This window comes from Lagenorhynchus albirostris, chromosome 15 (genome assembly GCF_949774975.1).
Source record: "Lagenorhynchus albirostris chromosome 15, mLagAlb1.1, whole genome shotgun sequence".
NCBI lineage: Eukaryota > Metazoa > Chordata > Mammalia > Artiodactyla > Delphinidae > Lagenorhynchus > Lagenorhynchus albirostris.
The window spans coordinates 80,721,426-80,777,996 of record NC_083109.1 but is presented as its reverse complement, the minus strand read 5'-3'; the positions used below and the strand labels follow the sequence as shown (position 1 = coordinate 80,777,996).

Here is a 56,571-nt window from a genome sequence, read left to right as displayed (position 1 = left end):
ACAAACCTGTGTCCCCTGCATTGGCAGGCGGACTCTCAACCACTGCGCCACCAGGGAAGCCCTTTTTGGTATATTTTAAAATGGATACTTACTGCATTTTTCAACAAAAATGAGAAGTATAGTAGGAATTATACACTATAATTGGGGAATGCACACAGTACAACATTAAAATGTTTGGATTTGATACTTTATATACTTTATGAGTTACTCTGTGATCTCAGTTTGGATGGGGAAGCTTTGCATGTTTATTTTCGGTTTCATTTAATCTGAGATGAGTGATAGGTGGAGGCATCTTGAAATATAAAATTATAGATTCAGATTAATAATTTATAGGCCTGCACACAAATTGCATGGGTTACCAGAGCAACACCAAGCAATATTCTTCTGTGGGGTTTCTGTTTCATTTTTAGTTAGAAAAGATTCTAAGGCGTGGCAAATAAGGTTAAAAATGAAGTTGTACAATATTATGTCTCAATGTAATTTTAATGTAAGGACTGAAACCAGGATATAGTTCAGTCCTTGGATTTTTCCTCTTTCCCTTTGTATTGCAGCTATGTCTGTGAATCCACATACCGGATCTTTGCTATTTTCAGAACACTGTGCTCTAATTGCTGGCACACAGATTGCCAAAACTGTGAGCCTCGGATGCCTTGGCAGATCTTCCAAAGAAAGATAATAAAAATTTATAGAAAGGAAGTAAGGAATAAAAGAACACTATTATAATACAAAAAGAACAACTCAATATTATGACCTTCACTTTCTTGTTTGCATTTGCCTAGGAAACTTTTGGCCATCAAAAGTTTCTGAATCAAGAAAATAATCTAAAAAAGAATGATATAAGTATATGTATTTATAATTGAATCACTTTGCTGTATACCTGAAACTAACACAACATTGTAAATCAACTACACTCTAATATAATTAAAATATTAAAAAAGTTTCTGAATCACTTTGGGATGTGTCTTTTGTATGCAGTAGAGTTGGGTTTTCCTTTTTGTTAAAGTCTTTTTAAAAAGTAAGTGAGCTTAATTCATTTTCTTTATATGACAGCTTTTTTTTTTTTTCCTCACATTCCCCCCACCCCCACGCTTTATAACTTAAAAACACTTTTATTGTTTGGGCTCTTCTTTCTTTTGTGTTCGTTTCTTCTGATAATTTGGAATATTAAATTATTTTACTATGGTTACTGTTATAGAATATGTAACTTATACAGTAGCTGTAATTCTGTTTCTTTAGGAATGAATTCCCTGCTGTGAGCAATAATTAGATCAATATACTTTTCTTCTTCTGCCTTCCCGTCCTTCACTCCCTTTGTTTGTACTTATTATCTTTTTGTTTTTAATTTTTTAGTGTAGTTGATTTACAGTGTTGAGTTTGGTGTATAGCAAAGTGATTCAGTCATACATATATATAATCTTTTTCACATTCGTTTTCAAGATATTGAATGTAGTTCCTTGTGCTATACAATAGTACCTTGTTGTTTATCTTATTATCTTTCTTAATATTTACCTTTGTACTGTTCAGTAGTTTTATAAGTTCATTACTGGTTAATCAGTTTTCAATGATGTGTGTAAATCTCCACCTGTAGAAGGTAAGGAAATCATACCTGAACTTCCTTTTCCCTCCCAATGAACAATATGTATTTTTACGTCGTTAGATTTTATAATGTATTCATTATCTTTTAACTATAATCCTCATATTGTTTTTAGTTTTACTTCATCAGTTAGAGAGATTCAGTGATCAGAGTTAGTAGTTTGTCCACTCATCTCTTGGTTGGCTGACTTTTTTATTTTAGTATTTTTTATTTTCATAAAAGGCTCATGAGAACAATATTTTCTAGTTTTTTCCTCACCCCCACCCCTACCCAATCTTCACTAGTTTTTAAAAACATTTATTTATTGAGAGGTACTACCCAATTCACCTTTTTAAAGTGTACAATTCAGTAGTTTTTAGTAGATTCACAAAGTTGTGTAACTATGACTCCAATCACATACAAAGGAAAACAAAAGCACAGCCACAGCAACCCCGGCCAGGGTTAGGGACAGGAGTCCCCAATCCAGGAAAGGTTCATGATGAAAGAATACACACCCGCTGAGCTTATGGATATAGGTGCTAAATTCCAGCCAAGGCCAGGGAAAGTTACCAGGCACGGTTGGTGCAGCCGTGGGATATGAGCAGCTATGGTTTCTTTGACTGGGCAGGAAGCAGAGAAGATGAACAACATCAGACACTCTACCCTCCGACAGCGCCTGCGTGGTGCTGGACTTGGCGGGAGGGTCCAGGTCCTCACTCCCTTATAGATTGGCTTATTCTCTCCTGCGGGGAGGCTTGCCCAATGACTGGGCATATGGGACCCTGGAAATGTATAGATGAGGTACAACAAATTCTTAGGGAGTTGGGAATGAGACAGGCAGTCTATGCCCCTGTCTTTGAAGGCCCTGATTGAGCCACATTCACTGCAGGAATGAGTTAAGATGCTCTCGTCTGCCCCCACCACCTGGAGTGGGATGGGATAGCCATGCTGAGCCCAGTTGTGGCACAAGATATTTATTTAAAGAAAAAAAAATTTTTGGCCACACTGTGAGGCATGCAGGATCTTAGGTCCCCTGCCAGGGATCGAACCCATGCCCCCTGCATTGGGAGTTGCCTGGGGAGGGGGGCATAAGGAGATAGGAGAAGATGTCCATAAACCGCACTGCCTGGGTATTTTACGCCCCGCCCATAGTGCTTTCAGCCACCCAGGATGCCTGGTAAAAAAGCCAGATAGTTCACGTGGATGACGCTGGACAACCGAGAATTGAACAAGGTAGCGCTTCCCATCTGTGGGGCTGAGCCTCACATCACCACCATCCTAGACACCTTGGCCATGGTCCTGGGAGTGCATGGACAGTAGCATGGACAGTATGCACTGTACAGGAGTCCAGTACACGTGGTAAATGAGTACTTATCAAATGCCTTTATCAGTTCTCCCCTGGCCACTGAGTCACAAGATCAATTTGTCTTCACCTGGGAGGGACAACAGGGAACCTTTCAAGTGCTCCCCGAGGCTACCTGCACATATGTCATGGGATGGTAACCCCAAACCTGTCCTTGTTCTCCTTCCCCACCCCAGTAAAATGGGCCCATTACATGGATGGTTAATGTTAACATGTGGAGACTTGCCTCCGGTGCAGGACACTCTGCAGGCTTTGTTGGAACACCTGTGAGGGAGTTGGGCAGTGAACCCACAGAAAATTCAAGGCCCAAGCACAGCTGTAAGGTTTTTGGAGTCGTTCGGTCGAGTGAGAGGCGTGTTGTCCCAGAAGCTGTGTTGGGTAAGATGCAAGCCTATACAACCCCTAAGAATATAAAGGAGATGCGAGGCTTTGCAGGGATTTGGGGGTTTTAAGAGGACTTTTATTCGCCACCTGGCACAGTGCCTCCACCTCTATGCTTCCAGGTAAAGAAATGTACGCATGGGACTGGGGATCCGAGCAGCAAACTACTTTTGAGAAGGCAAAATACTAGTGAAGCAGCTCTGGGTATCGCCTAAGTAGGGCGGTCATTTGAGTTAGATGTGTCTGTGACACCAGAAGGCATGGGTCAGACACTGGGGCAGAGACAAGGGAAGGGGCTAGTGCCCCTAGGATTTTGGTCCCAGCTCTGGAAGGGGGCAGAAACCCCATATACCCCCACAGAGCAGCAGCTCCTAGCAGCGTACACATGCTCCTCCAGGTGGATCTCTCGGAAGGGACTAAACCGCAGCCGCCAATGGCCGGAACTCAGAGTAGTTTGACTGGTGACCATGAGCCCTGGTTGTTAGCCCTTTGTGCTGGGCTGTTCTAAAGAGATTAACCCTGTGGCTTGGGCAAGGGGAAGCCAAGGGGTGGACGATTCATGAGTGGGCACTTATGGGGTCAGGATGTGTGAAGGGACATTTTGGTTCACCTGCAAGAGCCTGAGGCAGTCCTCACTGTTTCCCACATCCCAGCTCCTAAGGCATTGACACACCCTGGCAATCATGAAGCTGATGCCCTAGCTTGGATATGAGCCCTAGCAACTGACACTTCAGTAGATACAGTAGATTGGGTACCACAGCAGCAAGAGTGGCCACCTCAGTGCAGGTGGGGTGGTGTATCATCAAGGATGCTGGATTGCCCTTGAAATACAGTGACTTGGGTAATGCAGTAGCAGCATAGCCTGAGAGTTCTAAACAACACCCAGGGCAACCACCGAAAGAGTCTGGGGCCATCACTAGAATTCCAGTTGGTGAGGGATTGGCAAAATGATTATATCAGCCCTCTCCCTCCGAGTGGGGGCTCTAAACCTGCCCTGGTTTGTATGCACACTGTGTCTGGCTTAACCCAAGTTTTCCCTGTCTCCTTGCAAACCAGGTGCCACCATTAGTGGATTAGAGAAGCTGAGTGCCATGTATGGACACCCTTGTTGAACAGACAGTGATCGGGAGTCACGTTTCAAAGGTCATGATGTGGAAGACTGGGCGAAAGAACGTAACGTTGAATGGAGGATCCATCTCCCCTATAATCTGCAAGTAGCAGGGTTGGTAAAAAATAATGAAATTAATATTTAATAAGTAGCAGATTAAATTACTAACAGGTAAAAACCACCTTGGCTGGGTGGACTAAAGTACTGTTTAATCAGTTAATACATTTAAATGATTTTACATATTGAAATGATCAACCAGTAAGGCCCGATGCCCCACATGCCAGAGTGGGGACCCCTGTCAAGACACCCAACACGGTAAAGGGGTGAAAGTGGTGGGAGACAGGCATTGCCCTGACTGTCACCGTGGATCAATGTGCTATGCTGTTGAGAATACCAAGCGGCATCATGCCTGGGAAAGGCATTATCTACTGGAATTTGCGATGAGATATCCCACCAGGATGGGTGAATTACTTCACACCCCTGGGGGAGGAGCAACTCCTCAGTCTCCACTGGGATCCCATTGTCCTGCTACAAGCTGGACCTGTTGAAACTCTCAGTACCTGGAATGGAACACACACCACTGAGGGGAGAAGGTGGGGGTCCTGGTCTGGCATATCCGGCCCCCAGCCCATCTGACAGTGCTGCCTCCCCCACCCAACTTGTACGGTATGTACAACCAGGTCAAGTTCCTACAGCCGCCAGCCTCCCTCTCCTCAAGACCAGGTGGGCACGTTCTGTTTCCTACACATAGAATCATTTGGCTGCTGACTTTGTTCCCTCCATTGTCCTGGAGGACATTATAGTCCTTACTAACTTCACCCAGCAAGGCTTAAGTGACAGCAAACAAAGCTTGTCCTTACTGAACGCTGAAATATCTCTAAAGAGAAAGGCTGTCCTCCAAAAAAGAAGGGTCTTGAACATTATTACTGCCTTACAAGGAGGCATCTGTGCCATTATCCAAACAGAACATCGTGTGTTCATACCTAATGAGCCTGCCAATGTGCCGTCTTATTAAATCACATGAAGACACAAGTGAACACCCTGAGTGATCCGACCCCCCAACCTAGGGGACTTAGTAAATCAGTGGTTTAGATCATGGGGTTCTTTGTGTTTTGACCCAAGATCTGGACCTGGACAATCAGAAGCTCCTCACCCACCCCACTCCCAACCTGTGCTTGGAATATACACTCTCCCCACTGTTCTCAAAGTGGGAGCCGTTTTCAAGGACGCAACCTTGAGAGAGCAATATGCTGTTGAGACCGTCTAGACAGTGACTGAACCCAGGTAAGGCCTGTATAGAAACTTTTAAGATTTGGCAAGTGGGTGCAGAAAACTACTCATCTTGTGAGCAGCCCAACACAAGCCTGGGTAAGTTCCCTTGCTCATTAGAACTGCCACCTACCAATCTGGAGTGGTCTGCCTCTTTCTTCAGTCTCTCCTTGCCCTGCGTGTATGGGGGTTAGTTTTCGAACCAAAAAGAAAACTGGTCCATTTCATCTGGGTTATCAAATTTGTGGGCATAGAGTTGTTCTTAGTATTCCTTTATAATCTTTTTAATGTCCAGGGGATCTGTAGTGATGTCTCCTCTTTCGTTTCTATGTTAGTAGCTTGTGTCCTTTCTCTTTTTAGTGAGCCAGGCTAGAGTCTTATCGACTTGATTGATCTTTTCAAAGAACTAGATTTCGGTTACATTGGTTTTTCTCTCTTTTTTAACATTTTAAGTTATTTTTTATATCCTTGGCTGTGTTGGGTCTTCGTTGCTGCGCCTGGGCTTTCTCTAGTTGTGGTGAGCAGGCGCTAATCTTCGTTGCGGTGCACGGGCTTCTCATTGTGGTGGCTTCTCTTGTTGCAGAGCACGGGCTCTAGGTGTGAGGGCTTCAGTAGTTGCAGCATGCTGGCTCCAGTAGTTGTGGCGCGTGGGCCCTCGGGCGTGCGATCTTCAGTAGTTGTGGCTCGCGGGCTCTAGAGCGCAGGCTCAGTAGTTGTGGCGCATGAGCTTAGTTGCTCCGCAGCATGTGGGATCTTCCTGGACCAGGGATCGAACCCATGTCCCCTGCATTGCAGGCGGATTCTTAACCACTGTGCCACGAGGGAATTCCTGATTTTTCTCTCTTGATTTCCTGTTGTCAATTTCATTGACTTCTTTAATTCTTATTGTTTCTTTTCTTCTGCTGACTCTGGATTTAATTTACTCTTTTTTTTTTTTAGCTTCCTAAGGTGGAAACTTAGATGATTAATTTTAGATCTTCTTTTCTAATATATGCATTCAATGCTATACATTTCCACCTAAGCACTGCTTTCACTGCATTCCACAAATTTTGAAAAGTTGTGTTTTCATTTTCATTTAGTTCAAAATATTTTAAAGTTTCTCTTGAGATTTCTTCTTTGTCTCATGTGTTATGTAGAAGTGTGTTGTTTAATCTCCACATAGTTTGATGTTTTTCCAGTTATCTTTCTATTAGTGATTTCTACTTTAATTCCATTGTCATCTGAGAGCAGACATTGTATGATTTCTATTTTAAATTTGTTCAGGTGTGTTGTATTGCCCAGGATGTAGTCTATCTTGGTGAATGTTCCATGTAAACTTGAGAAGAAGTAGTTTGCTTTTTATAGTCTCATCAACAACCGACTCATTTTAAACCCATTAAATTAAATTTCCTGTAGTATAAAGTATAAGAATGGTACTGGCCTAGTAATGTTTTTTAAATATGGTATTCATTCACATCATAAAAGTGGAACTGAATTGTAAAAACAATACCCAGGAATGAAAAGTGTGACACAAAAGCTACCTATAACAGTTATTTAGTAATCCATCATATGTACCACAAGCCAAGCTTTCTAGACATCTGTGTGTTTAGTATATGTTTTGTCTTAAATTTTACTTTTGAATAAAATGCACACTTTAACAAATTCACCAAGACAAGTCATGCTGTAGCTACTTAAAACTGTAGTTAGAGAATAGAACTATTAAAACTGCTAAGCATAGTCTTTAAGGTCACCAACAGGGAAAAACCAGTTTTAATTTCTAAAACATTCCTAAGGTTTGGAGCCAAAAACATTTACTAGCATGGTTCGAGGTGGAAGTTGATCTAGATATCAGGATTGAAACTCAGCAAGAACTGAAGTTCTCCAAAGCCAAAAGAAGACTTGTGCATTAATTTCGTAAACAGATGAACAAAAACAAATAAACCTTAAGAGCAAATTTGTACTTATAAATACATACTCTTACAAAAGCAACTTTTCCAACCAGAAAACAAAGACAAAAAACCAAAAAACCAAAAAAACCCCAAAAAACCAAGAGCTTGGAAGCAGCAAGAGTATAACTAACAGGAAGTGAAAACTGAGTGACAGCTTATGGTCTGAGAAACTCAACAAATAGTTCTTTCAGTTCCATTAGCTGTGGCCCAAAGCTTCAATCATGTTTTAGGTGAGTGTTTACTGTTCAGTATTCTGTTGGCATTATAAGTAGCAGGCCAATAGCACCCTCTGTATTTATAGGAAAGCAATAGTTGTTCCTGGCCTGACTGTATGGGGTAGACTAGTGTTAACAGAACTTCCTAATATAACAGACTTTAGGAAGAAGACTGAGTAAAAGAAGAAATAAATGCCAGGGAAAAGTGAGATTCAGTTTCCTTGAGTTGATATCATTTTGTTGAACCTTCAGAAATGTCCTCAAGCTGACCTGGTCTTCCTTATATGCAATCCTCAGAAATCTATTGCCACGTGAGAAATATTTGTACAAGCTTTCTGTGAGTTTTGTTTTGTTTTTTGATTTTTTGTTTTGTTTTTGTTTTTGTTTTTGCGGTACGCGGGCCTCTCACTGCTGTGGCCTCTCCCATTGCGGAGCACAGGCCCCGGACGTGCAGGCTCAGCGGCCATGGCTCACGGGCCCAGCTGCTCTGCGGCGTGTGGGATCCTCCCGGACCGGGGCACGAACCCACGTCCCCTGCATCGGCAGGCGGACTCCCAACCACTGCGCCACCAGGGAAGCCCTGTGAGTTTTTTTCTTAACTCATAAATCTATAAATGGTGGCATTCATTTCTCTAACTTAAGGTGAGCATTCCTCCTAAGAGGATAAATCCCATACTTAAATTAAATAGGGTGTTAGTCCTCATAAGAAAGAAAGTGATGGCAATAATATCAAGTCATACTGCACACAGAAACTGGCAAATTCTTGTTCTGTCCCTCCTTCCCCCACCCCCACTTTCTTTTCTCAGGCTAGAGTGTTTGCATTAAATCATAAACCTTATAATGGATTTATAGAAACGGTGGTAATAAAATAAAACTCTCAAAATGAAAGTTAAGAACAGAACTGGCTGCCACTTGAAATGGCATCTTATGATCTTAGGTTCCTGAAGAGTGTGAGCTAGGCACTCGATTCTATCCTGGGAATCACTATGGATATGTGAAACAGACAAGGAAGGAGAGATGAGCGGGGCTGAGGGAGGGGGATATTAATTAATGGAAAAAACTTCACAAGGAACAAATTTCACATGGAAACAGAAGTTTCAAAAACTATATTGAAAACATTTTACCCATGACATTCCTGTATCATAAACATACTACAGACACACAGATAGCCAACAGGTACATGAAAATGTGCTCAACGTCACTTACCATCAGGGAAATGCAAATCCGAACCACAATGAGATACCACTTCACACCTGCTATAATGGCTATTGTCAAAAAGACAAGAAACAACAAGTGTTGGAGAGGATGTGGAGAAGAGGGATCCCCTGTGCACTCTTGGTGGGAATGTAAATTGGTGCAATCACTATGGAAAACAGTATGGAGGATCCTCAAAAAATCAAAAGTAGGACTACCATAGTAAATGGATCTAGTGGATGTAGCATTTCCACTGTTGGGTATTTATCAAAGGAAAAAACCCCACTAACTTGAAAAGATACCTGCACCCTCATATTCATTGCAGCATTATTTACAATAGCCAAGACATGGAAAGAAACTGAATGTCCATCAATGGATGAATGGAAAAGGAAACGTGGTATATATATACACAATCTAATATTATTCATCCATACAAAGAAGGGAATCCCAACATTTGTAACAACGTGGATGGACCTCGAGGGCATTATGCTAAGTGAAATAACTCAGACAGAAAATGACAAGTACTGTATGATCTCACTTATATGTGGAATCTAAAACAAAACCAAAGCTCATTGAAACAGAGAACAGATTGGTGGAGTCTTTTGTGGTTCCTTATAAATTTTAGAACTTTTGGTTCTATTTTGTGAAAAACATCGTTGGGGTTTTGATAGGGATTACACTGAATCTGTACATTGCTTCAGGTAGTATGAACTTTTTTTTTTTTTTTTTTTTTTTTTGCGGTACGCGGGCCTCTCACTGTCGTGGCCTCTCCCGTTGCGGAGCACAGGCTCCGGACGTGCAGGCTCAGCGGCCATGGCTCACGGGCCCAGCCGCTCCGCGGCGTGTGGGATCCTCCTGGACCGGGGCACGAACCCGCGTTCCCTGCATCGGCAGGCAGACTCTCAACCACTGCGCCACCAGGGAAGCCCTTGTTGAGAGGTTTTTAAAAACTCTTAAGTTGTTGAGTTTTGTCAAGTGCTTTTCCTGCGTCTAATGAGATGACCATATGATTTTTATCTTTCATTTTGTTAATGTGGTGTATCATGTTGATTTGCAGATATTGAACCATTCTTGCATCCCTAGAATAAATCCCACTTTATCATGGTGTGTGGTCCTTTTAATGTAATGTTGAATTTGGTTTGCTAACATTTTGTTTCTTGTTCGTTGAACAATAAACATTTGAATCTGATAGTGTGGCAACTCCGGAAATCAGATTCTCCTTCCCTAGAGTCTGCCGGGTTTTTTGTTTTGTTTTTGTTTATTTTTTGATCATTGTGGTCTGTGTCTGTGCCAAGGATCAGAATAATGTGCAGATTAAGGTCTTCTCAGGTCTTTTTTAATCCTTCCCCTGGGCATGCATGGCCACTTTCTAATTTTCCCCATATATGCAGTAGTTTCTGAATGTCCTAGTCTTTAATGTCTGAATCCCAAAAGGGGAGAAGGCAAAAAATGAAGGGGGGAAGGGGTGTTGGCCCTTTAAATCACCCAGAAGTCATTTCAGATGGAGGGGGAAGTTCTTGCAAGAATGGAGGGGGAGGTGCAACTACAGTGGCTATCTACCTGTTTTCCTGCACTTATGTGATCAGAAGCAGCAATCAGTGAATTAGAACATAGATCCCTGATATTTGTACATAGTCCTTTTTGCCTACCACAAGCTATGTGCAAGCAACTCCTGGAACACATGCATAGCTACCTGCTCTGTGGCTGGAGGTGTTGAATGGGTACCTGCTACTGTGCTAAAATTGACCAAAATTAACTGAAATTTGCAATTTACCATCCAGGTCTTCCCCTGGAAGTTTCAAGTCTTCAACAGCCTCTAGAATTCTGAAATAGTTACATCAGACAGATTCTGCTAATGCAATTGTTGTCTTGGTGGGGAGATGGATTCCTGGTGTGTCCTAGCCCACAACCTCCCCAGAATCCTCCTCTACATTATTTTTTAATTACCTTCAAAAACCATCATATAGGGCTTCCCTGGTGGCGCAGTGGTTGAGAGTCCGCCTGCCGATGCAGGGGACACGGGTTCGTGCCCCGGTCCGGGAAGATCCCACATGCCGCGGAGCGGCTGGGCCCGTGAGCCATGGCCACTGAGCCTGCGCGTCCGGAGCCTGTGCTCCGCAATGGGAGAGGCCACAACACTGAGAGGCCCGTGTACCGCAAAAAACCCCAAACAAACAAACAAAAAAAATCACATAGTCTCCAAGTTGTCAAAGGTAAACAAAGCCAGACATTAAAGGGGTAAGGACAGATTTTAATCCATAATATACTATTGCCATAGGAAAAAGAGTCCAGCATAAAGTGAACTCTACTTCGAGTTGCACAGAAGTGACATTTTAAAGGGAGAGTAAGGGTGTAGGCAAGAGGTCAGGCAAGGGCTCAGCAGTGTTGGGAAAGTGAAAAATTACAAAAAGAGGTGAGTGGTCCACATGAAACCCATCTCGATTTGCTACCTGGCACTCATAAATTTAGGCTCCTACCCTCCATAAAGGCTAGGAGACAGGAGCCCTGTCTTCAGGTGTTGGCTGGAACAAAGAGTAAGGTCTTTTGACAGCCTTGAGTTTTCTTAGGCAAGCACTTTAAGGAGGGCTGGGGTCATCATAGGGATGGGGCCTTGAGCGGTTAGAAACTATGGTAGTATCTGTTCAAGTCTTTATAGTTCAGGGTTGAGGCTTAGTGAGAAGGGGGACTCAGAGGAGCCAGGCTAGAGTTTGGTCAAGGAGATAATGTTTGTCAAAGGAAAAAAGGAAAAACTACAGATACAGCCAAAGTGGCCTGACAATCAGTCCCAACCTTAATTCATTCATGCTTCTCTGAGCTAAACTTACCCCTGTTATTGGAGTAGGTGGGCCTCCTTCCAAAGTTTGAATGCACTTACGTATGTATGTGTGTGTGTGTGTGTGTGTGTATGTGTATGTGTGTGTGTGTGTGTGTGTGTGTGTGTATTCATAGGAGACATACATGTGTGCATTTTAAGAAAGCTGTTTCTACTGGTTTCACTGAACAAGACGTTCCAAGAGTCTTGCCATGATGGTACCATTAATTTTTATTTGAACGTGGTAGCCTATAGTGTGATTTGTCCATAGTCATTCTAGTTTCCTATGGAGGGTAATTTGGGTTGTTTCCAATTTCTATCGGAAATGCGACAAACTGGATGGCAATAAACACTCTCATGAATGCCTCCGTGAAGTGCTTCTTGAACACAGAGACGGAAAGGTGGAATTACTGGGTCCTCGAGCATGCATTTAAAATTTTAACAGATGCCACCAAATTGCCTTTCTTTAAAAAAAAAATTTATTTATTTGGCCGTGCCAGGTCTTAGTTGTGGCACATGGGATCTTCGGTGCGGCGTGTGGGATCTTTAGTTGTGGACTGTAGACCATTTAGTTTACTGCATGCAGGCTCTTAGTTGTGCCATGCCGGATCTAGTTCCCTGCCCAGGGTTCGAACCTGGGCCCTCTGCATTGGGAGCTCAGAGTCTTAACCGCTGGACCACGAGGTAAGTCCCCAAATTGGCTTTTTAAACCAGCACAACCCCCTTACACTCCCACCAGCTGGGTAAGAGTGTTTATTTTTCCACTTTTCCCAACACTGGATAGAATCAAAGTTCCTAATACTTGCTCATCTGCTGGTCCAAGCTAGTCATTTTGTTTGATTGTTTCCACTAGCCATCTGTGTTTCCTTTTCTGGGACCTGGCCCAAGTCCTCAGATATTGAAATGACTTCTGATGGAATTCTGCATTGTTCCCTGATACTGGTGGTGGGGTCATAGCCCCAGAGTCATGCTAAGGGCAGGATGGAGACGGGGAAGAGTGAGTGGCAGAGGGAGTGAAGAAGAACAAGTTTTCATCTCTCCCCGCCCCCTGCAGCTGGGAATGAAACTAAGGAGAGGCCCCAGACTCCAGCGTCCAAGGTCTTGGCCAAGCGTATTCTCTGTCCAGTTTTTCTAGTTCTTGGCTGGGGGCAAGGGAAGGGCAGAGCAGGGCAATGTCCTGGGAACTGCTGTGAGTGGGCCAGGCAGGCTGTGGGTGGAGCTCTTCCCGGCTGACACTTCCTGGGCTTGTCTTATCTTCTAGAAAGTCCTTTCTTCCTGCAGCTTGTCTTATCTTCTAGAAAGTCCTTTCTTCCTCCCCCACAGGGAGAAGGGGGGAACAGCGGGGCAAAGGGCGGTACAAAGGTAAAGCTACCTATGCTCAGCCCTCACACCCAGCAGGGCAGATAACTTCCAGCTGGGTGCTACTGCGCACATCGTGCTGGCTGGCTCTGCACTGCTATACCCCGCGTGCTGGCGCTGGTCCTGCTTCCAGCCTGCTCTGCACCAGATCCATGCAGCTGCTCAGGGTCCTCTGCCTCCTCTGGATGCTCAAGGTCTCCCTGGGGGCCACAGGTGAGGGAGCGAGGTGGGGGAGGGCTGGGGAGACCCTCCTGATGTTCCAGGACAGGGGTGTGTGTGTGGGGCGGTGGCTCTGAGATCTAAGGGGAGGCTGAGGAGGGGCCTCTCAGAGCTCTTTGTGCAGGGAGAGCTGTAGGCAGGGGGAGGAGAGGGAAGCTGGGTCCAGCGGTGCTGCTCTACACCTGGGACCGAGTCTGCGCGTGCATCAAAAGGGTGGGATAAACTGTTTCTGAAAGAGTGCTCTTCCCACTTTGACTCAGTTTTCTGAGCCCCCTTCCTCTTGTTGCCCCTGCTCCCCAGCACTGATGCTTCCTCCGCCCTGGATTCTATCCCTCCCTTTACTTCCATTGGTTCAGCCCTCCTGAGGGTCCCTGGCTCTGCCCCTGGGGCCCCATCCTCTCTCTGGGGAGTCTACACCTTTGGTCCCAGTGCCCCCTCCTCCAGTCCTGCCCCTAACTCTCCCACCCCGACCTAGCCTATGTTTCTGGGCACAGCTGTCATTGGCAGGGCTGTGTGGGGAGAGCCTGATGGCTCCCAAAGGGTGGTTCTGAGACCACCTGGTGTGGGGTCCTTTCTCTCTCCCACCCCTTTGGAACCTCGGAATTCCTCTTCCCTTCCCTTCCCTCTGCCCCCCAGTGTCTGCTCCTGAACCCCAACCTTAGACCTTCCCAACACAGAGGTCCTCTGGTCCACCCTCTCACTTATCTCCAGGGCCACCTCCTGGCTATAAGGGCTCTGGGCCAGGAACCTTCATATTCCCCTCCCCTATCTCCCTGACACCCCAGCTAAGCTGAGTAGTGAAACCCCAGCTCTCAGAGCAAAGATGTGCTGAGTCTGAGTTGAGAAAGCTGCCCCCGAGTGGACAGAGGTCTGGGTGCTTCCTGCCAGCAGCTGCCGTGGCTGCCAGTCACCCTCAGCATTGTGAGATCTTTGACTCTCACTTGTATCACCTGTAAGATGGGGATGACAACATCTGTAGAGGGAGGGGCTCATATTTGTAAACTAATTAATTCCTTGGCCAAAATAGAATAGGTGATGGAAAATATAGCTATTTTTATTAACACTCACTGCTACACCTTAAGGTCTTCAGGACTCACGCCTGCCTGCCAAGGTATCTCTTTCTGGAAATTTCCTTTTCTGTCCTGTTCCTCAGCCTGTGTGTGATCCTCTCTCCTTGTCCTCAAACTCAATGAAGTCTGAGCTTCAATCTCTGCTTTTCCCTTTTTTATTCTCTTTGCAACTTTCTGCTCTCTGACCCCTTGTCTCCCAAAGTCCATGATGTGTCCCCACCCTCAGCCCAGGATTGGCTGGGTTCTCTCTCTCTCTCCAAAGAGGAGAGTCAGCCCAGACAGCAGTGGGTCACAGGGAGATGGGCAGAGGTGGGCCAGAGGGGGCGGGGGTGGTGCAGAGAACCGGAAGGGACAAGGACTTTGGGGTGTGTGAGGAAGAAGGAATGGGAGTACCGATGGGAGGAGACGGGACCTTCTGCTGAACCTGCGTGCTCAGCTCGGCCGTCCCAGGGCTGCAAGGTCAGTACTCAGACAGGTGGGCAAGGGATTAAGCGCGCCCCCAACCCAACGCCCCTTGGAGAGGCTGCCCAGGGGGGAAGACATATGTTGGCCTTTAGAACCTTGAAAGACCCCAGCCCCAAACTGCCTCTGATTTGGGAGGAACTGGTGGCACGTCCTACCTCTGTGGCATGTATCTGGAAAATGGGGTATGTGGTGTTATGGCGACAAAACGACCTACCAATGAATTCCTCTGTTCTACTGCCAATACAGGGGCTTCAGCGATGGCCACATCCACCTCTAATGCGCTTTTGCACGCGGCTCTCAGCAACTCCCCACACTCTCAAGGTCCAGCAAGGCGGCCACTGAGTACCTCTGAAATTTCTCCCACTCCAGATAGTAGGGAACACATACTTATGACTATCACCACCTCCCCCCACTTGAAATCCATTTCTGAAACGTTGCTCAAATCGCCAATCAATTCCAACACCTCAACAATCCCCATGTCCAAGTTTGTCTTCAAGGTTGAGACCACTCCACCAACCGTGATTGTCTATATGGGCACGACAGAGTGCATCAATCCAACGAACCTTGTAATCACTACCACTTACCCCACCACCACCTGCATGACACAGACCCAAGTGTCCCTCACCAGCTCTTACACCACCACTCCTGTGACAGAGAAGCCACGGACAACCATTACCAGTACTTATCCCGTGACAACTACCAAGAGAGTCACTTCAGCCGTGACCAATTCTCCCAGTACCACCACTCCGGGGAAATCTCCCACAACCATGACCCCGCCCGCTTCCTTTGTCCCAACAACCCACACAACTCTAGACACTCCGATCTCCTCTGTGACTGGCACCACACAAAGGGCTATCCCTACCGCTGCAAGTACCCACACAACCCAGTCTCCGACCCCAACAATCGTGTCTACCTCTGCTACTACCCCTTCTATAACTACTAGGAAAACCTTGTTAACAACACTCAGCACCCGTAGCACCTTGATTACAACCATCACTTCATTTCCAGACATGGTCAGTACCTTTCAGACATCCACAGCTATCACTCAAGCACCTACTTCAAATGATATATTAACAACACCTACAACACAAGTTGTATCTGTTCCCACCTCGAAAACAACAGGATTGCCCGTCACCTCAACAACACAAATAACCAAGACTGCTACCACAGATACAGTAACGACACCCACATCAACGACACCCGCCACCTCGGAAACAACAGTATTGCCTGTCACCTCAACAACACAAATAACCAAGACCGGTACCACAAATACAGTAACGACACCCACATCAACGACACCTGCCACCTCGGAAACAACAGTATTGCCCGTCACCTCAACAACACAAATAACCAAGACCGGTACCACAAATACAGTCACGACACCCACATCAACGACACCTGCCACCTCGAACACAACAGTATTGCCCGTCACCTCAACAACACAAATAACCGAGACTGGTACCACAAATACAGTCACGACACCCACATCAAGAATACCACTACCTTCACCAGACATCACGTCTTCAATCAGTTTCTCTACAGGAAGAACAATGACACTAGCCCACACTGAGTCCACATCCTTGAGTACCACTGGTCCATTGACCCTCACCACCGAAGTCAGCTCCAGACTCGCTCTTTCCAACATCTCACTCCTCCAGAGAAATATCATCCCATTTTCCCCTCCATCTTCCCCAACCACAGAGCCAGTCTCCACTTCGACTGCAAACACTAGCCCTATGTCCACCCTGATTACCACCATCCCCGCTACACACCCAACTTCCGACCCTTCAACTCCCACTACTCCTCCCACCAGGTCCACAACAGAAATCACCACTCCCACGCACACTGAAGCTCCTGTCACCTCGATCACAGCCACTTTTCCCTTTCTAGCCTCAACCACAGAAGTAGCCCAGTCTGGGACCACAAGCGTGGTAACAGCACGCACCTCAATAACAGCTCTCAGTACTTCGAGTGTTTCTCCCTCAACACCTTTCCCTGAATTGATTACTTCTACTAGTGCAATAAGTACCCCTTTTAGTACCATCATCTCGTCTTCAATACCTGAAATAACAATATCATCTCTATCTTCCATCAGCACAAGTTCACTGGTCTCTACGACAAGTAAGTCTTTTCCTACCTCCTCTCATGTCTACAGTACAGACATCACAGGGTCTTCTGTCACTGCTTTTCCTACTTTTTCCTAATCTGAAACTGCAAGAACTTCTCTCACCACTTCTCCCCAAAATGGTAGCCGTCGTCTTACCCAAACCACCACCATGTTGACTCTTTCTTCCACTACCCAATGTCCAGAATCAATATCGGTTACAATAGTGTCTGCCTCTCCCACTACACCATGTATAGAAGTAGGTCCAAATCCTGAAGTTACTTCTACGCCCTCCATCCCATTATCAGTTTTTACCTCTACTACTGAGAGGGCCACCTATCCCAGTTCCACCACCAGGACAACCGTGTTCCCTGCAAAAACGGACACTTCTACTTCCGTTTTCGAAACTGACCCCACTGACATGACTGATGCACCTAGTTCTATCAGCACTGGAACCATCCCCATTAACACGGATTTCACGAGCACACAAAGACCCACCAGTGGCACCTGGATCAGCACCAACTTTGTAACTACCCCACATGTGCCCGGCTCCACTAGCCTCCCAGTGACCATGAAACCAAGTAGCAGCTTTTCAACTACCATGATGACTTCAAGCAAGCTGACGCGCCCCACCTCACACATCACCAGCGCTCCAGGGACACCAGCGGCTACCACCAAGACTCTCTCCACCCTTACGTCACCCAGGACAACTTTGACCACGACTCAGATGACCACACAGTCTAGGTTGACCACCACCCCAGGTTGGATCTCCTGCCTCCATGTGGCCTCTCCTCCCTCTCCTGCTATATTCCCATGACCAAGGTCAATTCTGTCCTGAACTTCCTGTTTTCCTGTGCTCCCCAGGCACTTGTGACAATGGTGGCACCTGGATGCAGAGCCAGTGCTCCTGCCCCAGCACTTTCTCTGGCTCCCGCTGTGAGTTTGCTGCGGAACACATAGATGTGGGTGAGTTGCTCTCTGCACTCTCTCTCGGGAGGTGCCACTGACTCTAATGGGCCCAATCATTTTGCTGAATCCCTTCATTCTTGCTTTCTGCCTCATGCTCTCCCCTACCCCATACCATGCCTAATCTCCACCCTCACCTCCAGGAGGTCGCTGGGACCACTTTCTTTCTTGGGACCTCCTCCCAGTCTGGGCTGCTTCGAGTTGTATTAGGTTCTAATTTCTGCTGTAACAAATTACCACAAACTTAGCAGATGAACATTGCAAATTTATTATTGTACAATTCTGTACATTAGAAGTCTGACATGAGTCTCACAGGGCTAAAATCAAGGTGTTGGCAGGGCTGGGTTCTTTCTGGAGGCCCTAGGAGAGAATCCATCTCTTTGCCCTTTCCAGGTTCACAAGTGGCCCACATTCCTTGTCTCAAGGCCCCCTAGCTCCATCTTCAATGACAACAGCTTTGCATCTCTGTGCCTGTTTTCCATACTCACATCTTCCTCTGACTGATTCTGACTTCTGCCTCCCTCTTCCACTGCTAAGGACCCTTGTGATAATACTCGGACCACCCAGATAGTCCACATTAATTTTCCCATAATGAGGTCAGCTGGTTAGTACCCTTAAATCCATCTGCCACTTTGATTCCTCCATGCCATATAGCATAAGATATTCCCAGGTTCTGGGGATTAGACATAGGCATCTTTGGGGGCCATTATTCTGCTTCCCATTGGGGCAGACGTGGGAGAGACTACAGGCCTGACTGCTGGATATCCTGACTTTCAGGGTTTCTCACATCTCAGGACAACTCATTCCAGAATTCCTGCCTCTCTCCCTCCTGCTGTTCAGTCAGTTCTCAGGGAACATGGAGAGGGGCCACGGGAGTAGCCTCTGGGTCAGGGTGGTGGTGGTGATGTCAGACAGGAGTGGATGGTGAAGTGACCAGAGCAGGGAATGTTGTGTGCAGACAAAGTGGACGCTGAAGTGGGCATGGAGGTTTCTGTCGACCAGAAGTTCTCCCCGGACCTCAATGACAACACTTCTAAGGCCTATAGGGATTTCACGGACACCTTCCGGGATCAGGTGAGGGGGACGGGGAGGGAACTCAAAGGTCTGCCCCTGGAGTTGAGCTTGGGTCCCTGGGTACCCTCTGGTCTGGATGTTCAGATGTGAGCCCAGGATCCTTGGCATTTCAGATGAAGAAGGTCTACCAAAATGTGGAGGGGTTCAAGGAGGTGGTGATCCTTTCTCTGAGGTAGGAGACCCTTCTGGCACTGTGGAGACAGTGTCAAGTGGGGGGGGGATGAACTAAGAAGTGCTGGAGAAGACATCCCTTGCTTTTGGAATCGTCAGATGTCATAAAGAGAGGGATGGAGTGAGGATGCAAACGAAGCACTCTGTAGAGGGTATTTTTCAGTCATTTTCTGGAGTCATTTCTCTGTAGGAGGGATGTCACCCCTACTCTCAAAGCATGTTGGAAGGTGAATGATTCAGTGGGACAAACAGGGAGGCGGTGCATGAGGGATGGTGTCTGGTATCTGGTCTATAGCTGGTCTCTCTCTAGTTGGCACCTGGTCTGCTGGATGGGTCAGCAAGAGGGAGGCAGAGAGCCCAGGAGGGCCTGGTTTGATTATGGCTTGAGGCAATGCCAAGAGAATGTCAATCATTCCTTGTCCCACCTACTCAGGCTGATAAAGGCAGAGGTGCTGGACATAATGTGTCTGGAATCCCAGCTCAATGCCCACTTCCTGCCAACACCCGTATAGTTGTGGTTGGTCTGGAAGTGCCCTTCTACGGACCTATGATGGCCTGGGCCTGGGCACCTTTTAAGGCTCCCTGCCCCCTTGCCCCCCCTCAGGAATGGCAGCATTGTTGTGGACTACCTGGTCCAGCTGGAGTTACCCTTCAGCCTCCAGCTGGAGAGCGAGTATGAGAATGTGAAAGTGGCCCTGAAGGAGGAGCTCCAGACTTTCAGCCAGAATAGCAGCTGCGGGAAGGACCAGGGTGAGCAGAAGCTGGGGGCCTCGGGCTGCAGGGAGGGGCCAGGGTCACAGCCACCGTCCCAGCCTGCTCCACAGGGTGAGCAGAAGCTGGGGGCCTTGGGCTGCAGGGAGGGGCCAGAGTCACAGCCACCGTCCCAGCCTGCTCCACAGGGTGAACAGAAGCTGGGGGCCTCGGGCTGCAGGGAGGGGCCAGGGTCACAGCCACCATCCCAGCCTGCTCCAGCGCAGACAGGGTCCTTCTGGGGTCAGGTGCCAGCCCTGTGGTACCTCTGGCAGGTTGGGAGAAGAGACACAGGTCCCCAGCCAACTGGGTCAAGGATGGGGCTAAGGAGGGGCTCACCAGAACCTGGGTGCTGTGGAAGAGACAGTTCTGCTCAAGGTTTCCAGGGTGGCTGAGGACCCCTGACTATTCAGGGGACATGAGGGAGTCCAAAGGGGTCTTCCCTTGTTGCCCATTCACACCTCCTCCATACTGACAGAGCCCTCTCTGCCCCTCCCTGTGCCTCCCCCCAATTCCACCTGTGCCTCTGTGTCTCCCCCACCCGCCCCCAGTCTTGTGTTTTAAGCCTGATTCCATCAAGGTGAACAACAACACCAGGACGGAGCTGTCCCAGGAAGGTGAGAGGTTGGGCAAAGGGCTAAGTGGCTCCAAGAGGCCATGACCCCTCCCACAAGGGACATCTGTCCACTGAAATTCCCTAGGGAGGATGGGGAGACCTTCTGGGGAGGCAAGTGATATGGACCCGGCAGTGCTGCCTGCCTGGCCCTTGTTAGTAGCTTCCACCTGAGGACCAGCAAAGAAGGTGAGGAGAGGGTGAGGGGCCTGCCCTTCCCTCATCTAATCCCAAGGTCTACCCCTCGACACCCCACCCTCGGAAATGTAGTCCTTCTCATCCATTTTCAGAGTCATTTCATAGCCTGGCCCCAGAGTAGAGTGGATGAAGTCTTTGCCTCTGCAACCCCCTTCCTATCCCCCAGCCATCTGTCGCCACGCTGCTGCCGTGGGCTACGAGGATTTCTACTTCCCCTTGGTGAAGGAGAACAAGCTCCTCTGTGTCACCAAATGCACGGCGGGCGTGGACGGCGCCATCGACTGTCGTCAGGGCCAGTGCGTTCTGCAGAGGAGCGGTCCTTATTGCCGGTGAGGCCCCGCCCACAGCCAGCTGAGCCAATCACCCGACCCCGCTCAGCCGGCGCCGCCAGAGGCCCCGCCCCCTGGCCCCCGGGTCACCCACCTGCTAGTACCTGCGTGGTCCAGGGGCACTAGCGGACCAAGCCCAGGAGGTGGTGAGGGCGTGTGACCTGTGACACGCTCCCCGCAGCTGCTTCTCCACGGACACGCACTGGTTCTTGGGCTCGCGCTGCGAGGTGACCATCTCCTGGAAGGCGCTTGTCGGAGGCCTGGCGGGGACCGCGGCGCTGCTGCTGCTGCTGCTGCTGGGGGCGCTGAGCGTCTTCGTCGCGCGCTCGTGGAGGAGGCGCGGCCAAGGCGGAGGCCTGTGAGTGCGCTGGAGGTGGAGGGCTGAGGGCTGCAAAGGGGTCCCAGACCGGGCGGCCCTGCCCTGACGATGCAGCGCCCGCCTGGCAGGTCCTGGGACGACAGGAAGTGGTTCGAGACCTGTGATGAGAACACCGTGAAGACTTTTTCTAACTTGGGCTTCGAGAATGACAGAACAGGTGAGTCCTGTCTCCTGGGGAAGGGAGACGGGGGCTTCCCTGGGTACTATTTTGGCCTGGGCAGGACAGGAGGACCTCTCTTGCCCAAGACAGGCATATACCTCTTGCCCCAGAGTTTGCTTCGTGGCTTCCGCGCCCCCTTCTAAGGCCCAGGTCGTGCACAGGCCGTCCCCGCAGGGCAGGCGCAGGGGCACAGGAGCCCCCTTGGCCCTGCCTTCCTGACGTTTCCTTCCCTCCTCTTTGCTCCCCACATCTTCCCTCTCCCCACCACCGCCCCCACCCCCCCCGCCCGTTCTCTTTTCTCTCTATTTAAAGATGAAAACTTCTATGTGGCCTTGGAGAACGTGGACACTAATATGACGGTGAGGGGGCAAGGTGGGGTGGCGGTAAGGAGTGCTCCCAGGTCCAGTTCCCGATGCCCCGCTTCTCAGGACAGGGGCCGGGCAGGGACAAGGAGGCGGTGACCTTCTAGCCGGCCTCTGCTGGGTGGCTTCCTCTTCTCACTGCCTGTCTCACAAATTCTGTGTCAGCTGCACTTCCACAAGCCTGAGGTGAGCCTGACCTCTCTGTGAGCCCCACACTGCCTTCTCCACGCTGCCGCGGACAGTGCAGGGAACCATCTGCACTGCCTCTGAAGAGATGGCTGTGAACTCCTGCGGCTCAGTCTCCTGGTTTCCTTGGGCAGCATCAGACTCCCCCCTGACCCCTATCCTTCTCCCAACTTGTGTGAAACCCACCTGGAGACCCAGTTCAAATCCAGGCTCTTCCACTCTGGGACCTTGGGCAAGTCAGTCACTTCTCTGAACCTCGGTTTTGTCACCTGTAAAATGAGTGTGGCCGGGCTTCCCTGGTGGCGCAGTGGTTGAGAGTCTGCCTGCCGATGCAGGGTTCATGCATGGGTTCGTGCCCCGGTCCGGGAGGATCCCACATGCCGCGGAGCGGCTGGGCCTGTGAGCCATGGCCGCTGAGCCTGCGCGTCCGGAGCCTGTGCTCCGCAAGGGGAGAGGCCCGTGTACCGCAAAAAAAAAAAAAAAAAAAAGAGTGTGGCCCACTCGTCCTAATACCTTGTGGGATTATTGTGAAAACCAGATGTGCTTGGTCAGACCTCTGTCCCAGCGCACCTTCCTGTGTCGGCCCTCATGCTTACATGGCTTCTCTGAGATCCCCAGTCCCCATGTCCTTCCCCAGGGCTCAGGCCTCCATTTCTCCTTTTCCTGGGCGCATGCCTACTGCCGGGTCCTCACCCTGTACATGCAACCAGCCTGCAGCCCGCCCCATCCTCCTACCCTCTCCTTATATAACTCCCCTTGCACCCCTTGCCCCCATCCCTTAAACTTTCTCCCCTCTGAACCCACTTCTTAAGTCACTTCTCCCCCACAGCCCAGTGCCCAGCCCTGCATCTCCCCCAGTTTCCGTACTTTCCCCTTCCCCATCCCTGTACCCTCAGCCCTAAATACCCCCCTGCCCCCCGCATCTCAGTGCCCCAGTCCTAAATCCTCCCTCCTCTTCTCCCCCCATCCCTAGCTAGGTACAGATGCCCTCTGCATCTTAGGACCCCCAGGTGGTGCTCCCTAGGCCAGGTCCCCCATTATGAGGCTCCATTCTTCCTGTTACCCCCAGGTCCCTGAGGATGAGAGGAAGTGGGGTCCTGAGGTGGGAGAGCTCCTCCAGCACCTCTTCCTCATTCCCCTAACTCTCCCTCCCCTCCCTCAGTGCTTCCCCCCATTCCTACCCCCTTCCCCACCCCTTCCTCCCTTCCTCTCCCTGGTCTCACCCCCATCCCTACAATAACCTCTGGAGACAGAAGCCCCCAACCTCCTTTGCAGGAAGACCTCACTCACCTGGGGACAGGAAGTCTGCAAGTCTCCCGTTCTCCCAACTGAACATAATATAGCATTTATTGTAAAAGAAACTGCTCTGTGTCTTTCTCTTTCTCACACTCTGGTGCTTCCAGTCGGTTGAGGAACAAGGATGTCAGGAGATGTAGGAGGGCCTGGGAGCGCAGGTTTCTCCCAGCAAGGAATGAAGGGTTCCGTGGGCAGCTCTCAGGGACCATGACTGTCCTCAAAGGGAACGTCGAGATCGGAGGACCCATTTTCTCAGGGAATGGGTGGGAGCAGGTGGTGGGAGCCTGTTGGGTTTGTCATCTGTGCCCCTTGACGTTAAGAGCCTACGGCTGAGTCAGGGAGGTGGGCGACTCCAGCTGAGCCAGCTGTCATTGGCGCTGATAGGTGAGCCAGGCATCCCGAAAGACCTTGAGACTGCAAACCTGGGTGGCAGACACACTCACGCCAGGGCCTGCCACGCCGGGGGCTGGGGCCCTCTTGTTTCCACTTCTGTGGGCAGCAGCAGGCTGTCGGACTGAGCTGAGGGTGGTCAGGGCTGGCAGAACGAGGTTCTCCGGGTGGGGGTGTCGGAACGACCCCCGGGACCTTTGTCCAGGACAGGAGAGAGACTGACAGTGGCCAGTGTGCGGGTAGAGACCAGGACCATGAAGCCTCAGGTGCGAGCGGAAGTCCCACCCAGGAGAAGCGCTGGTGGTCAGAGGGGGCCCGGGGGAAGGCACTGCCCTTCTTCAGAAGGGGCCCGCTCGAAGTGGGTGATGAGGAAGGAAGACCCGAAGGGGGGCCTCTTGGGAGTAAGGGCGGAGGGTCCTTCACTTGGCCTGGTCCCTCTGGCAGCTCCTTCTAGGGTTCTGTTGACCCTCCCTCCATAGTCACCGTCTCCCTGGGTTTCTTGGCCCTCGCATCTTGGCAACCATCGCGCACTCACGCCTCTGCTGCCTGTCCCTTCCTCCTGCCCTGCCCCTCCCATGACTCTGGCTTCCACACTATAGAGATCCCGCAGAGGGAGGTTCAGGTCTCTTAGAGAGGAGGAGGGTTGACCGGCTGCCCTTTGGCCAACTCCCCGTGTCACCCACCAACCTCATCATCTCACCTCCACCCGGGGCCAGGCAGTGTCCTTCCTGAGGCAAAGGTCTCTGGGCTCCTTTATATGGTTGACCCCTCCCTGGGAGGCACTCGTTTCTTAGTTTCTTCTGATGTGCGAAGATCCTACACCCAGGGCCTCACTCTCAGGGAGATGCTGGCGACCTGGATCCTGTCAATGGCTCTCTGGCTCTGGGCGTCCGACGCTGCCACAGCCACGACATCAGGTGAGTGAGATACAGCCCGAGCCCCGCGGTGGTCCCGGTGTGTGCTGGCCTCAGGCAGGGCTGCAGGTGGCTAGCCTCCCTTCTTCCTTCCCTCCCTCGCTTTTCAGGGGAGGGGGCTGCCCAAGGGCTGGACACCCAGGCCATGACCTCATCCCGCCTTTGGAAGCTAAAGGGGTCACCCCGGAGACCTGCGGGTGAGGAGGAAGGGGCCTGGACTGTGCTGTTGAGAGTTTGCACCAAGCCCCACCCCGGGGCTGAGTGGGAGCTGGAATCCACCCATTCTGTTCTCCAGGCTTCCCCCTGGGAAAACAGGGGGCTCTGCCTGCCCTCATCCTGGGGTCTGCCCCAGCCTAAGGGTCAGCTCTTTCCAAACCTCAGAGAGACACTGCACAGGCTGCCAGCCCTGGCCAGGGAGGTCAGGAGTCCACGGGGTGTCCAGCAGCTTCCCTCCTTGCCTGGGGAGAGCCTCAGGGGTGCCAGGGACAGCCCCTCTGGTTAGAAATGGCTGAAAGGCTGAGGGAGAGACAGACTCTGTGGTCCGTGTTAAACCTTTTCACGGCCGTTTGTCTGGGAAGAGACTGGTTACAAGCTGATTCCCATGGGTTCCCTCATGCGGAACAGACTTTCTGGTTCCCCCGAGACAGGGAAGTCCCCCTGGGAAGGGGTGGGCAGGGCAGATGCTGGGGTGAGGGGCATTGGGGGAGTGAGCCCAAGGTGCCAGGTGAAAGAGGCATCTCTTGAGTTGAAGGACATGCATGGTGTGTGATGAGCGGTGGCAAGTGGGTGGGTGGGTGGGAGGGTGGGAGCTGTGGCCGGGGGCCTTGGAGGTCTTCAGGGCGGCTGTGAGAGAAGCCACGCAGGAACTTAGGCCCCTAGGGGCCACCTCAGCTGACCATGCCTTAGTGTACTTCTTCCTCCCCTACCAAGACATGTTGGGGGCAGCAGCACTGGCTGGGAGAAGCCAAGGGGAGAGGAGCCAGGACTGGGGGTGTGAACTTCGTGGCTTTAGGGACATTATGAAAATATGTTAATTAAAGACATTTTAGCCTTAAGCTAATATACAGAGAAAAGGAAGCTATGGAAGGGGGTCAACCTTAGGAGGGGTCCTCCCATCCCTGCTCCCCAGGCAGATGCTGAGGAGGGGGATGGTGGGGATGACGATGACAGTGATGAAGGATCCAGAAATCAGCAAGGGTATTGCCTCTGTTTCTCCCGCCATGCCTTCGAGACAGCCACCCACACAAATTATTGCAAGGTGCTCATAATCGCATGGAAAAGATCATGTTGAATCCGTTAGAACGCCAAGGAGTCAAAAGCATCTATCTTTGATAAATGCACAGAGCCATCAGGAGTGGGGAGTTCAGGCAAGGAGGGCCATTCTGGGGGACACCAGGTCTGATGATACCCCAAGCCCCCCAGCCCCCTACTCCCAGAAGGCTCTGCTATTCACAAAGCCATTTCAGAGCATGTAGCCTGTATGACTCATCAGGAAAATTATGAAAGGAAAGGAAGGCAGACAGGAAAGAGAGACTCAGAGAGGGTGAGTGACTTACCTGGGACCAGCATGACCCATGATTATATGATAATTAGCATGGCCTCACCCGTATGATACCAGGTCTGTGCTGCCCTGACCCCGCACTGGAGGCCCTCCGCCCTCTGCAATACCTCCATCCCACTGCATGCATTCTGGGTCCTCTTCAGAAGTCAGATCAGAGACCGCTGGTGGCATATGTGGTTTTCTTTGTTTCTCATCTGCTCCCTCCTCTTGGTACCCCAGTTCACCAAGAGGACTGATGAAATTTTGGACAACTGAACAGTGGGGAGAAGGAATGGCAGCCTGAGAAAGTAGAAAAACGCTGCAGGGCTGTGCAGGGGAGTCGAGGTGTAGGAATGTCCCAAAGGTGAGGGGCATGTGCCCGGTGGGGAAGGCAGGTTGGTGAGGGAATACCTTTGGGTAACAGGAGCATCAAAACCAGGTGGAGGCTTTTAGACACCAGAGGACCTCCAAGGACAGAGCAGGGGTGGGTCACCCCTGCCAGGACAGGTGCAAAGAGGGACGTTGGGAGCCATCCTGGCATGAGGCCATGGGGGTCCAGCTGGGAACCCAAGTTCCTTGGAAATAGAGAGGAAGGTCCCTCTTGATGATGGGCACCAAGATAGATGGTTCTAGAACCTGTGTGACTGGGGAGCAGGAGATTCTTTTTGGTGGTTGACAAAGGGCTCCAGGCAGGCCTGTTGAGCTTGGGGTGAGCATGGGATTTCTGGAGGGAGCTTTCCTAGACGCCTGGGACTCAGGAAGGAGGATAAAGAGAGGGACATGGTCTAGAACTCTCCATTCTCCATGTGCTGCAAGGGCCGCAAAGACCACACAACACCAGGGATCAACTTGAGGATTGGAGTCTGTGTCCTGTTTTGTGTACATGAAGCTCCAGAGTGTTCCTAGGAAGGGTGGGGGGGGAGGAGCTGCTCAGGATGGCAGCAGGGAACAGGCACCGAGTGCAAGAGCCTCAAGGGGTCAGAGTTCTGGAGTCTAGAAAGGTGAAAGTGGAAGTGGAAACGTCCGGTGTATAAAAGTGTGCTGGGGCTTCCCTGGTGGCGCAGTGGTTGAGAATCTGCCTGCTAATGCAGGGGACACGGGTTCGAGCCCTGGTCTGGGAAGATCCCACATGCCGCAGAGCAACTAGGCCCGTGAACCACAACTACTGAGCCTGCACGTCTGGAGCCTGTGCTCCGCTACAAGAGAGGCCGCGATAGCGAGAGGCCTGCGCACTGCGATGAAGAGTGGCCCCCGCTTGCCACAACTAGAGAAAGCCCTCGCACAGAAACGAAGACCCATGACAGCCAAATAAATAAACAAATGTGGGGTTTAAAAAAAAAAAAAGTGTGGTGAAGGTCACAACAGACTTGTTCACAGTAGACAAAGGGGCAACCTTTGAAGCGTAGGTGACATAAATTTAGAGCAATTAAAAGGCAGTAGTTGTATTTTTTTGTTTTTTTTGTTTTTGCTATTATGGATAAAGCCACTACAGATCTTGTACACATTTTTGGATGGACACGTGCACTCATTTCTCTTGGATGTATAATTGGAAGTAGAATCACTGAGTCATAGGGGGGGCTTACGTTTAGTGTTTTACGCAGAGTAATAAACTTACTCATTCAGCAAACACAGGAGACCTGGCTCTGCCCAGGCAGGTGCTCTGAACCAGGTAGGATGAATAAGGCCATTTTATAGTCTTGTTTATTAGACAGAAACACGGGAACGGGGCAGAAAGAACCACAACCCAGGGCTGCTGCTGAGGCTCCGAGAGGGGCCCCGGTGGAGGAGGGTGAAGGGGGTACCACTCAGAGGCTGTCCCCTGGGCTGAGCTGGGAGCCTGTAGGGAGAGGCGACACTGGAGTTTGCTGGCTGACGGGGAGTCCAGGGAGGGAGTAGTAATAGATGCTCAAAGCCTTTAGAAAATTTCAGAACTGACAAAGCCATGCGTAGCTATGGACAGAACTGGAGTAGTGACAAACAGATTCCCTGGGTACAACACATCAGGAAGCCACGCCTCCCGCTGTCTGGGTGTGACACTAATGATCAAAACTGCTGGTGTTCACTGAGGGCCTACTATATGCTAGACAGTGTTCTAACTGATATCTCAGTTAAATTTCCCAGCGACCCTGGGAAGAAGCACTGTTACTGATTTCTGTTTTATACATGGGGAAACTGAGGCATGGAGATGTTAACTAACTAGTTCAAGGCTTCCCATCTATCAGGTGGAGGAGCCAGGATGGGAACCCACGCTGTCAGGCTCCAGAGCCCACATTCTTTACCACTTGCTCTAACTGGGGGTGTCCGTGTGTGTTAGTTTCCTGAGGCTGCTACAACAAATTACGATAGACTTTGTGCTTCAAACAACAGAAATTTATTCTCTCATAGCTATGGAGGCCAGAAATCCGAAATAAGGTGTCATCAGGGCCTGGTCCCTCCAAAGGCTCTCATTGTCCCTTCCAGCTTCTGGTGGTTCTTGGCGTTGCTTGGCTGTGTGGCATCACTCCAACCTCTGCATCTGTCTTCTCATAGCCTGCTTCCCTGTTTGTGTCAAATCCCCCTTGCCTTTCTCTTATAAGGACACCAGTCATTGGATTTAGGGCCCACCCTAAATCCAGGATGATCTGATCTTGAGATCCTTAACTTAATTACATCTGCAAAGACCTTATTTCCAAATAAGGTCACCCTCAAGGGTATATGGGGATTAGGACTTGGACATATCTTTTGGGGGGACATAATTCAACCCACTATACCATGCTTCTACAGCAATCAGAGCAACAGCCCTTCAGGGAGGCAGTGGGCAGGGGCAGCGGCAGGTGGCCCTGGCTGCTGGTGCTAGGAAGCCGGGAAGCCCATTCATTCGCCACAGGTGTGTGCAGGGCAGGGGGTGGGGGGCGGAGGCAAGGTGGCCCCGGCCTTGTCTCACCCCTAAGGCGACTCTGCCAGGTGGGAATGACCTTCCAGAAAAGGAGACAGGCCCAAGTCACTGAGGTTGTGTGTGGCAGGGCTGAAAGTACACCCAGGACTGAGTGACACAGCCTAGTGGCCCCCACATGGCTTCTCTTGTAGGATATTCTAGAACAGTGGTCCCCAACCTTTTTGGCACCAGGGACGGGTTTTGTGGAAGACAATTTTTCCACGGACAGGAGGTGGGGAGCCGGGGGTTGGTTCAGGCGGTAATGCAAGCAATGGGGAGCGATGGGGAGCGGCAGATGAAGTTTCACTCGCCTGCCCGTGGCTCACCTTCTGCTGTGCGGCCCGGTTCCTAACAGGCTGCGGACTGGTGCCGGTCCACGGCCCGGGGGTTGGGGACCCCTGTTCTAGAATGAGAAGGGTGGTGAAGGCAGGCATCATTCATCCCCATTTTCCGGGGGAAATGGAAGTTCAGAGAAGTTAACTGCACAAGATCCCGTAGCTGGGTAGCACCTGCCCTCACAGGTGTGCCCCCGCTCCACACCCCACCCTTCAGGGCTGCTCCCATGGACCCCGCTGAGCCACCACAAGCAGAAATGTGTTTTGGAGGTGGTAGGAGGGGACTGTCTTATATCGAGGTGGCGATCTTCAGACTTGTCCCAAGGTGTTTTCGAGGGCTTTTCCCCAAGAATGCCACCAAGTGAAAAACTTGCTTGGCAAACCAGCTGCCTAACTCAAATGATTATCTTTTAAAGAAAGAAGCAATAAGAACTGTACACAGGACAAGAAAGTAAAATTTTACTTGTTTGGTAGGAGAGCTGGTGTCTTGGATGGCTAGTGCAACACAGACACTAGATCATTTTTGTTAAAGCATTTTGATCACAAAGGTGTGGGGAATCCCAGCTTGGGAATTATTAGTGATTTTGCATGAGTTCTCCAAGGTACTGGGCACACCTAGGTTTTAATTTTTACCGCATATGCATTTATTATGTTTAGACATTATATCGTGAATGCCTATTTATGGTAGGACATTTAGAAAATATAGACAAACAAAAGGAGGAAAATCTCTCTTAAGCTTACCACTCAGATGAACATTGCTAACATTTTGGTCTTTTTCTGAATAGGTATTTATATGGGCAGTTTCTGTTTCAGTGGCTGATTAATATTCTATTTTATGGAATACCCTAGTCCTCTAACTGGTCTCCTATTCTTTTATTCTTGGACAGGTTTTCCCCCATCTTTCATAGATAATGATGCAATAAACCTTCTCGTAAAACATTTTTTTAAAAAATCTGCATCAGATTACTTTACTTTAGGGTCAGTAACTAGAAGTGGAATCATTAAAATGGTATGACTCTGCCACGATCCCTGATGCACATTTTCAAAATTATCCTTTAGAAATATGATACTAAGCTAACGTCCATCAGCATCTTATTCCCCAACCAATACCAGCTACGTTACTTAACATCACAGAGGGGGGTGCAATGCGATAAGCTTACCAGTGAAGTTGACCATTTTCTTCTCATAGGCTTATTGGCCATGTACATTGTTTCTGTGGAGAATGTCTGTGTTTTTCCTTTGCTCAGCTTCCTGGTGGAACATCTTCTGACCCTGGAGGTTGACTTTGGGAAGGAGTTTGCTCAACTTCTCTGACGCATCCTTTGGGGATGACATGACCACCGGAATCTCAGGCTGGGAAGGTTCTGAAGCTCTTCACAGGGCACTGTCTAGGGTGCCTTTTTCTTGTCCCTCCCAGAAATGAGTGAAAGCCTTGGGCATGGACGGGGCTGCTGCTGGGGAGGTAGGGGATACGGCAGAGCCCTTATCTTGCGGTACGTGGGCCTCTCACTGTTGTGGCCTCTCCCGTTGCGGAGCACAGGCTCCGGACGCGCAGGCTCAGCGGCCATGGCTCACGGGCGCAGCCGCTCCACAGCATGTGGGATCTTCCCGGACCGGGGCACGAACCCGTGTCCCCTGCATCGGCAGGCGGACTCTCAACCACTGCGCCACCAGGGAAGCCCCAGAGCCTTTATCTTGAGGGTCTCAGTTAGACAGTGAGCAGGAAAGAACAGCACCAGGGAGGAGAAGGGTGGTTAGGAGGCAGTGGTGTCTTAGGACCTGAAGGAGATGAGAAATTCCAGGAGGAAGGGCAGCTGGCGAAAAGGACAGGGATTTGGGCACTCAAGCTGGTCGGCAACTGTAGCGAAGACGTGGGTGGCAGTAAAAGGGAGTAACTGGTGTGAATTCAGGAATAAAGACCAAAGACAGCCTGTCCAGAGGCCATGCCAACGAGTGTCCCGGCCTTCACTGGGGCCCCCGGCATCTCACTATGTAACTGCCGTGGGCTCATCAATCAGTCTCCATGCCTCTGCCCTCACTGCCCTTCACTCCAGGGCTCTGCTCCCAAGGCCCAGCTGTGATCATGGCCTTTTGCTGGATGTTCTCCACTGTTGCTGAGTGAAGTCCAGAGCTGGCTTCACACCCACCTTGCCAGCCTTCCTTCTGCCCCCTCTGGTCTCTCAGTATTTAGCTCCGCACCAAACATGTACTCTGAGCTTCCACACATGCTGTTCCCCCCGCCTGAAACGTTTTCTTTGTTCTTCGCCACTCGAGAAACCCTTTTCTTGTGCTAAAAGTAAAACCTACCTTCAGATTGTGCTTGAATTCTACCTAACCAGCTGGGTGAACTTGGAAAGTATTTAACCCTTTCCTTGTGCTAAAAGTAAAAGCTACCCTCAGATTGTGCTTGAATTCTACCTTCCAGCTGGGTGAACTCGGAAAATATTTAACCCTTAGACCCTCAATTCAGGTGTGAAACAGGAATATTCATGTCTACCTCCCAGGGTTACATTAAATAACTAAGAAGAAGTGTCAGGTGGACGTTCCAGTATTCATTCTCTCCTTTACTCAAGACGTGCTCATGGAGCAGCCACTCTGGTTCAGGCTGAACGGGGCAGAAATGTTCTCTATGTGCTCAGAGAGGGGCAAAGGGAATTACATACACAGTCATTGAGATACAGTTGTGATATGGCTACACAGGAATTTCATAGGCCGCCAATAAATGTCACCTCTCCCCACCCCTATTTATTCTTTGTGACTCAGTTAGGGACACGATCATAAATTGCCTTTATATGCTTTCTCATTGTTTGACTTTCTCAGCAAAAATAGTCTACTTTTATAACTTAAAAAGTCCAGTAAAATTTGTAATGCCTAAGTCCACAAAACCCCTTCTTTTTAAAGAAGAAGGGAAAAAGACAGCTTCGATATTACTTTCTTTTCAAAGCCTTCTGAGAAAGGCAGAAGGGTGGTTCCCTCCCTCTCCCACCCTGTTGACTCCCACTGTCCCTTCAAATGGGCCTTGACTGCCCCCGAATTGCACTGGGGGGCCAGGACACCCCGTGAGGGGTAGGGGCTCATTTGTCCGCCAGCCTGTGTTTACTCTGAGCCCTGCTACCCTCTGCTTTGGGTTGACCAGAGGCCCCATGTGTGCTCTCTCTCTCTCTCTCTCTCTCTCTCTCTCTCTCTGAGCCTCTTCATACCTGAGCCCCAGGGAGGCCCCACCTCCACCCTTGGCAGCCTCTCAGCTCAGCCGCTTCTCTTCCCCATGCTGAATTAGGCAAAACCTAACTCCGTAGGCAAGAGAATTGGGCAAAACAAACATATCTACTGACTTAAAAACAACCAAGCAATCTTGTCAATTTTTTACATTACTTTAGAATTCCACAAATCATAGGCATTATGCCACCTTTGACCCGAACTGCCTTAATCAACGATTTGATATCACTCTTCCCCTAATGTTCTTTTTCTTTTTAAAATTTTTTTTTATCTGCCTGCTCCTGGTCTTAGTTGCGGCACGCGGGATCTACTTCCCTGACCAGGGATCGAACCTGGGACCCCTGCATTGGGACCATGGAGTCTTAGTCACTGGACCACCAGGGAAGTCTCTCCCTTAATGTTCTGATGGTAGCTCTGCAAAGCCAACGATCCAGAACTGTTGGTGTGAATGACATATCTTCGCTAATTGTCCACTACCCTGGCCTCCAGTCCTGGTCCAGCTCCTGGCCTCTCCCTGTGACTGTCTGCCTCTTTTAGGACCCTGTGAAAATGGGAGCGTCTGGGAGGGCGAAGGGTGCCACTGCCTTGATGGGCTCCACAGTCCTCTCTGCCAGGGGCCAAAGTCCACCTTCCTGAGAGGTGAGAAAGATGCAGCCCCAGGGCATCTTTGCAGAGGAGTGGGGGACCGACAGGAGGGACAGGAGGTCACATGCCCTGCCCTCTCAAGGAGGTTTCTATACACCATCCTGTGGAATTCCTAATAAGCCCTAGATTTATGGCACAATTGTCACAAAGATTCTATCCATATTCCATCTTATTCGTCTTATAGGCAGGGTGAAGAGGAGCCAGAGATTATAGTCCCAACTTCCATAGGAAAATAGAGTCTCACATGTGCAGTCACATGTTCTTAGTGGCACAGAGAACACAGAAGAAGCCCTCCAGTCCCAGGGTGCAAGCCCAGCTCCCATTATCAGAGAGCTGCAGCCCATCGAGTGGGCTGCGGGACCAGGGTGGAGGAAGAGCTCATCTGGGCAGTCGCCGGGGTCCCAGGACAGCCAGGTAGTGGTGGTAGTATTCCAGGTAGAGTGGCTAGCCTCTGTGTAAGTATATCTGGAGAGAAAGGACAGGGGATGAATTATCCACAGTAATGGGTGAGTGCCTTAGCTCTCCTGTTCCTCCTGGGTCGGTGGGAAGTGCTGGGGTAGAGGAGGAATCTCACATGTAAAGGATTGTGAAGAGAGATTTGTCAGACTAAGTGTCAGCTACATGACGGAAGGTGAGTGTGTGGCCTGCAGATCACAGAATGTGAGGGGCAAAAGGAATGTGCAGGGGGGATGTGAGTACTAATATCAGCTTGAGTTTATGCAGGAGTGCCAAAGGAAATGAACATGTCTCTGGGTGCCTGGGAGGAATGTACAGGCAATATTGGGTAACAGTATACATATATATTTGATACGGAGGCATTCTTATTTAAGGTGTTTGCAGATGACACTGTGGGTTGAGAAAAATCATGTACACGTATATATGTGTATATATGTATATATGTGTGTGTGTATGTATATATGTGCATATATATGAACATACAGATTTGTCAAAATCCACAGCCATACAACTAACAATTCAAGTCATAAATCACATTAACCCCCAGAATATTAGCTAGTGATACTTTGTCCTATAAATAAACTACTATACTCAACAGAAGAGACAAAGGTCTAGATCACCATTGGTAAATTATCCATATCTACAGATGCCCCTGACATAGGGGCATCCTATACCCCTGAAAAGGAAAGCCATGCTTCAGTGTCATAAGCTGACAAGCTATGTCCCAGGCAGCCTGGGACAGACTGCCATTAAACTCAGTAACAAAATCACGTACCAAAGTATCATCTCTGAGTTTTCCCAATTCACGGTGTCATCTGCAAACACCTTAACCAAGAATGTCCACAAAACAAGTCCCGGTGACTCCTATACACTTCTAGTGGTGATGGACCGTCAGCCATAATTACTACCGGGCAATCCACTTTTCCTACAATACTCTAAGAATTATCAGTTCCATCTGCCACCTTCCATACTACTGATAATATAAGAGCTTCATCACCTTCTGGTTCTGGTGAATCAACCACCACTCAAGTCTTTGGACAAACAGCCATGACATTCACTAAAGAATCAATTCTCTAGACACGTTTCAGATTTGTTAACAACAGTCCTCCGACCACCTATACCGAAAGTGATGGAAGAACTGCATCCCCTTCAAGTCCTCATCAACTGTCTACCACTTATTTTATTCCAGGAGAGACATCCACAACTTGCAATCCAAGTTCTGCTTCCAGCGAAAGCACTGTGAGTTCCACCACGACTTCCACTTGGTCAGAATCCACCATCTCTTCTGAGGGTTCCTACATCACAGACCTTCAGAGTTCCACCACCACTTTGGGCTGGACTGAATCCACAGTCTCTTCTGAGGGTTCCCCCACCAGAGGGGATGGAAGTTCCCCCCCAAATTCTGGCTGGTCTGAGTCCACAGTCTCCTCTGAGTGTTCCCTCACCACAGCCACTGGGAGCTCCACCACCACATCTGGTTGGTGTGAATCCACACTTTCTTATGAGGGTTCCCCAACCACAGGCTCTGGGAGTTCCACTACCACTTCTGGTGGGTCTGAATCCACAGTGTCTTCTGAGGATTCCCCCACCACAGGCCCTTGGAGTTCTGCCACCACTTCAGGTTGGTCTGAATCCACAGTCTCTACTGAGGGTTCCCCAACCACAGGGGATGGGAATTCCCCCACAAATTCTGGATGGTCTGAATCCACAGTCTCTTCTGAGGGTTCCCACACCACAGGCGCTGCAAGTTTAACCATCACTTCTGGTTGGTCTGAATCTGCCATCTCTTCTGAGGGTTCCCACACCAGAGGCTCTGGGAGTTCCACCACCACTTCTGGTGGGTCTGAATCCAAAGTCTCTTCTGAGGATTCCCCCACCACAGGCCCTTGGATTTCCTCCACCACTTCTGGTAGATCTGAATCCACAGTGTCTTCTGAGGGTTCCCACACCACAGGCCCTTGGAGCTTCACCACCACTCCTGGTTGGTCTGAATCCACTGTCTCTTCTGAGGGTTCCCCAAACACAGGACTTCAGAGTTCCACCACCATGTCTGGTTGGTCTGAATCCACAGTATCTTCTGAGAGTTTCCACACCACATATGTTGGTAGTTCCACCACTGCTTCTGGTTGGTCTGGATCCACAGTCTCCTCTGAGCGTTTCCTCACCACAGCCTCTGGGAGTTCCCTCACAAATTCTGGTTGGTCTGAATCCACCGTCTCTTCTGAGGCTTCCCCAACCACAGGCCTTCAGAGTTCCACCACCAACTCTGGTTGGTCTGAATCCACAGTCGCTTCTGAGGGTTCCCACACCACAGGCCCTCTGAGTTCCACCACAATATCTGGTTGGTCTAAATCCACAGTCTCTTCTGAAGTTTTCCTCACCACAGCCTCTGGGAGTTCCCCCACAAATTCTGGTTGGTCTGAATCCACAGTCTCTTCTGAGGGTTCCCCAATCACAGGGCCTGGGAGTTCCACCAACACTTTTGATGGGACTGAATTCTCAGCGTCTTCTGAGGGTTCCCACACCACAGCCACTGGGAGTTCCACCACCACTTCTAAATGGTCTGAATCCACAGTCTTTTCTGAGGGTTTCCACACCACAGTTGCTGGGATTTCTACAGCCCCATCAAGCAATGGAGAGACATTCACTGGCCCAGCTGGATCAAGACAGACTGCCACTGTTGTTACTCAGAAAACCACAGATCACAACACCATATCTGATTCTCCTCAGCTCATGGACTCACCTACAACAACAGTTTCTAAAGGGGATGGAAGTCTTGTGTCCACTTCACGTCCAGTTGAATCCATTACCACATCCAGTGGTGATGAACAAACAACGACATTTTATATTGAAACCACTGTGTCCACGACTCTCTCAGCGCCATCAACACACACACTCTCCTCTTATTCCTCATCTTCTACACCTTTAAGTTCTGAGCAACTTTCTACCACCACCTCCAGCACTGGACACAACACAACAGCAATTACTGAAATGCCCTTGGTCCTCACGACAATTTCCAAATCATCTAAATCAACCATTTCGTCTGGAACTTCCTATCCTGGGCATTATGGTAGCGTTGCTTCCTCTTCAAGCTCCAGCCAGCTGTTTACCACCCCCTCTGTCTCTGCACAGACAACCACAGGCCTCACCAAGGAAACCACATTTTCTACCTCTACTCCTGATTCATCAAAACCTACAGGTACCTTGAACAGCACTGTTACTGAAGGGAATGAAATTTCTGCTTCCACATCAAGGCCTAGAGAATCCTTAATCACTTCTGGTGGTTATGGACACATGACCACATCTTCTCCTCCAGGATCCACTTTCTACACAACCTCCACAGAGGGGTCCACACCATCATTCTCTACCCCTTCTTTGCATAGTACATACAATGCAAGTCCTTCCGCATTAAGCCCCAGTGAGATCTCTACCCACATTGTGGTCTCAGAACCTATCACCATGACTGCCAAAGAGGAGTCAACTTCTGGCTTTTCTCCTCCTCTGTCCTCCACTTCACCTGGCTCCACTGGTGCTCCAGTCCCTGGTTTCAGTACCATTTCAACTCTGCGTCCCCCACTCACTGGTACACACACAGCTGTGATGACAACCCACTCTCCAGCCATGACAACAAGTAAGTCTCCTCGTTTGTCACTCTATGGGTTCCTCCTGCTCATCTTCCCTTATCAGCTAATCAGTTTTGTACTCCTTGTGATCTTGTTCCACACTTCCAGTGCCTTTTTGTTACCAATGTACATCATCCATGCAGATGATGTTGCTCCCTTTTGATTTGTAGGGCCCTTGTTTTCTTTGTGTGTCCTCTATTTTTTAAAAATTTATTTATTTTATTTTTGGCTGCTTTGGGTCTTTCCTGATGCACGCAGGCTTTCTCTAGCTGTGGCGAACCAGGGCTACTCTTCGCTGCGGTGTGTGGGCCTCTCCTGTCACGGAGCACAGGCTCTAGGCTCACGGGCTTCAGTAGCTGTGGCTCGCGGGCTCAGTAGTTGTGGCACACGGGCTTAGTTGCTCCACGGCACGTGGGATCTTCCCAGACCAGGGCTCAAACTCGTGCCCCCTGCATTGGCAGGCGGACTCCCAACCACTGTGCCACCAGGGAAGCCCCTTTGTGTGTCCTCTTTTATCTCTTGCTTCCTTCCTCTCTGTTGTCCCTCTTCCTTTCCCTACTCTCTCCTGGGGGTTGAGGTGGTGACAAATGGATCTCGGTTGCTGCATGATCATCTGGTCCCATCCCCATCTTTCAATGCAGTGTCTGAACAATGGGACTTGGAACAGGAGTCAATGTTTTTGTGTTTTGGGCTTCCATGGTAACCTCTGTGAATGTTCTACCCCTTCTCAGGGCAGTGCTACAATGGGGCCACTTGGAACGGAGAAGAATGTGCCTGTACCCAAGGCTACTTTGGTTACCAGTGTCAGTCCCTCTTGGAATACTTATTCATAGGTAAAGACCTTTCCTGAGACTTGTAGATCATCCCCACATCCCTTAACCACTTAAAATAGGAGGGCAGCACTGGAAGGATCATTTGCTACCACTGCTTAATTGTGCAGGTAGAGGAGAAAATGTGACTTTCACCCAGACCAAAACGCAGGTAGAACATGGACCTTCTGCCTCCCCCTTCTGGGTCCTTTTCACTAGCTAACCTGCCTCTCTCATCAGGATGATCATCTAGAGGCCTCCATTTAGATCTCACTGGGTTGTGATCCTGGCCACTAGCTCTTCCTGGTATACAGAGGCAAGGGGCAGAAGTTTCAGCTACTCCTACCTGCCTTTTGAGTTTCCATCCTCCCTCCTACACACTTTCTCTACTTCCCCAAAGCCAATAGATGAAGAATTAACTAATCCTGCAAGGCATTACTGGGAGGTTGCTGTCTCATGCATAATGTGTCCTCTTCCCACAGAAGTCCCAGAAAAAATCAATGCCACTGTAGAACTGAGAGTGAAAGTAACTAACAGAAATTTCACAGAAGACCTAAATAACATATCCTCCCATACAAACCTGAATTTTGTTCAACTATTCAAGAGTCAGGTAAGAGCAGAGGAAGCCTAGATTCACCAATGTGAGAGGGGATGCCAGGGCTCATCTTGACTTACTGTTCAGGGCTTCTCAGCTCTTGGGTCCCTTCAGCCTAAGTCCTGAGAGGGAGGCGGTTCCTCTGAGAGCCTCCTTCCTTGAGCCATACCCCTCCAACACATCCTGGAAGAGGGAACATCCCTCTGCCTTCCCTTCCTTCTTTCCTATGGGCTAATACAGGGGCTCCTTGGGGAAGGAGAACAGGGGCTGCTGCACACTCCAGGCTTCTATGAGCTCAGCTATCTTGTTTCTTTCAGATGGATAAAGCTTACAGGAGCAAAGACTTTCCACAATACAGAGGCGTGATCATTAGGAAACTACTGTGAGTATGGGGGTGGAGAGATTTATAGACTATGGGAAGCTCCTTCTCTCTTGCCTGCTCTCCTGTCTCCTCCTATCATGAATGATTAGAGTATCAGTACCTGGCTGGGTCAAAAAGGCCCCCAGCTAGAAGGCAACACCTGAGGGCTCTGAGACCATGCATTCATTCATTCAGCACTCATCCAAGTAACAAACTAGTATTGAAAGCCTACCCTGTGCTAGGTGCTGGGAGCACAGTGGTTCTGGTCTTCATGGAGCTTAGAGTGGCAGAACACAGGTAGCAGAATGGCTGTGCAGTCTGTCTAGAATTATGGTAAGGGACACACAAGGTGCAGTGGGAGAGGTCCTGAATGCAAGCTCAGTGAGATGGAGGGAAATCCTCCTGGAGGAAGTGACAGCTAAGCTGAGGCTTGAAGGATGAGGAGAAATGAGCCAAGTAGAAGGAAAGGAGGAGGAGAGTGTTACAAGAGGAAATCAATGACGATGAGCCTAGAGGTGAGAGAAAGGAGGGTAGATTCCAAGAACATAAAGCACACTTGGCTGCTTGAGGACAAAGGGGTCATGTTGGGAGAGGAGGTTAGAAAGGTAACCTGTGCCAAGCTATTTAGATGTGAAGCATCAGCAATTGTGGCCCATTGGGATAGTATCCGATTTGCACTGCAGACAACTCAATTTGGCTACAGGGCTGAGAATGGGTGGACAGAGGAGGGAGATGATAGCAGCCTGGACCTGAGAGGTGATAATGAAGAAGAAAAGTATCCAGTGTGAAAGGTCTTTAGGGGGCAGGACCAGCAGATCATGGGAGTTTGATGGGTGTTTTGAGAAAAGGAGGAATGACACCAGATTTCTGGGCTTCTGGGAATGCGGGGTGCCCTTTGCTGAAATGAGGAACATAAGGAAGAGCAGAATGGGAGACGAAGATGATGAGTTTGGCCTGGGGGCCCAGCCACGTGGAGTGGCTGAGTGATGGAGCAGCTGATGGTCAAACATGGGATAGGAAGGGTCTACAGTGGAGGCACTGGTGTTGGCATCCCTAGATAGACATCGCTGGAAGCCCTGGGAGTAGACCAGATGGCCGGGGCCGTCGTCACAGCACAAAAGCAAAGATGTACCAGGGAAGGAGCATGGGAAGCCCCAACATTGAAAGGATAGGCAGGAGAATCAGAACTCTGAGAGGAGAGTGCAAAGAAGCAGACAGAGGGGTGGGAAGGGAGCCTGGGGGTGTCAGGTCCCAACATGTCCAGGGCCCTTTGGGTTCCATAGCCTAGTGTCCTCCACCCCCACCCAGCATCAGAGCCATTGTCTCCATCTCCCTTCTGGCTCAGGATTTTGTTGTTTCAAGTCCTCCTGGGTCCTGCTCCTGACTTCTCTGTCACAATGGCTGTGACTAGTGATGGACCTTGTCTCAAGTTCTCTCTTCTGAGAGCATTGCTGACTGTCTAACAAGAAGCTTCTGGGTTGAAATCCAACGTTTCTAAAGCAGCTTCATGTTTCTTCATTTCTGAACGCTTACTTTTTTGGTTTTGAAAATATAATCCAATAGCTTCTACTTTACATTTTTTAATTAAAAATTTTTTCATTGTAGTAAAATACCCATAACATAAAATCTGCCATTAACCACTGAATTCGCCATTTTAAGTGTACGGTTCAGCAGCGTTAAGTCCATCCACATTGTTGTGAAACCACCACCGTCCTTCTCCAGAACCTTTTCATCTTCCCAAACTGAAGCTCTGTCGCCATTCAACAATAACTCCCAATTCCTCCTCATCCCACCCCTGGCAACTACCACGTTACCTTCTGTCTCTACAAATTTGATTACTCCAGGGACCTCATATTACGACTCATAAATACTCATAGAGTAGTTGTTTTTTTGCGACTGGCTTTCACTTAGCATAATGTCCTCAAGGTTCATGCATGTTGTAGCATGTCTCAAAATTTCCTTCCTTTTTGAGGCTGAATAATATTCTATTGTATATACAGACTACATTTTGCTTATTCATTCATCCACTGATGGGCGCTTAAATTGCTTTCACCGTTTAGTTTTTATGAATAACACTGCGATGAACATGGGTGTACAAATATTTCTTCCTACCTCTGCTTTCTTTTTTTTTTTTTTTTTTCTGCCTCTGCTTTCAATTCTTTGGGCTAGATGCCCAGAGGTGGAATTGCTGGACCCTATGGTTATTCTGTTTTTAAGTTTTTGAGGAACCATCATACTGTTTTCCACAGTGGCCGCACCATTCTACATTCCCACCAACGATGCACGAGGGTTCAATTTCTCCGCATCTTTGCCCAACAGCTTCCATTTTTAGGAATGAATTCCACCCATTGGCATATATTGTTATCACAGGTTTACTCTGTAGCCTCCCTCTAGGTTGTTACCTGCTGGAGGGAAGAGTCTCTATTCTGTCCTGCCTCTGGGACATATGACTAATTGTTTCTCATCACCTCTCTTGCTTCTTGGGCCCTGCTTGCTGGGAGGGCGGGCAACACAGGGTGGCTGACGATTCCTAATTCCAGCAAAGGCAGCGTCGTGGTGGAACATGAAGTCGTCATGGAGGCAAACTTCACTTCAGAGTTTCAGGAGCTGTTTGCAAACCTCACTAAGATCATAAAGGCCAAGGTTATGAATGAGACCGGAAAGCTACCCAGTAATTCTGAAGCGTGCAAAAGTAAGCCCATCTAAAACCCCTTGATGTTGGTGGGGAAAGGATGGGAGGGGTCGCTTAGGGAGGTCTCAGCCCCATCCCCACACCTCACCTCTCTCCTCTCTTCCGGAGCTCCAGAGACCTCCCTCCCCAGCAGTCAAGCCCGGATACCTTCCGCAGACTCTGTGCTGCTGCCAGCAGTCCCTCCCAGTCCCGGGCTGAGGTTGTCACCAGCCCTAATGTCCCCATCTGAGCAAGCTCACAGGCCCAGCTGCATCTGGGGATGGCCAAGATCCTACTAGCCTTGTTCCCAGCAAGGAGGAGGGGAAGGCTGGCTGCCCCCAGGGGGCAGAGGCGCCATATCTATTTTGTTCTTTCCCACCACCCTGGGCAGACATCTCATTCCTGTGCTACAATGAGAAGGACACCTTCGTGAATGAGACCGTGAAGCTCGGCTTTGACCTGCAAGGTAAGCAGCTCCGCAGAGTGTGGATGGTAAACCTGAGGGCTAGAGGGCGTGTTCACCAGGCTGACGCTTCCTGCCCGCCCCCCACCCCCAGGGCAATGCACTCAGAAAGTTGCGAAGGAATTCGCCCAGTTCTACTACGTGGATGATCTGAATGGGAAGCTGGCCTGTGTGACCAAGTGCACCCTGGGGACGAAGTCGCAAATGAACTGTCACCACGGCAGGTGCCAGCTTCAGCGAAGTGGCCCCCGTTGCCTGTGAGCCTCTACCCTCTCTGGTGGCAGGGCCCCACTCTCCCCGACAGTCACCCAAGGCGGCAGGGTGGGAGTGGGCAGAGCTCGCAAGGCACCCCCTCCCCCCTCCTCTACACCCCTCTTTCTTCTACCCAGGTCTCCCATCTTCCACCCCACCAGAGGGAGAGGGAGGTGCAGATTACAGACACAGGCATCGTAGCACTGAGCAAGCCCCTTCCTGAAAAAGTTCCAGTTACCAATTTCCAAATCTGTATCTAGGATCTCTATCTCCATCTGTCATTCGTTTCCCTGACGTCATCCCAGCCACCGTGCCATTATCACCTCCCGCTGTAGCTGGGACGCTACATTCGGGAGATCATAAATTAAAGTACAAAATATAAAACACGGTAACAGGCTGTCAAAGTGCCAACTACTTAGTGTTTAGATGGGTGAACATCACGTGTTTGGGACGAGGTACCGGCGCTCTCGGATTCTGAATTCCTGCTCCGCAGATCTGTGGTCCCTGCACACCCTCCCCGCCCCTTAGCCTTGAGAGTCAGGGAGAGCACCCGGCAACTGTCCTCAGAGGGAGAGCTGGTTTCCTGTGCTTTGACATTAATTTTTTTCTTTCGGGAGACTGGGTGGGTGAGGGATGCTGGTGGGCTGGCCTGAGCTTGTGTGTGTCCCCAGGTGCCTGAACTCGGACACTCACTGGCACTGGGGAGAAAGCTGTGAATTCAGCACCAGCAAGAGCATGGCGTATGGGATCGTAGGGGCCGTGGTGGTGCTACTGGTGGTCTCGGTGGTGGTCCTGGCCATCTCACTCTGCCAATCCCAGAGAAAACTGCACAGGTGAGCTTCTGGGGCTGGGGCGGGGCCTGGGGAGAGGGGACCACAGTCAGAATAACCTGAGGCTCTGCTCCTTCCAGCTGAGCAGTCAGCTGAGGCCCAGGGCAGCCTGCTGATCTGACAGGACATGTCTGTTTGGCAGAGAAATGGAAACAAAAACATATGTACTGGAATTGGATTATGTAATGAAATTGCCTGGTGCTTCTTATCACCTTGGCTTCCCTAGAGCAATACCGTCACACTCGGACACTGGGAAAGACCGCCGTCGCTTTCCCCCAATTGTAAAATGCATAAGACCCACCTGAGAAGGTTGAGTAATGCTCAGCACAGCACCTGGCCGGCAATCGAAGGGAACTGCCCTGACTCTAGCCCAATGCCCCCATCTCACAGATAAGGACACTGAGGCCCACTGAGGAGTTAGGGGGGGCCAGGCCGTGGTGACATCCCCAGGAATGCTTTTTGTTTTCTGCCGCTGTCGCTGGGGGCAGTCTCCTCCCTGACTCAGGGCTTGGCCAGGACAGCCCCTTCCAGAAGCCCGAGGTTCAAAGGCCTCTGAGCCCCCTCCCCCGCCTCTCTGCCATGAGCTGCTCACGGCATTTCTGTTGGCAGGCAAGAGAACAACCTGTCTCGAGACTGGCAAGAAGAAGATGTCCTTGTCAGCTTCCAGAGCGCCGGCGTCTGGGAAGGTAGATCTCGTCAGGGGCCAGGACGGGGCAGGCTGGAGGGTGTAGAAGTGCCAAAGTCGGGCTCAGTGGGGTTGTGGGTGACACGTGCGCACATCCTGCCAGGTCGCCCCACCTCTGCTGCAGAAGCCAGGCTCCTCTGCAGCCTCCTGACCCCGAGCCTCCACGGGCAGCCCCTGCTGACCCTCCGGCCTTTTCTCGCTCCTCCCCGTCAAGTTCCGTGCACTCCAGTCTGTGGCCCATGCCTTTGCATAGACTGGGCTACTTCCGGTGGTCTGAGTCTCTGCGCACCCGCATCCCACCCTGTTTCCAAAATCCGGTTCATGAGCTGCCCGTCCATGGAGCTCCGCATGGGTTCAGCCTGCTCTGGCTCCCAGAGCTGCTCCCGGCCCTGCACCCAGCTGCGGTGGAAAACCCTTCCCAGTACTTCCTGACAAACATGATGGAGGGATTCCAGGGATGGCTGAGAGCCTGATCCTGCCCCCGGAGGCCACCCCCAGCACACCAGACGCACACAGTTAATAGGATGATAGGGCCACGGCCAGGGCTTGACGGGGCATAGATGTACCTGCACCAGCCCAGAGTGGGGCGGGGGTCAGACAAGACTGCGGAGGGGCATCCCCTGAGCTGAGAGCCAGGGCAGTGGTGGGGAGTTAGCCATGTGTTTCCTGCTCCCATGAACATACAGCCCAGTGGGCAGCGAGGCCTTGTCCCACGATGGGAAGGGAAAGGGCTTTCCCGGCAGGGGTCCCTACTTAAGAAAGGACATGGAGGTGGGAAAGAGCACGGTCTGTGGGGGGGTCTGACCCACCAAGGGCGGGTCAGTGGGACGGGAGAATGACAGGGCCAGGTCAAGGCTGGTCAGTGGGCCATGATGGGGGGACACACAGGAGGGGCTTTAAGGGAGGGGGACCAGACTTCGTTTTGAGCAGCTCACTCAGGAGGATCTAAGCGGAACAGCATGAAAGTGGGGAGTCCAGGGAGGGAGAAGCACAGTACCACAGGTGAGGGACGATGAGGCTGAGTGGGGGTGGCATAGACCGGGAGGCGTGGACAGCAGATGACATAGCTCAGATGCCAGTGGGTCAGGCAGGGCGTGTTGTTTGCAGGCTCTCGGCGGGGATGACGGGGCGCAGTGGGGAGAAGCAGCAGGTGGGTCGCGCTGGGCGGGGGGGGAGGGCAGGGTACAGGGAGGGGGAAGCACCCCAGATCTGGCCAGTCCGAAGCCTGGGGACAGGCCTGTGGCCTGTGGGCAGCACTGGGGGTCAGCCTAGCCCACGGTGGGGAGACAGTGGGCGAGGAGGGCAGGTGGAGGGCCGTGCGGGGGATCTTGAAGGAAGCAGCAGAGGAATGTTCTGGAAGATGCCAGGAGGACCCGGAGCCTGGGGCCCGGAGGCCGAGGAGGAAGTCTGTCTGCAAGATGGGCACAGTGGGTGCTGGACACGTGCCAACTCAAACAAGAGATTCCAGGCGCAGCTGCTTTGTGTCTGCTGTGGCTACCGTTGCCATGAGGAAGTGTGCACGGTGACCGCAAGCAGTCCCGTCCTCCTGCCCCACCCAGACCAAGCGGCCCCTGGGCCTGGGGCCCCTGCTCACCAGCCACGACTTTTGACCCCAGAGCATGTCGGAGGGCTGCCGCTCTGGTGCCCTCCTGTTCCCGCGTGACCCTGGGCCAGCTCCCCAGGTCCCCTCCCGAGCCTCAGACAAGCTGTGCTGCTGGGAGGACGGATGGGCAGTGGGAAGGGAGTTTAGGGCAGCTCTGGGGCTGACTCTTCAGAGCTGGTCCTTTTACTGGAAAAAAACCCTCCTCTGGGCGTCTTTGGCTTCCCCCAGGCTCACTCTCACCCCAGTACCTCTCCCTACAGGTCAGAATCTGCAGGGGGACACGTTTGGCCTTGAAAATGTCTACAGACACTTCCAGCCTTCCCTGCAGAACGTGGACCCCAGCACAGAGGTGACTCAGGAGCTACCCCCCCCCAGCTGGGGGCTGCTCCCCTGTCCCCCACCCCCTGGGGCTGCCTGGGGAGGGCGCGGCACCCTCGGCCCAGAGGCAGGTCGCTCCCCGGGGACACAGCCATCACTACTGGCCCCTCAGCGGTACCTCCTCTCTCCCACCCCCCAGCTCCACATTCGGAGGCCCACGGTGGTGACAGCTGCTCAGTGAGGGGGACGGGGCTCTCACCCCTCACCCAGATCTGGACGACGAGATAGCGGCTGACAGAGCCCTCCACAGGTCCCGGGGCCGCCAAGAGGAATCAGACGCCAGGGCCCAAGGACAGTCCTCTCAGGGCTGCTGGGTTTGCCCCATCCCCACTGTTGTGACCACCCTCTGCTCCCTTGCCCTCCATCCAGGAGCCCCAAGGCATCTTGTTTGCTCTATGGTGACACCCACTCTGGAGTTTCCTACCATAAAAGAGCAAGTCTTAGGGCGTCCCTGGTGGCGCAGTGGTTGAGAGTCCGCCTGCCGATGCAGGGGACACGGGTTCGTGCCCCGGTCCGGGAAGATCCCACATGCCGCGGAGCGGCTGGGCCCGTGAGCCATGGCCGCTGAGCCTGCGCGTCCGGAGCCTGTGCTCCGCAACGGGAGAGGCCCGCGTACCGCAAAAAAAAAAAAAAAAAAAAAAAAGCAAGTCTTAAAGTGCAGAGTGTAGCCTGAGTGGTCTCCTCCCCTCCCCTGCAGGGCAGGGGCCTGGTTGCAGGCCTGCATGTCTGGGAGGGTCCTTCTCAAGAGAGCACTCCTTCCAAGGTTGGAGGCTCGGCCCCTTCCTGTGCCCCACATGTGGGGCAGTGAGCCCTTTGTCTGCTCCAAGCAGGGGCAGTGGCGGGCCCACCTCTGCCTGAGGTCTCTGCGGCCGAGAGTGGACCTAGGGCCCAGGGAGGGGGGGAGCCCTCAGAAAGGCCAAAGAGTGAGTGCTTTGCCCTGCTGACCTTGAGAGGGGCCTAGGTCACTCCAGATGACCAGAGGGGCTGTGCTTACCTGTGAACCCACAGACCCAAGAACTCTCAGCCATCCTGGGACTGGGCACTGGCCCAGCTGCGTCCATGACCTGCACCCTGTGACCTGGTGGGGTACCCATAGCGGCAGTAAAGCTGGCTTGAGAAGAGGGGAGAGGGGTCTCATTCCCTGGGGCTGGAGTCGAAAGCAGGGCACCCTTCTCCTCGGAGGCTCAGGCCCACCCTCTCCTCCACCTTCCACCTCCCTCCCGGGGTCCCATTAGCTCTTCCAGGCTGCTTCAGGCCCTGTGCCTGTCCCTTCAGAGCGATGGCAAATCTGATGGCCTGTGTGCCTATGTGCTGCCCAGCCAGGGAGGGGCTCCCCTTCCCTCTGCCCTTTGGCCTGGAACAGAGCTGAACCTCCAGTCATTAGTGAAGCTTCCACGCTTCCTCAGATGACCCCCAGCTCTCCGGTGTCTCAGGATCAAAGGGCTTGGGGCCCATTTATTTCTGGGATTTCTTGAGCGACTTTCATTTCGCCAATTCCCGAAAGGGTGTAAGGCAGGTACGCTGCCTTCCAGACTCAGTCACCAGTCTCCAAAGTCGAGACTGGTGACAATGACACTCTGCCTGCTGCCTCTTCAGCTCCCACCCCCACATGGTGAATGACGCCCGCCCACCCACTGCCCTCACAGCCCCAGCCCTACCATCTCCTGGACCTGCCCACGCCCAGGGAGGGCTGTGTCTTGGGGCCACAGTTGGGGGTACCCTCAGCCTCCTGCCCCTCGCCTACTCCCCTCCCCTCCCCTGTGAGATTTGGGGGAAGAGCCAGGGCTTTGGGGCTCATCTGAGTTAGCTTTAGCCTCTCTGAGCCTCAGTTTCTGCTCCAGAAAGTGAGAATAAGAAAACTGACTTGCGGACTTCCCTGGTGGTGCAGTGGATAAGACTCCACACTCCCAATGCAGGGGACCCAGGTTCAATCTCTGGTCAGGGAACTAGATCTTACATGCATGCCACAACTAAGAGTTTGAATGCCACAACTAAGGAGCCCTGGAGCCACAACTAAGGAGCCCGCCTGCCTCAACTAAGACCTGGTGCAGGGCTTCCCTGGTGGCGCAGTGGTTAAGAATCTGCCTGCCAATGCAGGGGATACGGGTTTGAGCCCTGGTCTGGGAAGATCCCACATGCCACGGAGCAACTAAACCCGTGCGCCACAACTACTGAGCCTGTGTGCCACAACTACTGAAAGCCCTTCAGGGCTTCAGCAGGCACAGCCCCTTATTTATTTTTTAAAATAAACATTAAAAAAAAGAAAAAGAAAACTGACTTGTCAGGGATGGAGACTCAGACAGAATGCCCCAGGCATGATCCGTGGCACATGACGGCTGTTCAGTCAATGGTAGGGTCTGTCCTTACCCCGCGGATATGCTCCTCCAACCCCCTCGCACCTCCCACCCCTGCCCCAGATGCCCGGGGCTCTCCCTTACATGACACAAGACAAATGTCTTACATCTCAGCTCTCTCCAAGTCTCGTCCTGGCCATTTCTGCGTCACCCCGTCCCTGCCTTGTGTCCTGAGGTTGTCACAGGGCTGTCAGGCATCCCGGAATCAGGGGAAAGGCCACTGCTGTAGCCAAATGGGCACAAGATAGGGTTTGGGGACAAACCCTAACCCTAACCCAGATTCTAATCCTGCCATGAAGCAGCCGTGTGCCATGGGGCAACTCAGTTTGTCTCTGGCCTCAGTTTCTCCCCTTAAAGGACAAAGGTTGGGGCCTCTAGGATTCCTTCCAACTCAGCTGCCCTGGGCTCCATGGCCGTAGGACTGGGTTCAGGTTGGCAGAAGATGATAACGGGTCCTCGTTGGACCCTCCAGGATCTACTCTGCCCCTCACCTGCCCCCAGAGAAAGAGGGAAGGGAATAAAGGCTGAAATCAAACTGTGGCCTCAGGATTCCCACCCTCTAGGGGTGTCATCCTGGGATCGCCTGGGTGAGGAGGGAAGGGAGATTGGGGTCCGAAGTGGGGGGCTTATGCTGGGCCCTGTAGATGTCATTCAAACAGCCATGTCCTGGCCTGTGTCCTGCCCTAAGTTCACGACCCCAGGAGCAGTGGGGGCTCCTGACACCCTGTCCCCGACCCTGGACAACTCTCCTTCAAGGAGGAAATGGGGTGAGGGAGGGGGAGAAAGCACACCTAAGCATAATCATGGAGCCTGTGGCCTCCTTGGTCCAAACCTGCCCACAGGAGGCAGGGCCTTCTCTGGGGGCCAGCCTGAGGGCTGACTGGGCAAATGAAGAGGATGGAGGTGGGAAGAGGGTGAGGGAGGCTGGGGCAGGGTGGAGCAGTGGCTTGGCTTGCTCTAAGGCGGGGAGTGCGGCACTGATTTGAACCCTGCCACTCCTTCGCATAGATTCCCAGGGTAACAGAACCAATAGCTGCTATCTTATCTGTAGTAAGACTGACACCCTCTTTCCGGAACTTTCAATGCCTTCCAGACTCTTAGTCACTTATCTCTAATGGGGGCATTTGGGGCACTGTGATGTGCCTTTCCCGCCTCCCTCTCAGATGCCTCCACCGTCCCCTGCCCCGCCCTCTTTCTTCCTGCTTCTCCCTTCCCTTTTTCTGGCCCTCTCTTCCCTTCCCTCTCCCTTTCTTCCCCTTCTATTCTCCCCACCTTTCCTCCATCAACCCTTAGCCTCTAACCACTTTCTGCACACTGGGACTCATCGCATCTCTGGCCTCAGTCTCCCCCTCTGTGAAATGGAGCCTTTCAGACTCTCTGCTCCTGTTGCCCAGGATTCTGTGGCCTTTTCTCTGGGCCTGGCATTCACTGGTCTGGAGACCCCTGACCAGCTCTGAGTGGCATCTGACTCTCCCATGTTTCTTCTCTGGGGACCCGGAACCATATACCTCCTCAGGCTATGGGGCTAAAGATGGCAGGATGGGGCGTGGGCCGTGAGCTACATCCTGGTGGCCTGTGCTCGGCCTTTCCCTTTCCCAGAAGACACACCCTCTCCCGCTGCCTCCGCTTTCAGCACACCCCAGTTATATTGTACATGAAAGAAACACGAACCATTTCAGCCCAGTGCAGCCCTGTCCAGCCTTAGCAAGTGCCTTCTCGCCTTCCACACGAATGAGACCAAGGCCTGGTTGCTCAGTCCTCTGTCTACAGCAGGTCCCTCTGTCCTTTCCGCCCTCCCCCTTATCCTCACCTGCCTGACATCATCTGACCTGGGCCCTTTCATTTGCCCCTGGTCCCTGTTTCCACCACCATCCTACCCTTGTCCTCCTTCTGAGAGTCTGGGGAAGACAGACTCAAGCGTCTATCCCTCCCACACCCCCTATCCCACCCCGAATAAGGCCCACCTCCTCTGAGGGAGCTTCCTGGGGGTCTCCACTAACTTCTCTCCCCTAGAACCCACCCCTGCGACCACAAGTGACCAGAAAGAGATTGTATGTGCTTCCTGTGGTTGCTGTAACACATTCCCACAACCCGAGTGGCTTAGCAGGACAGGAGTTTATTGTCTCACAGTCACAGAGGCCAGAAGTCCAAAACCAAGCTGTCAGCAGGATGCGCTTCCTCTGAGGTTGGCAGGGAAGTGTCTGTTCCGGGCCTCTGCCCTGGCTTCTGGTGGCTGACTGGCGATCTTGGTGTCCCTTGGCTTGTGGCCACAGCACCCTTATCTCGCCCTTTACCGTCACGTGTCCTGCTGCCTGTGTGCATATCTGTGTCCAAACATCCACTTTTCGTAAGGAAGCCAGTCGTTTTCAATCAGAGGCCCACCCTACTCCAGTGTGACCTCATCTTAACTAATTATATCTGCAATGACCCTATTTCCAAATGTCACATTCTGTGGTACTAGGGGTTAGGACTTCACCATATGAATTTGGGGAGGGGGACACAATTCAACCCATAACAGAGGCCATGAGGAGTTTCAAGCACGGGAGTAATCTGACAGATGTGTTTTGAAGAGATCCCTCTAGCTGTGTGTAAAGGACTGTTTGGTGTGGGAGCCCAAGTGGGAAGCAATGTGGGCGGCGATGATGCTGAAAACTGCAGCCTCTGTGCACTGGTGCCCAACTGAATCTCAGAGACAGAGTTTTGGGTGAAGTAGAAAAGAATAGCTTTATTGCTCTGCCAAACAAAGGGGGACACAGCGGGCTTGTGCCCCTCAAAACTGTGTGTCCCAACCTGGAGGGATTTGGTGAGGAGTTTTATAGCAATGTTTCAAAGGCAGGATTGGCAGTAAGGATTAGGGTATGTGAAGGGCCTGCACTCATTTAATCTGATCTCAGGTAGTCTCTTGATGAGCTTCTCTGGTTCCTTTAGTCTGGCCTCAGGTGGTCTTCTCTGGAATGAAGAATACTAACGTCTTCCATTTGTTGGGGGTTTTGGTTCTGTAAAGAGCTCAAAGGTATTGTTCTGTGAATCCCTTGGTGGAACCAGGACCTGCCCCAGGGCTGCACCGTTGTTTCTGGGCAGCTCCTCCCTTGTCTCTGCATCCCCTCCCTTCCCTGATTAGCAACTGTTCGAATCTGTCCTTTGGGACTCAGGGAAGGTCGCGGAGGCTGGAGTCTATTCCCTACAAACAAGAAATGGGGGACACAGAAAGGTTTCCATGTCCAGGGGCTCCACAGGGTCCTGCTCAGTTCCAGGGAGGCTGTGGCAGTAATCTGGGTGGGAACTGACAGCACTGCTGACCTGGGACTTACAGGAGAAATGGAAAAAAGTGGGCCTGTTCAGGATCTACTCTGCCGGAAGCTGGCTGATGGAGCAGATGAAGGAGGTGAGGGGGAAACAGAACCGGGATGCCTTCCAAGGTGCTGGGCTTCAGCAGCTGGTAGAAGGTTGCTTTCTGAGAGGTTGTCTAGCATAGAAGATAGAAGTCAAGAGTTCTGTTTTGAACAAGGCTGGGATGCCTAGATCATCACGTGATGTCTGCCATTGAGAGGGGAGGCCAGAGCAAGAGATACACAAGAGGGTGGTCAGAATGGCCCCGGGTGCTGGGATGGCGAGGGGGAGGGGCGGGGGGGGGGCAGAAACTGAGGGAGTCCAGCAACTCAGAAGCCAAGGGAAGACTGTTTTTCAAGAGACAGGGAGTAAAAAACAAACAAACAAACAAAAAATAGGGCTTCCCTGGTGGCGCAGTTGTTGGGAGTCCACCTGCCGATTCAGGGGACACGGGTTCGTGCCCCGGTCCGGGAAGATCCCACATGCCGCGGAGCGGCTGGGCCCGTGAGCCATGTCCGCTGAGCCTGCGCATCCGGAGGCTGTGCTCTGCAATGGGAGAGGCCACAACAGTGAAAGGCCTGTGTACCGCAAAAACAAAAAAACCAAAAAACAAACAAAAAATAAACAAGAGGGAAGGGGTATAGGCAGAGATAAAAATTCAAATTACGGGGAGTTCCCTGGTGGTCCAGGGGTTAGGACTTGATACATTCACTGCATGGCCCTGGGTTCAATCCCTGGTGGGGGAACTAAGATTCTGCAAGCCCCGCAGTGTGCAGCTAGAAAAAGAAAAAATTTCAAACTACCAAGAGGTCCTATCTTTAATCCATTACCTGGCTCCAGTCCATTCGTTTCCTAGGGCTGCTGTAACAAAGTAGCACAAACAGGGTGACTTAAAACAACAGAAATTTATTGTTTCACAGTTACAGAGGCCAGAAGTCCAAAGCCAAGGTATCAGCAGGGCTGTGCTCCCTGCTACACTCACAGATCCATCCAAGGCCGTGTGTACAAGGATATTCAGATTCCCTGCAGCAAAGGAGAAGACTTGAGTCTATTGGTTTTCTATTGCTGCCCTGACAAAGTACCACAAACTTAGTCAGGTAAAACAACACCCTCTGATTATTCCACAGTTTCGTGGGTCAGAAGCCTGGGCATAGGCATGGGTCAGCTGGGTTCCCAGCTTAGGCTCTCACTAGGCTGAAATCAAGGTGTCAGCAGGGCTGTGTCCCTTGCTGGGGGCTCTGTGGAGGAATCCGCTTCCAGACTCATTCAGGTTGGCAGAAGAGAGTTTGCCGGGGGGCCCCTCCACCAGCAGAGCCAGCATTGGCGGGTCCTCATGCTTTGAATTTCTCTGATTTCCATTTTGCTCCTTTCCTCTGCTTTTAAGGGCTCATGTGCTAACACTGGACCTGCCCTGATAATCCACAAAAATCTCCCTATTTTAGCCGATAGGTCAGCTGACTAGTAACGGGGATCCTGTTACTCTATTTTGGCCAGAAGCAAAAGAATGATTACTTTGATTAAGGCCTTTGATTAGTGTTTAATCTATTTTACATTCTTGGTTAATTAAAGTCCATGAACCGTTGCATTTATAAAACGAATACATTACATTTCCTATTTAAAGTTTTCCTTTTTTTTTTTTTTTTTTTTTGCGGTACGTGCGCCTCTCACTGCTGTGGCCTCCCCCGCCGCGGAGCACAGGCTCCGGACGCGCAGGCTCAGCGGCCATGGCTCACGGGCCCAGCCGCTCCGCGGCTTGTGGGATCTTCCCGGACCGGGGCACGAACCCGCGTCCCCTGCATCGGCAGGCGGACTCTCAACCACTGCGCCACCAGGGAAGCCCAAAAGTTTTCCATTTTTTGATTAACAAACAAAATCTTTCCAATGACTCAAGAAACTCCACAAATCTCATACGATTAAATATGTTTTTTTTAAGCTTCCCCCAACCTAAAGTAATTCTACTAACCTAATAAATTAAATGCATCTATATGATGAATCCTAAGTTCTTCTAAGTGTTCTGATACTGCTTATAACCTTAGCAAGGTTTTAATGTAAAATTACAAGTCTAAATCACTCACTTAATTATATATTTTATATTGAAACAAGGTTGACATTCCAATAGGCCAAATTCTCTTGAATGTTATAAATATATTAAATCCCAAATGCGAAGAGATTATTTGATACAAAAATATTAATACTAATACTACAGGTCTGAATTTATTTGGGGCGACTAGAGTCATTCTGTTCCTGGGGTTAAGTGGCACCCTTCATTGTAGCAGTCAGGACATTTTTGTATCTGCTATGACAAGTATGCCCCAAATGTATAATGGCTCCACCACAAAAGAAGGTTCTTCTTCTTGCTTATGTAACAGTGTTCCTGGTTGGCAGCTAGCTTTCCTCCATGTGGTGCTTCAGGGATCTAGGTTCCTTCTTCCAGAGGCTTTGCTATTCCCTTGGATCTCCTCACCACGTGTCTCTAACTGGCAGAGCAATTAGTACCATCAGGGAAGTTGTATGGACCAGGTCTGGAAGTGGCGTCCATCACTGTGGTCACATTCCATTGGAAGGGACTTAGTCACGTGTACTTACTAACTTCTCTGAAATCTGGCTCCTGAATCGGGCACGAGCTCCCTTTCTTACAGCTTCACGATTGGACATTGCTCCCACCTCCCCAAAGACCTGCAAGACCTCATCCCCCACCCCAATCTTCTTGCTTCGCTTCTATGTGGATTAAATTCTGATGACTGATTTCTCGGCTGTGAAACAAGCAAGGTGGTTGCAGTGCCAAAGCCCCTCCAGAGGAGAGTGGGGGACTCATAGGAGTTGTGAGAGAATGAAGGACCCCTCCCCCCAGAATGGGAAGGAGCGTTATAGCTCCAGGAGCTATAACTGCCCTTTCTCTTTCAGATCTCAGTGAGGACAGGGCTGTCTGGGATGGAGAAAGGTATGTATCCCAGGAAGACCCCCAGTGCCAGCATCTATGGACGAGCTATGAAGTGAGGTATTGCAGCCCTGGGGTACTGAGAAGGGGGCACCTTCATGCAAAGGGATTGGAACAACCCCCAGTAGGCTAGCAAAGAACCAGATTTTATAGTCCATGGCAACTGCTGGTGTTGGTCACCTCTCAAAAGATGATGGTCTCCCTTCTGTCTTCCTGTACACCTGAACTTACCAAGGAGGGAGAGGAGAGAGACCACAGTGTTTGGAAACTCTCAAGTAGAAACACCATGGAAGCTCTGATAGGCTTGTCACGATATCAGGCGAAGGCCTCCCTCTCATTCCAGGAAGGTTCTTCCTCCTGCTTGCTCAGTTTCAGCACCAAGGACAGCGCCCCAATCAACTCGCTTACAGCCGTGATCGCTTAACACTGGACTGAACTTTCCATTAGACAGAATGCTCGCGTAAGATTTATTGCATTCCATTTCTATGAAAAACATATGTTTTAAAGTATATAGTGTTTTCTTTGAGTATATAGCATTATGAGTATTTTTTAAGTTCTTATTTTTATCAGCAGGTTCTAATTTTTTTTTTTTGTCAATGTAATCATCTCTGCTTAATAGCTAAAACAACAAAACAACTTCATTAAATTTTTCATGGTTCCCAGACTTTCTCCAGTCAATGCCCTATGCAAGCTTCCTTTTATCACTTGTTTGTCTCTCTCTCCTCCTCTCCCCCGGGATGTAGAGTCTGATAAGTTTGGCTTCAAGGTGACCAGAGGGAAGTCTGCAGCCAGGAAGAGTGCCAGGCCCTGACCTCCCCCATCATCATTTGCTGACCGACGAGGATGCCCCGAGTGAGGCAGAACCCACGCGTAACTCACTCACACGATACAGGGACTTACTTCCTCCTGTGAGAGAACTAAGTTCTCCTTCTGGAAATGAGCTCATGTGTCTTTCCATAGACTGAAGAGGTGGAGTCTTGGGTTCTCTTTCCAGCTTTCTCATCAAATCTCTGGGTTAAGTTCGGGAAAGTTCATATTTGAGCATTTGGACTCAGTTTTGCATTCTGCTGAATAAAGACTTGGCTGTTTCTAAAGTCCCCCTCATTGCTATCTTTTTTTTTTTTTTCTTGCAGTATGTGGGCCTCTCACTGTTGTGGCCTCTCCCATTGCGGAGCACAGGCTCCGGACGCGCAGGCTCAGCGGCCATGGCTCACGGGCCCAGCCCCTCCGCGGCATGTGGGATCTTCCCAGACCGGGGCACGAACCCGTGTTCCCTGCATCGGCAGGCGGACTCTCAACCACTGCGCCACCAGGGAAGCCCTGCTATCATTTTTAACATTATTAGGATGCTTTATCACTATCCCTGTCATGCAGCTCAGGATTCATTTTGTTCTGCAAGGTGTCTCCCACAGGCCACTCCACTTAAACCTTAACCTAAGAAAGAGGCTAATCTCTGCTGCCCCCTCACGGACACTTACAGCATCTGCAGGCACCGTTTGGCTTCTCCCCCATGTCTTTAGCCTTCCCTTGGTTTCTTCTCATATTTGCCATCAAACTACTCAGCTCCTAAAACTGGGGTGTCTTGGTCCATTCGGGCTTATATAGTAGGGCTTATATATATTAGGGCTTATATAGCCATATACTGGATGGCTTAAAAGCAACAGACCTTTATTTCTCACAGTTCTGAAGATCAGGAACTCCAACATCCAGGTGCTGACAGATTCA

General features: G+C 50.7%; 2 protein-coding genes across 2 annotated transcripts; both read left to right on the top strand.

The window, feature by feature from the left end:
* The first annotated feature begins 4,414 nt into the window (after window positions 1–4,414).
* Window positions 4,415–22,269, top strand: MUC3A (mucin 3A, cell surface associated). The gene is made up of 11 exons (XM_060123360.1): window positions 4,415–4,539; window positions 17,925–18,026; window positions 18,985–19,100; window positions 19,214–19,272; window positions 19,876–20,021; window positions 20,573–20,638; window positions 20,999–21,161; window positions 21,343–21,519; window positions 21,609–21,697; window positions 22,013–22,059; window positions 22,228–22,269. Exons 2-11 carry the CDS (start codon window positions 17,951–17,953, stop codon window positions 22,267–22,269), a joined length of 981 nt encoding a protein of 326 aa, XP_059979343.1. The 5' UTR covers window positions 4,415–4,539; window positions 17,925–17,950.
* On the top strand, window positions 13,340–46,486 carry LOC132505343 (mucin-12-like). The gene is made up of 12 exons (XM_060123361.1): window positions 13,340–13,415; window positions 38,309–38,410; window positions 38,869–38,996; window positions 39,299–39,363; window positions 41,883–42,034; window positions 42,405–42,479; window positions 42,571–42,733; window positions 43,400–43,561; window positions 43,865–43,867; window positions 44,168–44,244; window positions 46,107–46,195; window positions 46,364–46,486. The coding sequence occupies exons 1-12, from the start codon at window positions 13,355–13,357 to the stop codon at window positions 46,403–46,405; spliced, it is 1,119 nt and encodes a 372-aa protein (XP_059979344.1). The 5' UTR covers window positions 13,340–13,354; the 3' UTR covers window positions 46,406–46,486.
* The last annotated feature ends 10,085 nt before the right edge of the window (window positions 46,487–56,571 follow it).

Coding starts and splice junctions, on each gene's coding strand:
- LOC132505343 (XM_060123361.1), top strand. CDS start 13,355: ATGCAGCTGCTCAGGGTCCTCTGCCTCCTCTGGATGCTCAAGGTCTCC. Junction 39,364..41,882: donor GTGATCATTAGGAAACTACT/GTGAGTATGGGG, acceptor TCCTAATTCCAG/CAAAGGCAGCGTCGTGGTGG. Junction 44,245..46,106: donor GAGCGCCGGCGTCTGGGAAG/GTAGATCTCGTC, acceptor CTCTCCCTACAG/GTCAGAATCTGCAGGGGGAC.
- MUC3A (XM_060123360.1), top strand. CDS start 17,951: ATGCAGAGCCAGTGCTCCTGCCCCAGCACTTTCTCTGGCTCCCGCTGT. Junction 19,273..19,875: donor GTGGTGATCCTTTCTCTGAG/GTAGGAGACCCT, acceptor GCCCCCCCTCAG/GAATGGCAGCATTGTTGTGG. Junction 22,060..22,227: donor ACGTGGACACTAATATGACG/GTGAGGGGGCAA, acceptor ATTCTGTGTCAG/CTGCACTTCCACAAGCCTGA.